Source organism: Bos indicus, chromosome 7 (assembly GCF_029378745.1).
Source record: "Bos indicus isolate NIAB-ARS_2022 breed Sahiwal x Tharparkar chromosome 7, NIAB-ARS_B.indTharparkar_mat_pri_1.0, whole genome shotgun sequence".
Classification (NCBI taxonomy): Eukaryota; Metazoa; Chordata; class Mammalia; order Artiodactyla; family Bovidae; genus Bos; species Bos indicus.
The window spans coordinates 41,984,076-42,056,164 of record NC_091766.1 but is presented as its reverse complement, the minus strand read 5'-3'; the positions used below and the strand labels follow the sequence as shown (position 1 = coordinate 42,056,164).

Here is a 72,089-nt window from a genome sequence, read left to right as displayed (position 1 = left end):
TTTCATGTATTGGAGAAGGAAACGGCAACCCACTCCAGTGTTCTTGCCTGGAGAATCCCAAGGACGGGGGAGCCTGGTGGGCTGCCGTCTATGGGGTCGCACAGAGTCGGACACGACTGAAGTGACTTAGCAGCAGCAGCAGCATATATATTTTCTATTTCGGGCTTTCCAGGTGGCTCAGTGGTAAAGGATCCTCCTGCTAATGCAGTAGAAACATGAGTCACAGTTTCAGTCCCTGGGTTGGGAATATCCCCTGGAGGAGGAAATGGCAACTCACTCCAGGGCCTCCCAGGTGGCGCTAGTGGTAAAGAACCTGTTTGCCAACACAGGTAGACAGACGTAAGAGACGTGGATTTGATCCCTGGATTGGGAAGATCCCCTGGAGAAGGGCATGGCAACCCACTCCAGTATTCTTGCCTGGGGAATCCCATGGACAGAGGAGCCTGGCAGGCTACAGTCCATAGGGTCGGACATACCTGAAGTGACTTAGCATTAGCACTAGCACCAGTATCATTGCCTGGGAAATCCCATAGCCAGAGGAATCTGGTGGGCTAAAGTCCATAGGGTCTCAAAGAGTTAGATATGACTGAGCACACATGCATATGATTTATTTATTTGAAGTATAGTTCATGATGTAAAACATTATGTAAATCTCAAAGGTATGTTCTGTTGTTGTTCAGTCTCTAAATCTTGTCTGACTCTTTGTGACCCCATGGACTACATAGTCCATCGAATTCTCCAGGCCCAGAATACTGGAGTGGGTAGCCTTTCCCATCTTCAGGGCATCTTCCCAACTGAGGTATTGAACCCAGGTCTCCCGCATTGCGGGTAGATTCTTTACCAGCTGAGTCACAATGGAAGCCCATTATGAACAACTATATGGCAATAAAATGAATAACCTGGAAGAAATGGACAGATTCTTAGAAAAGTTCAATCTTCCAAGACTGAACCAGGAAGAAAGAGAAATTATGAACAACCCAGTTACAAGCACTGAAATCGAAGCTGTGATCAAAAATCTCCCAAAAAACAAAACTCCAGGGCCAGATGGATTCACAGGAGAATTCTATCAAACACTGAGAAGAGTTAATGTCTATCCTTCTAAAACTCTCAAAAAATTGCAGAGGAAGGAATACTTCCAAACTCATTCTATGAGGCCACCATCACCCTGACACCAAAACCAGAAAAAGACAACACACAAAAAGAAAACTACAGGCTAATATCACTGATGAACATAGATGCAAAAATCCTCAACAAAATTTTAGCAAATGGAATTCAGCAACACATCAAAAAGCTCATACACCATGATCAAGTTGGGTTTATTCCAGGAATGCAAGGATTCTTCAAAATACACAAATCAATCAATGTGATACACCATATTAACAAACTGAAGACAAAACTCATGATAATCTCAATAGATGCAGAAAAAGCCTTTGACAAAATTAAGCACCCATTTATGATGAAAACTCTTCCAAAACTGGATACAGAAGGGACCTACCTCAGCATAGTAAAGGTCATATAGATAAGGTTACAGCAAACATTATTCTCAAACTAGGACTGCTTTCAGTGGACACAAGAGTGTCCACTTTCACCACTATTTTTCAACATAGTTCTGGAAGTCTTATAACAATCAGAGAAGAAAAAGAAATAAAAGGAATCCAGATCAGAAAAGAAGAAGTAAAGCTCTGTTTGCAGATGACATGATACTGTATATAAAAAACTCTAAAGACAGTATAAGAAAATTACTATAGTTAATCAGTGCATTAGCAAAGTTGCAGGATACAAAATAAATACACAGAAATCACTTGCATTTCTATATACTAACAATGAAAAGTCAGAAATAGAAATTAAGAAATCAATCCCATTCACCATTGCAGCAAAAAGAATTAAATATCTAGGAATAAACTTACCTACGGAGACAAAAGAACTACATAGAAAATTATGACAACTAATGAAAGAAATTAAAGGTGACATAAACAGATGGAGAGATATTCCATATTCCTGGGTAGGAAGAATCAATACTGTGAAAGCGACTATACTACCAAATGCAATCTACAGATTCTATGCGATCCCCATCAAATTACCAATGGCATGTTTCACAGAATTAGAACAAAAATTTTCACAAACTACAGTCATCAAGTCAGTGTGATACTGGCACAAAAACAGAAACATAGACCAATGGAACAAGACAGAAAGCCCAGAAATAAACCCATGCATGTATGGGTACCTTATTTTTGACAAAGGAGGCAAGCTATACAATGGGGCAAAGACAGTCTCTTCAGTAAATGGTGTTGGGATAACTGGGCAGCTACATGTGAAAGAATGAAATTAGGACACTTCCTAACGCCATGCTGCTACTGCTGCTGCTAAGTCGCTTCAGTAGTGTCGGACTCTGTGTGACCCCATAGATGGCAGCTCACCAGGCTCCCCTGTCCCTGGGATGCTCCAGGCAAGAACACTGGAGTGGGTTGCCATTACCTTCTCCGATGCATGAAAGTGAAAAGTGAAAGTGAAGTCGCTCAGTTGTGTCTGACTCTTAGCGACCCCATGGACTGTAGCCCACCAGGCTCCTCTTCCCATGGGATTTTCCAGGCAAGAGTGCTAGAATGGGGTGCCAGTGCCTTCTCCATCCTAACGCCATACATAAAGATAAACTCCAAATGGATTAAATACCTAAATGTAAGACCAGAAACTATAAAACTCTTAGAGGAAAACAGGCAGAACACTCAATGACATAAACCAAAGCAAGATCCTCTATGACCACCTCCTAGAGTAACAGAAATAAAAACAAAAGTAAACACATGGGACTTGATTAAACTTAAAAGCTTTTGCACAGCAAAGGAAACTATAAGCAAGATGAAAGACAACCCTCAGAATGGGAGAAAATAATAGCAAATGAAACAACTGACAAAGGATTAATTTCCATAATATATAAGCAGCTCATACAACTCAATGCCAGAAAAACAAACAACCCAATCAAAAAGTGGGAAAAAGGCCTAAACAGACATTTCTCCAAAGAAGACGTACAGAAGGCTAACAAACACATGAAAAGCTGCTCAACATTGCTCATTATTAGAGAAATGCAAATCAAAACTACAATGAGATATCACCTCACACCAGTCAGAATGGCCATCATCAAAAAGCTGACAAGCAATAAATGGTGAAAAGGGTGTGGACAAAAGGGAATGCTCTTGCACTGTTGGTGGGAATGTAAATTGATACAGCCACTATGGAAAATAGTATAGATATTCCTTAAAAAACTATGAATAAAACCACCATATGAGCCAGCAATCCCACTCCTTGGCATATACCCTGAGAAAACCAAAATTGAAAGATACACTTGTATCCCATTGCTCATTGAAACACTATTTACAATAGCTAGAGTATGGAATTGACTCAGATGCATTCTTCTTAATTTATATAGTCTTCTGTGTTTCTAGTTTGTTCCTTCATTTGTGTAGCATTTCTCTGCCTTTTCATTACTTTTTCTTTTTTTAACTTATTGTGTTTGAGGTCTCCTTTCCCCAGGCTTCAAGGTTGAATTCTTTCTTCCTTTTGGTTTCTGCACTCCTAAGGTTGGTCCAGTGGTTTGTGTAAGCTTCATATAGGGTGAGATTTGTGCTGAGTTTTTTGTTGTTTGTTTTTCCTCTGGTGGGCAAGGTTGAGTGAGGTGGTAATCTTGTCTGCTGATAATTTTGTTGTTTGTTGTTTAGATGAGGCATCCTGCACAGAGTGCTACTGGTGGTTGGATGATGCTGGGTCTTGTATTCAAGTGGTCTCTTTTGTGTGAGTTCTCAATACTTGATACTTCCTATGGAGAAGCTGTATACAGTCAGCAAAAACAAGACTGGGAGCTGACTGTGGCTCAGATCATGAACTTCTTATTGCCAAATTCAGACCGAAATTGAATAAAGTAGGGAAAACCACTAGACCATTCAGATATGACCTAAATAAAATCTCTTATAATTATACAGTGGAAGTGAGAAATAGATTTAAGGGACTACATCCGATAGACAGAGTGCCTGATGAACTATGGACCGAGGTTCATAACATTTTACAGGAGACAAGGAGCAAGACCATCCTCAAGAAAAAGAAATGCAAAAAAGCAAAATGGCTGTCTGAGGAGGCCTTACAAATAACTGTGAAAAGAAGGGAAGTGAAAAGCAAAGGAGAAAAGGAAAGATATACCCATCTGAATGCAGAGTTTCAAAGAATAGCAAGGAGAGATAAGAAAGCCTTCCTCAGTGATCAATGCAAAGAAATAGAGGAAAACAATAGCATGGGAAAGACTCGAGATCTCTTCAAGAAAATTAGAGATACCAAGGGAACATTTCATGCATAGATGGGCTCAATAAAGGACAGAAATTCTATGGACCTAACAGAAGCAGAAGATATTAAGAAGAGGTGGCAAAAATACACAGAAGAACTCTACAAAAAAGATGTTCATGACCCAAATAATCACGATGTGTGATCACTCACCTAGAGCCAGACATCGGGAATGTGAAGTCAAGTGGGCCTTAGAAAGCATCACTACAAACAAAGCCAGTGGAGGTGATGGAATTCCAGTTGAGCTATTTCAAATCCTGAGAGGTGATGCTGTGAAAGTGCTGCACTCAATATGCCAGCAAATCGGGAAAACTCAGCAGTGGCCACAGGACTAGAAAAGGTCAGTTTTCATTCCAATCCCAAACAAAGGCAATGCCAAAGAATGCTCAAACCACTGCACAATTGCACTCATCTCACACGCTAGTAAAGTAATGCTCAAAATTCTCCAAGCCAGGCTTCAGCAATACATGAACCATGAACTTCCAGATGTTCAAGCTGGTTTTAGAAAAAGCAGAGGAACCAGGGATCAAATTGCCAACATCCGCTGGATCATGGAAAAAGCAAGAGAATTCCAGAAAAACATCTATTTCTGCTTTATTGACTATGCCAAAGCCTTTGACTATGTGGATCACAATAAACTGTGGAAAATTCTGAAAGAGATGGGAATTCCATACCACCTGACCTGCCTCTTGCGAAACCTGTATGCAGGTCAGGAAGGAACAGTTAGAACTGGACATGGAACAACAGGGGGGTTCCAAATAGGAGAAGGAGTACGTCAAGGCTGTATATTGTCACCCTGCTTATTTAACTTCTATACAGAGTACATCATGAGAAATGCTGGGCTGGAGGAAGCACAAGCTGGAATCAAGATTGCCAGGAGAAATACCAATACCCTCAGATATGCAGAGGATACCACCCTTATGGCAAAAAGTGAAGAAGAACTAAAGAGCCTCTTGATGAAAGGGAAATAAGAGAGTGAAAAAGTTGGCTTAAAGCTCAACATTCAGAAGATGAAGATCATGGCATTTGGTCCCATCACTTCATGGGAAATAGATGGGGAAACAGTAGAAACAGTGGCTGACTTTATTTTTCTGGGCTCCAAAATGACTACAGATGGTGATTGCAGCCATGAAATTAAAAGACGCTTACTCCTTGGAAGGAAAGTTATGACCAACCTAGAAAGCATATTAAAAAGCAGAGACATTACTTTGCCAACAAAGGTTCGTCTAGTCAAGGCTATTGTTTTTCCAGTGGTCATGTATGGATATGAGATTTAGGCTATAAAGAAAGCTCAGCGCCAAAGTTGATGCTTTTGAACTATGGTGTTGGAGAAGACCCTTGAGAGTCCCTTGGACTGCAAGGAGATCCAACCAGTCCATCCTAAAGGGGATCAGTCCTGGGTTTTCACTGGAAGGACTGATATTGAAGCTTAAATTCCAAAACTTTGGCCACCTGATGCGAAGAGCTGACTCATTTGAAAAGACCCTGATGCTGGGAAAGATTGAAGGCAGGAGGAGAAGGGGATGAAAGAGGATGAGATGGTTGGATGGCATCCCCGACTTGATGGACATGGGTTTGGGTGGACTCCAGGAGTTGTTGATGGACAGGGAGGCCTTGCATGCTGTGGTTCATGGGGTCACAAAGAGTCAGACATGACTGAGCGACTGAACTGAACTGAACTGATGGTTAGTTCTCTGGTATTCTAGGGTCTTGGAGTCAATGCTCCTGGTCCAAAGGCTTAGGGTTTGGTCTCTGGTCAGGAATGAAGACTCTACAAGTGAGATTAAAACAAATACCCCAAAATGAGAAGCCAAAGATGAACCCCAGAAAATGGTAGTTACAAAATCAGGCTAATAATAATCAAAATAATGGAATGCACATGTACATGTACATATACACTCATAAGCAAAATCAAAACAGTCCAACAAAAATAAAGTACAGTAGATTGACTGGTAAACAAAGGAAACCAAAAATTATATCTAGCAGTTAAGAACAAAAATAACTAAAGCACAAACTGGAAAACAAACCTAAAGCAACGTGCCAAGTGGGGAATAAAGCAATGAAAACAAAACTAACAAATATGCTGAAAGGAAAGGAAAGAAAGAAAGAATAGATATGCAAAGCTTGATAGAGATAGATAAAGATGATTTATATATATTAAAGATTAACTGCAAGGGGAAAAGAACAGTAGGAATAGCAAACAAAGAAATAAATGTAGAAAAAATAATAATAGGTTAAAAAAATAAAATTAAATAAAGGGAAAAGTTAAAAGAAAGCCAAAAAAAAAAAAAAAAAAAAAGGAAAAGAAAGGAAAACTCCACAGAACTTCTAAAGCCCAACATAGAGGCAGAGTTTTATAACAATAATAAAAAAAAATGTGACTGAAAAAAAACTCAAAAGCTTAATTAGATTTCATAGTGCCAATAAAGTCGACAACTACAACAGAGGGGGAATAAAAAAGGGAAAGAAAAAGAAAAAATCCAATAGACTATACAGAACAAGTCAAAACGTAAAAATAATAAATGTTTTCCTTGAGTCACTGCTGTCAGAGTCCTTTCCCTCACTGGGAGTCACAGTCCACCTCACCTCCCTAGGATGCCCTCATACACTGTGCTGGTCTCTGGACCTGCTGTGGGGGCAGCTCAGATTCTAATCTGGTTCTACTCCTGTGTGTTCTTCCCTCCCATGTCCACAACTATCAGAACTAGTGAGTTTTCTTTTGTGGGAGCTCTCAGTGTCCTTTCATATATTCCATAGACACAGAGTCTGCCTAGTTTATTGTGAGGATTTAATCTGCAGCTTGTACAGCTGGTGGGAAGGTTTTGGGTATTTTTCCTTAGCCACACTGTCCCTGGATTTCAATTTTCACCTCTGCATGTGGGTCATCCACTGGGGTTTGCTCCTGAGGCTGCCCTGGAGGACGTGGGTCTGCCCCAGTGAAGGCCAGGTGTAGAGGTGGTGCAGCTGCATGGGTTGCAGGGATTTTTGGCAGCACCAGGTACTCAGGGGAGTTGGTGGCTAGGGCAGTAGAAAATATAGTGCTCTAGAAGGGTATGGCAATCAGTATTGACCAATACTCTCCAGTATTCTTGCCTGGAGAAACCCCTGACAGAGAAGCCTGGCAGCCCCTAGTCTACAGGGTCGCAAAAAATTAGACATGATGGAAGCGACCCTGCATGCACAGATGCAAGACTTTTTTCTTTGCCTGTGGCAGCTCTGCCCCAGTGAGGGTTGAGCGTGAAGTTGGCACAACTGCTTGGGTTGTAGGGACCCTGGAGGTGGCAAGTGTGCAGGGACACAGACTGCCTCTGCTGCAGGAGTTATGGCTGTATCAGAGTCTTTTTTCAAGCTTCTTGTAGCTGGTGATCAGAAGGCCTCTTTGGCCAGTCTTTCTCCATAGCTCTACTCATTGAGGTACTTAGAGGACTCCCTTGCTTGGGTCCTTCTCTGTTGTTCAGTGTGTCAGATACATAGAGGGGACCCATTGGTTTGGGGTCCTACTCTATAGATCAGCACATCAGGCACTTAAAGGGGCACCTGGGTGGGGCCCTACTCTGTAGTTCAGTGCCTCAGGCATTTGATGGGCCAGCCTCTCTATTGTTCAGCTGCAGATGCTGGCCTATGGGGAGAGAGAGGCTATAGTGATGGCTCCACCCCCTACGCATTACTCAACAGTATCGCCTTGCTTCCATGGCTGCCTGGCTTTCTTCCACTGGCATTTACAATGCAGTCGCCTCTCTCACATCCCCTCAATCATTCTCTTCACATTCAACAGCAGCCCTCACCCTCAGATTACTCGCAATCCCTGAACTCCAGCTTCCAGCTGCTGCACATTCTAGGGGACCTGCATCCCTGTCTGGGGTATGTATGGCTGTAGCAAGGACTGTCTGATTCTTTTCCATTTAGGCTGCCACAGATCAGCACTCTCAGCCTTAAATGTTTCTCCTCTGACTCAAACTATTGCCCTGATATGGGGGATCAGACCCCTGCTTCAGTTCCCCCACCCAGCGAGGGCAGGTCCAGTCCTACTAACACTTCTGTTTTTCCCTCTAGTTCCTTTGTCTTACCAAATTTTGCATGGTTCTATACATTCTTTTCCACTGTTCAGGTACTCCTGTCTGCTCTGAGCTGGTGTTCTGCATGCACTTCTGTGTCTGAAGGTGTATTCCTGATGTATGGATGGAGAGAGGTGTACTCCAAGTCCACCTACTCCTCTGCCGTCTTGTTCTCCTCTGTGTCTCTATTTTTGCCCTGCAAAATAGATTTTTTTCTAGATTCCATGGATATACATTAATATATGGTATTTATTTTTCTCTTTCTGACTTACTTCACTATGTATAACAGGATCTAAGTACACCCAACTCTTTGCGACCACAAGGATTGTAGCCTACCAGGCTTCTCCATCCATGGGATTTTCCAGTCAAGAGTACTGGAGTGGGTTGCCATTTCTTTCTTCAGGGGATTGTCCTGACTAGGGATCGAAACCGGGTCTCCTGCATTGTAGGCAGACACTTTTACCGTCCGAACCACCAGGAAAGTTGGTGGCTGCACGGCACAGGACTGGAGAGAGGAGATACCCCATATCCAAGTAAGATGGTAGACACAGAGAGAAGGCATCAGAGGGCACACAGACTGAAACCACAATCACAGACAACTAGCCAACCTGATCACATGGACCACAGTCTTGTCTAACAATGAAACTAAACCATGCCATGTGGGGCCACCCAAGATGGATGGGTCATGGTGGAGAGGTCTAACAGAATGTGGTACACTGGAGAGGGGAATGGCAAACCACTTCAGTATTCTTGCCTTGAGAACCCCATGAACAGTATAAAAAGGAAAAAATTTAGGACACTGAAAGAGGAACTCCCCAAGTCGGTAGGTGTCCAATATGCTACTGGAGATGAGTGGAGAAATAACTCCAGAAAGAATGAAGAGATGGAGCCAAAGCAAAAAGAATACCCACTTGTGGATGGGACTGGTGATAGAAGCAAGGTCCTATGCAATAAAGAGCAATATTGCATAGGAACCTAGAATGTTAAGTCTGTGAATCAAGGCTAACTGGAAGTGGTAAAACAGGAGATGGCAAGAGTGAACATCAACATTCTAGGAATCAGCGAACTAAGATGGACTGGAATGGGTGAATTTAACTCAGATGACCATTATATCTACTACTGTGGGCAGGAATCCCTTAGAAGAAATGGAGTAGCCATCATAGTCAATAAAACAGTCTGAAATGCAGTACTTGGATGCAATCTCAAAAACGACAGAATGATCTCTATTCGTATCCAAGGCAAACCATTCAATATCATGGTAATCCAAGTCTATGCCTCAACCACTAATGCTTAAAAAGCTGAAGTTGAACAGTTCTATGAAGACCTACAAGACCTTTTAGAACTAACACCCAAAAAAGATGTCCTTTTCATTATAGGGGACTAGAATGCGAAAGTAGAAGTCAAGAAACACCTGGGGTAACAGGCAAATTTGGCCTTGGAGTACAGAATGAAGCAGGGCAAAGGCTAGCAGAGTTTTGCCAAGAGAATGCACTGGTCATAGCAAACACCCTCTTCCAACAACACAAGAATAAACCCTACACATGGACATCACCAGATGGCCAACACTGAAATCAGGTTGATTATATTCTTTGCAGCCAAAGATGGAGAAGCTCTATACAGTCAGCAAAAACAAGACCAGGAGCTGACTGTGGCTCAGATCATGAGCTCCTTATTACCAACTTCAGACTTAATTGAAGAAAGTAGGGAAAACCACTAGACCATTCAGATATGACCTAAATCAAATCCCTTATGATTACACAGTGGAAGTGAGAAATAGATTTAAGGGGCTAGATCTGATAGAGTGCCTGATGAACTATGGATGGAGGTTCGTGACATTGTACAGGAGACAGGGATCAAGACCAGCCCAAGAAAAAGAAATGCAAAAAAGCAAAATGGCTGTCTGAGGAGGCCTTACAAATAGCTGTGAAAGGAAGAGAAATGAAAAGCAAAGGATTTCAAAAAGAAAAGATATACCTATTTGAATGCAGAGTTCCAAAGAATAGCAAGGAGAGATAAGAAAGGCTTCCTCAGCGATCAATGCAAAGAAATAGAGGAAAGCAATAGAATGGGAAAAACTAGGGATTTCTCCAAGGAAATTAGAGATAAAAGGGAACATCTCATAAAAGATGGGCTCAATAAAGGACAGAAATGCTATGGACCTAACAGAAGCAGAAGATATTAAGAAGAGGTGGCAAGAATACACAGAAGAACTCTACAGAAAAGACGTTCACGACCCAGATAATCATGATGGTGTGATCACTCATCTAGAACCAGACATTCTGAAATGTGAAGTCAAGTGGGCCTTAGGAAGCATCACTATGAATAACATTAGTGGAGTGATGGAATTCCAGTTGAGCTATTTCAATTCCTAAAAGATGATGCTGTGAAAGTGCTACACTCAATATGCCAGCAACTTGGGAAAACTCACCAGGGGCCACAGGACTGGAAAAGGTCAGTTTTCATTCCAATCCCAAAGAAAGGCAATGTCAAAGAGTGCTCAAACTACCGCACAATTCCGCTCATCTCACACACTAGTAATGTAATGCTCAAAATTCTCCAAGCCAGGCTTCAGTAGTATGTGAACCGTGAACATCCAGATGGTTTTAGTAAAGGCAGAGGAGACAGAGATCAAATTGCCAACATCCGCTGGATCATTGAAAAAGCAAGAGAGTTCCAGAAAAACACGTGTTTTTCTTTATTGACTATGCCAAAATCTTTGATTGTGTGGATCACATTAAACTGAGAAAAATTCTTCAAGAGATGGGAATACCAGACCACCTGACCTGCCTCTTGAGAAATCTGTATGAAGGTCAGGACACAACAGTTGGAACTGGACCTGGAACAACAGACTGGTTCAAAATAGGAAAAGGAGTAAGTCAAGGTTGTATATTGTCACTGTGCTTATTTAACTTATATGCAGAGTATGTCATGAGAAATTCTGGAGAGGAAGAAAACACAAGCTGGAATCAAGATTTCTGGGATAAATATCAATACCCTCAGATGTGCAGATGACACCACCCTTATGGCAGAAAGTGAAGAGGAACTAAAGAGCCTCTTGATGAAAGTGAAAGAGGAGAGTGAAAAAGTTGGCTTAAAGCTCAACATTCAGAAAACGAAGATCATGGCATCCAGTCCCATCACTTCATGGCAAATAGATGGAGAAATAGTGGAAATAGTGGCAGACTTTATGTTTTTAGGCTCCTAAATCACTGCAGATGGTGACTCTAGCCATGAAATTAAAAGACGCTTATTCCTTGGGAGAAAAGTTATGACCAACCTGGACAGCATATTAAAAAGCAGAGGTGTTACTTTGCCAACAAAGGTCCATCTAGTCAAAGCTATGATTTTTCCAGTAGTCATGTACGGATGTGAGAGTTGGATTATAAAGAAAGCTGAGCGCTGAAGAATTGATGCTTTTAAACTATGGTGTTGGAGAAGACTCTTGAGAGTCTCTTGGACTGCAAGGAGATTCAACCAGTCCATCCTAAAGGAAATCATCCCTGAATATTCATTGGAAGGACTGATGTCGAAGCTGAAACTCCAATACTTTGGCCACCTGATGCGAAGAGCTGACTCATTTGAAAAGACCCTGATGCTGGAGAAGGGGACGACAGAGGATGAGATAGTTGGATGGCATCACTGACTCAATGGACAGGAGTTTGAATAAACTCTGGGAGTTGGTGATGGACAGGGAGGCCTGGTGTGCTGCAGTCCATGGTGTCGCAAAGAGTCAGACACGACTGAACGACTGAACTGATTAATGGACTGACCTGAGGAATATCTGTTTAGATTTCCCATTCAGTTTTTGATTGGGTTGCTTGTTTGTTTGCCTTTTATACTGAGATACATGATCTGATTGTTTATTTTGGAAATTAATGCTTTGTCAGATGCTTCATTTGGAAATATTTTCTTTAATTCTGGGGGTTTTCTTTTTTGTCTTATTTATGGTTTCCTTTGCTGTGCAAAAGCTTTTAAATAACTCTATGTACTGGGTCAAAAAGTTCTTGTTGTGATTTATGTCAAAGAATGTTTTGTTTATGTTTTCTTCTAAGAATTTTATAGAGACTGGCCTTGTATTTAGGTCTTTAATCTATCTTGACTGTATTTTTATGTTTGTGTTAGATAGTATTCTAATTTCCTTCTTTTACATATAGCTATCCAATTTTACCAGCACCACTTATTGAAGAGGCTGTCTTTTCTTCATTGTATATTCTTGCTTCATATGTCACCAATTAGGTGACCATAGGTGCATGAGTTTATATCTGGGCTTTATAAACTATCCCATTAATCTATATTCCTATTTTTGTGCTAGTACCATAGTATAGTGTTATTGTAGTTTTGTATTATACTCAAGTCAGGGAGCGTGATTCTTCCAGCTTTGTTTTTCTTCATCAAGATTGCTTTGATGATTTCCAGATATTTTGTGTTTCCATTAAAAAATTTTAATTTTTTTTGTTATAATTCTTGAAAGTTCTAATTCTTGAAACTGCTAATATGGTAGGGAGTGCATTGAAAAAATACATTTCTTTGAGTATACAGTCACTTTCATAATATTAATTCTTCCAATCTAAGAATGTGGTGTATATTTCCATCTGTTTTTGTTGTCTTTGATTTCTTTCATGGCTATCTTATAGTTTTCTGTATACGAGTCTTTTGTCTCCTTAGGTATGTTTATTCCTAGGTATTTTATTCTTTTTGCTGCAATGGTAAATGGCATTGTTTCCTTAATTTCTTTTCCCCATCTTTTGTAGTTAATGTATAGGAATGCAAGAGATTTTTATGAATTGTATTTGTGTTATGCAAATTTACCAAATTCATTGGTGTGCTCTATTATTATTCTGATGACATCTTTTGTATTTTCTATGTATAATATCATGTCATCTGCAGACTGTAAAGGTTTACTTCTCCTTTCACAATTTGAATTCCTTTGATTTTTTTTTCTTCTGTGATTGTTGGGTTTAGAACTTTAAAACTATTTAATAAGAATAAGTTTAATAAGAATGTTTAATAAGTTTAATAAGAATGTTGAGAGTGGGTATCTTTGTCTTGTTTCTAATCTTAGAGGAAATGCTTTCAGTTTTTCATTGTTGAGAATGGCTTGCTGTGGGTTAGTCATATATGGCCTTTATTATGTTGAGATAGGTTCCCTCTATGCTCACTTCGTGGAGTTTTTATATATATCATTAATCAGTATTGGTTATTTTCAAAAGCTTTCTGTGGGTATTGAGATAATGATACAGTTTTTAGTCTTCAATTTTTAAAATGGTATAGCACATTGGTTGATTTGCATAAAGAATCCTTGCATCCCTGATATAAATCCTACTTGATCATGGTGTATGATTCTTTTAATTGAATATTGCAATTTTTAAACTGCTAGTTCAATTTCTTGAGTCACATTTGAGCCAATAGTCTTACAATTTTTAAAATTAAGGATAGAGTCCCGTTCTAGATTATGAAAGGTAAGAAGCTCCATAACTGATTGAGTTCTGTTCAGTTTCAGAGTCACTGCACGCCAAATTAGAGACACTTTCAGAGAAAATAAAGGACATAGTAGCTAAGGCACATGGAAATATGAAGTGAAGTATAATATAGTGTTGCTGTTGCTTAGTTGCTATGTCCTGTTCCACTCTCTTGAGACTCCATGAACTATATAGTCCACCAAGCTCCTCTGTCCATGGGATTTCCCAAGCAAGAATACTGGAGTGGGTTGCCATTTTATTCTCCAGGGGATCTTCCCAATCCAAGAATTAAATTCATGTCTTCTGCATTGGCAAATGAGTTCTTTACCATTGAGCCATCTGGGAAGACCATAAAATAGTGTACTTAGGTAAAAAAAAAATTGTGAGATTTCAGGAAATCTAAAGTCTGAATTACGTAGAGATTAAAAATAGGAATCAGACATCTTTGATACTAATTTTGTTTGCACTTTTAAACACATTTCCACAAAAAGTCAAACACAGCATTTAGAGCACACACATTTTGTTTCACCTTTTCTCTTCTTCAACATATTCTGCTCCACCAGAGAGTCTGAGCCACACAAGCTAAAAGAAGCTGATTTTACCATTCCAAGGCCAGGGAAATCAGGCTTAATTTCAGGAGATAGAGTGAAACAGTTATAGCATCAGTTTCTTTGTGTTAGGGAATTCAGACAAATTTCTGTTATTTACTACTTTGCATTATTAAATAAGCACAAAAACTAACAAGACTTGCAAAGTCAAAATGACTTTTCAATTTTCTTATTTATTCTTATTACCCATATCTGTTATCCCAGTACCCTGAACACTACTCTTTTGAAAAGACTTTCTCAGAACTATCATTTTTTTGTTGTTGTTTTTCCATTTGTTTTTGACAGTTATATTGTAACTTTCCACTCATGGTACACATGGGAATTGAACATGTTTGCCATTTATGCATGACAGCTATCAAAAAGCAAATCTAGTTTTTCCATAAAGGTAAAGAATCAGACTCAACTGAGCGACTTTGACTCACTCACTCATTGTGTGTATGTGCTCAGCCACTAAATCGTGGACAACTCATTGTGACCCCATAGACTATAGTCTGCCAGTGTCCTCTGTTCATGGGATTTCCCAGGTAGCAGTACTAGAGTGGATCCAGGGGATCTTCCCGACCTGGGTTTCAAACCCATGTCTCCTGCATTGGCAGGTGAGTTCTTTACCACACAGCCACAGGAAAGCCCTGGTGGTACTGTAGATTCTTTTTTAAGTTCAGATGGGTATTTTCCAGTTTTAAATCACATTTTCTTATTCGATATTTGTTTAGAAGTTCTCTCACTTTCTCTTTGTAAAAACAATTCTGAAATTCAGAAAGGCAGTGTCAGACAGAACATACACATCAGAATCAGAACTTGACCCAGAACTGTTTTAAAATGTTTCTGAGATTGCAAATACCTCAATGAAAGCATATTGGAACTATCAAAGTGGGCTTATCAGTTTTCATAGTTGAAAAATAAATGTATTTGTCTAAAATACAGGCTATGACCTGGTCAATTTCAAGGACAGTGTTTAAGATCCTCCATTGTCCCTTATGGTCTCCCCACCACTCCTGTATAAAGGTTGCACACTGTTTTTCCCAGAACACTTTCACTTTATGGTTCCAGGTTAGAGTTTCACAAGAACAAGAATCTCATTCAAATTAGGAAAATAAAACTTAGGTGGGGAGCATTATTTCTTGGGGTCTGACATATGGCTCATGAGAGAGTGGAACTTTCCCTGATGTGGTAGTTTCAAAGACATTTCTATGATTTAGTCTCACCCTGTGTATCCAATGTAGGCAGCTTCAGATAATTCCATGGTTCCTACTTCTTCACTCTAGCAAGTGTGTTAAACTCAAGGAGTGACTTAGTATTTTTCCAAAACTCCATGTGAAGGATGACAGATCTCCTTCCCTCACCCTCCACGATGTTTATTTAAGTCCTATTTGTATATAAAAGTTTTCAGTCTTGTAGCACTGCTAGTAGCTTTGTTCTCCTCACAAATTCAAACTGATATAGTTTATATACATCCCATAAACTATAACCTTTAAAGACACCTTTTCCCAATGTTATTTTTCATGATATAATTTTATTTTTGAAAGAATGCAATTGATTAGAAAAAATTAGAAGTCTAAAGATAAGAAAATTATTTTGCTGTAGTCTTTGAATGCAATATATTACATATCAGTTAAGGTGGCAGTTGGAAATACTGAAAACAAACTGTTAATAAGGTCATTCAGAAAATTTTCAAATTGTTGGTTATCAGTTCAGTTCAGTTCAGTTGCTCAGTTGTGTCCGACTCTTTGCAACCCCATGAATCGCAACACGCCAGGCCTCCCTGTCCATCACCAGCTCCTGGAGTACACTCAGACTCACATCCATCGAGTCAGTGATGCCATCCCGTCATCTCATCTTCTATCGTCCCCTTCTCCTCCTGCCCTCAATCCCTCCCAGCATCAGAGTATTTTCCAACGAGTCAACTCTTGGCATGAGGTGGCCAAAGTACTGGAGTTTCAGCTTTAGCATCATTCCTTCCAAAGAAATCCCAGGGCTGATCTCCTTCAGAATGGACTGGTTGGATCTCCTTGCAGTCCAAGGGACTCTCAAGAGTCTTCTCCAACAACACAGTTCAAAAGCATCAATACTTCGGCGCTCAGCCTTCTTCACAGTCCAACTCTCACATCCATACATGACCACAGGACAAACCATAGCCTTGACTAGACAGACCTTTGTTGGCAAAGTGATGTCTCTGCTTTTCAATATGCTATCTATGTTGGTCATAACTTTCCTTTCAAGGAGTAAGCGTCTTTTAATTGTTGGTTATAAGATATGATATTTCCATACCTTTCTGTTGAGAATGTGCAGTTTCTCTTATTAATAGGTATGTTTGTGTCTATCCCTTGACCTTCTCTAGTTTATAATCACTCTAATTCTGGAGAGAATATTGTAAAATTAATATTTATTCATTAATATACTTAGTATAAATTTAATTTTATATTGAATTATATATAATTCATTGTATATTATCTAATATACATACATAATATAATACTTATATGCATGTATATATGTGTACATGTCTATGCCTAAGAATCAGAAGACGATTGCTTCTTGGGAGGAAAGCTATGACAAACCTAGACAGTGTGTTGAAAAGCAGAGACGTTACTCTGCCAACAAAGGTCCATATAGTCAAGACTATTGTTTTCCCAGTGGCCATGTACAGTTGTGAGAGCTGGACCATAAAGAAGGCAGACACCAAAGAATTGATACCTTGAAGCTGTGTTGCTGGAGAAGACTCCTGGAAGTCCCTTGAACAGCAAGGAGATCAAACTAGTCAATCTTAAGGGAAATCAACCCTGAATACTTGTTGGACAGACTGATGTTGAAGTTGAAGCTCCAGTATTTTGGTTATCTGATGTGAAAGGCCAACTCTTTGGAAAAGTCCCTGATGCTGGGAAAGATTGCAGGCAGAAGGAGAAGAGGGCATTAGAAGATGGGATGGCTGGATGGCATCACTGATGCAATGTACATGAACTTGGGCAACCTTTGGGAGAAGTTGAGGGACAGGGAGGCTTGGCGTGCTGCAGTCCATGGGGTCTCAGAGTCGGACACTACTGAGTGACTGAACAACAGCATATTATACATACATATTATATTATTTAATAAAATTTATTGTATGTTATCATTTTATATTATTTAAAATATCTTGTCATCAATTTATGATGGCAAGGTATTTTAAAATATATTTTGTATCTAATATATAAATATATTTTGTTTATTTTAGTATATTTAGTTTAATTTAATATTTTTAAATTAATTTAATTTAATATATAAAATATATATTCTTATAGTCTCCCTATTCATTCCAGTGTAAGGCATACTTAATTTGGTGTTGACAGCTTCCTGATATCTCCACTGACTTTTATACTCATGTCTGTTCATGTGCTGGTCCTCTCTTTGAAATGTTCTTTTGTCTCTTTACATATGTACAATCTTCAGTTTAGGATCACTGCTCAAATCTAGGATTTGCATCTAGATGCTGCAGGGCTCTCTGGGTGGAGTCATCTCATAGTTCTTATGACTGGGAACTCATGTCTGCACAGATCTCTCCTCCACTAGCAAATAAACTCCTTGAGATAAGGGCTCATGTTCTGGCCAATGCTGTGTCTCTCATAAACTGAAGCACATCTATAACATAGCAAGTAATTCATAAAAGTTTAATAAATGATTGAATAATCCAAGAGTCTAGGAAGATTTGCTGTTTCAAAGAGTTTGAGGGACTTGCTTGGTGGTCCAGTGGTTAAAAATCCACCTTCCACTGCAGGGGATGCAGGTTCGATCCCCGCTCCAAGAAGATCCCATGTGTCTCAGGGCAGCTAAAGCCATGGGCCACAACTACTGAGCCACAGCTCTAAAGGCCAATACTGCAACTACTAAAGCCCATGCATCCTAGAGCCCATGTTTCACAAGAGAAGCCATTGCAGTGAGAAGCCCTTGCACCACAACGAGAGAGTAGCCTCTTCTTGATGCAACTAGAGAAAGATCTCAAGCAGCAATGAACACTCAGCGCAGCCAATAAATACATAAATAAAAACAAATAAGAAATTAGAAAAGAAGTTTGACTGGCAGCATGACATTTACATCAAAGAATATTGGATAAATATAGATTTGTGAGAAAACAGATTAAATTTTATACAATATGGTCTTACAGCTTAATCAGATATTTTTGTGGAACTGTCCACTGGAAGATGCAAAAGGCCAGAAAAGCTGTTCTTTAATTCAACAGACAGCTGACAAGCTCCTCTCATGTGACAGAATCTACAGTGGCTCCCTCCTGTCCATGAAGAAGTAGGGCAGACACATAGAGGCAGTGTCATGGGCAAAGTCACCTTCATCCTGTCATACATAAGAGGGGGCAACATTTATCTAGCCCATGGGTCCTGAAGGCCCAGACCATAGACCAGTATCTGTCTGGGTCCAGATAGGAAGCTGGCAGCACAGAAAATAGAAGGTATGAGGCGGACAAAGCATACCTCCACCTCCCCCCAGCCATGAAAAAACTATCTTCCATGAAACTGATTGCTGGTGCCAGAAGGATTGAGGACTGCTTATCTAGACTCTTTGAGAGGACCTGAATTAGGCAAGTGAGTTAAATTCACGAAACATCCAAAGTTCCATGACGATGATTAACTTGCAAGTTCTACCTTAGTGAAGAGAAATCAACATACTGGTGGGATAATCAGCTCAACAGAACAGCTGAAAAGCAAATCTAAGATTTACTGAGATAAAAGACAGCTCACATTTTTGGATCAGGTTTTAGGGCTGTCTGTGCATATTATTCTACTTACTCTTCAAGGAAATTTGCTTGAAAGCTTTGCAGTCTCCATCTCTAAAGTGATATAAGGCCACTGGGAGGGCTTGGGAAACTTCAAAAATGCCACACAGATCTTGAGAATTAAAAAGACATATACAGAACTAAACTGAAGATTAATCTCTTTTATTTTATTACACCTACTCAAAGCAGTCCCTCAATTTACGGATGAATTTAAACCCAAGTTTTAGTTTTTCTTTGTTTTTGTTTTGTTTTTTTTTTTTGTGCTCCTGAATGACAAACATGTAATCCATCCATACATTAAGAACAAACAAAATCTACATAAAGATAATACATAAGACTTATCTAATGATACCAGCAGATAATGATAGGTAACACTGTTTGATTTGCCTTTTGATTGTGTCCACTTGGGACATTTTGCTTCTCTTATTTCTCTAATCACACTGATTTCTAAAACAAAATGTTACTGACCTTTACAAAAACATACCTTTACTTTTCAGGTACTGATTTTTTCATACTAGGTGGAGTTATTTTAAATTTCAGACAAATTTCATGCATTGCAGGAATAATCATAAATGAGAATCAAAATTATTCAGTTATCAGTCTGTTGAAAGGTATTAGGCATGTGAATATCAGATATCTATCCCTTGATAGCAAGATCAGGGTTCTGTTTCAAATGGTATTAGACACTAAAATTTGGAGTCCAAAACCCCTTGCACATTGATCAGATTAAATGTATTTTTTCTAATTTCTACATTGGGTAAAACTAGACACATGAATTATTTTTTCATGAAAATAATAGTGTCTTGATGCTACTAATAAGTTACTTAGGCCATGCATGCTCAGTCGTGTCCAACTCTTGGTGGTCCCTTGGACAGACTACTGTCTATGAGATTATCCTGGCAAGAATACTGGAATGTATTCCCTTTCCTCCTCCAAGGGATCCACCCAACCCAGAAATCAAACCCGCATCTCCTGCGACTTCTGCATTAGCAGGCAGATTCTTTACCACTGAACCACCTACTAAATTTACAGACATTCTATTTGTAGCATGATATACAATAAATGGGACTTCCCTGGTTGCTCAGAGGTTAAAGCGTCTGCCTGGAATGCGGGAGACCCGGGTTCAATCCCTGGGTCGGGAAGATCCCCTGGCGAAGGAAAATGGCAACCCACTCCAGTACTCTTGCCTGGAGAATCCCATGGAGGGAGAAGCCTGGTAGGCTACAGTCCATGGGGTTGCAAAGATTCGGACACGACTGAGAGAAAAGTTATAATAGGTGAATATCCTCAAAACTTTTCATTAATTCCCTGTTTCGGAAGGAAACTACTAAGAAGATTAAGATTTCCTAAACTTCTATCCTCCTTCAAGGATCTTATATTTAGTTTACATATGTCAGCTCACTTCCTATGATAAAGAGTAAAGAAACTAAGTATGAAATTACTTTTAATTATTTTTACATACCCTTATAGCCTGTGAAGTTAGACGAATGCATTAACTCATGGAAACTTTAACGTAGATTGAAGTTTGGTCTATGTAGCCTTAGTCTTATAGCCAAATAGTAAATTTGTATTTATACTATGAGTCTCATATTCAATATTTTAAAAAATGTGTACATTGTTCTTACTAAGGTATAATAGCACTCATTGTTGCTATTATTGGTTGCCACATGTGAATTATGAGCTGAGGGATATTACAGGGCAAGGAAAACGAAAAGATCTCCTGTGTTATGCTGGGATCTGGATTCTTCTCAGTGAGCCACATTTAGGATTATGGATTTCACACCCAGTCTCATATTAAAAAGGTGAATAAACTTGGGATGGGAGATAAGATCAAAGGCCCTATGTGAGTTTTCTTGATGTCAATTTTTGCTTCACAGATAAAAGGAGTATAAGGACATTAAATATAATGAGATAAATTATGATGAGTAAACAGTATGGAGGAGAAATGTCACATGCAGAAGAAAGAAGGAAGTTATAACTAGACTCAGTGTTGGGGGCCCTGGAAGCAGGGGACAAAGAAGAAGAGAAATTGGTGGGGGATAATATAATAGGGGAAAAATATATAGTCATCCTCAGGATTTCCTCTTCACAACTTTCCTTAGGTTCAGCCCTGATTGCATCCTGCTCCTCAGAGCCCCTGTGACATCCTTATTCCGGAGGCTGTAAATGAGGGGGTTCAGCACAGGGGTGATGATGGTATAAAAGGCTGACACCATCATGTCCTGCTCAGCTGTGTGGTAGGAATCGGGAAGCATGTAGGTGTAGATGGTGGCACCAAAGAAGAGCAGAACTACAATCATGTGGGAGGAGCAGGTGGCAAAGGCTTTCCTGCGGCTCTCTGATGAACTCATTCTGTGGATGAGGTGCAGGATGAGGGCATATGAGCTTGAGATGACCACAATGGGGATGAGGACCATGAGAACACAGCACAAGTACATGATCATCTTGTAGAGGGAGATGTCAGAACAGGACAACTTCAGCACAGCGGGAGCCTCACAGAAGAAACTCAAGATTTTTCTGGAATGACAAAAGGGGAAGTTCATGGCTATGGGGGTGACCACAAAACCATCCACCATTCCTACAAACCAGCATCCAGACACCAGGCATACACAGACTTTCTGGTTCATCAGCAAAGGATAATGGAGAGGTCTGCAAATGGCAGCATATCGGTCGTAGGCCATCACAGACAGGAGGAGAAACTCCGCTCCAGCGAGGGTTAGATAGAAGAACATCTGGATCCCACAACCTGAGGGAGAGATTGTATGATCTCCTGTCACCTGGCCCAGGAACATCTTGGGCACAGTCACAGATATGTACATGAGGTCCATGAGGGAGAGCTGGCTGATGAAGAAGTACATGGGGGTGTGCAGGCGGGGCTCCATGTGGACGAGGATGATGAGGAGGGCGTTCCCAGCTAGGGCCATCAGGAAGAAGATGAAGGTTGCAGTGTAGAGGAGGAGGGCATATTTGGTTTCACCAAAGAGCCCCACAAGGATGAAATCACTTGACGTTTGATTCTGTGAGTTTTGACTCCCTGAGTACATAGTTTTGGTTACAGTTCTCACCTGAGGAAGAAATAAGATTCATTGGTTTTAGATATTTCAAACATATATGGTTTTCTTAACACTTTTCCAATGAGAAAACTACTTTGAGCTATTTTTTAAAAAATGAAGTTGTATTGATGTAGAATCAAAAGTTCAAAGCCAGGTTGCTTTTTGGCCACAAATCTAGAGAGGAATATGAAATACGTCTGGAAAGCTGAAAACTGTATAAACAGACAAGTTGTTTACACTCAGCATTATTTGTTTTTTATCCCAAACTGAAGATATAAAAAGATCATCTCATGGGATGGTCAGAAATCTAGGTTAAAAAAACACAATGAGTCTGTAACAATGCAAATATCTAATGAAGCTATTCACTAAAGCTCGCACTCCACTTTTGGATGCATTAGCTCCTCCAGCGCTCAGTGACAGAAGTCAAAGCTTCAGATAATGTTAATATTAATATTGTGAATTGTATTAACATAACTGAAGTTTGTTGAAACTTGAAATGTGAAATATTTTCTACCCTTTCCTTGCTAAGCACTTCAGTTTATTGTGTTTTTCCTTGAACAATAAAGCTCCATAAAGATGATCATCAGGGGCATCGGAGCAGAAAGTGCCTGGCCTGCCTGGGTAGAGCAGCTCAGTTTACTGACCTGGTGTGGGACATAAGGGTAGGACTAATGCAGACCTTTACAGGGGAGGAGGTCACTTGTGTACAAATCACATACAGGAAAGGAGTGCAGAAGGGGTTCATAGGAAAGGAGTGTACCCAGGGTGCAGATATTGTACAGGGAAAGCGGGGCAGGGAGGGAGCAGACCTCGTACAGGGCAGAAAGGCACTCAGGATACAGACCTGATGCAGGGCAGGAGAGGTGCCAACTTAGCATACAGAAGGAGGGCACTTGGTTCCAGACCTTGTACAGAAGAGGAAACATTCAAGGTACAGACCCTGGTGGAGCAGGAGGTCAACTATATGCTGATCGATCCCCTTCTCAACCTCAAAGCAAAGTCTAAATCACTTATTGTATTAAGTTTATGCAGAGAAATGATTTTTTCAAGAAACTACAAAAATAAAAGCTACTGATGTCCTGCATGGCAATTATTTAGTTGAAAAAATCTTAAACATTTATTTCTCCTTTGGCAGATGCCATTTATTCCCCCAGGTAACAAGACATTTGATATTTCATGCCCAGTAAATGAGTGAATGAAGATAAATGTGTATATGGAACAATTGGGTTAAACTAAACATAAAGCTACATCCCTATAACATAGCATAGTGATCCCTCTATTACTTTGTTTACTCAGAAAAGTAGTAAAATTCTCCTTTCTATAATTTATCAGCCTTGATCGACAATTGCTTTGCCTGAAAATTTCAATTTTCCATTTTGAATTGCTGTAGTCCTAAAATTATTTAAGTTAACAAGATAGTCCAGTTCTAGATTATGGAAAAGTCAGGAGCTTCGTGACTGATTGAGGTCTGGTCAGTCTCAAATTTTCAGCACAGTTTAGAGAAACTTGCAGAGAAAAAAAATCACACAGTAACTGAGACACAGGAAGTGTGAAGCAAAACATAATGTAATGTACCTAGGTCAAAAAAATCTTGGATTTCAGGAAATCTAAAATTAGAGTTACATAAGAAACAGCAACAGTAATCACACATCTTTGCTCCTTTTTCCCCTTGCAGTTCTATAAAGCTCTGGAGATATATGTTAACATGCCGCATTTCAGGAAAAACACACAACCGTTTGAGCACTTACCTTTTGTTCCACATTCTCTCCTCCATCAGAGAGTGAATGTCAGCCACACCAGCTGAATGAACCTGGCCTGGGCATCACGTATAAATCCAAATGGCTGGGGGAGAGTTACATCATTGGTTTTTTCACTTTAGAGAATTGAGGTAAATGTGTCTTCTTAAGACTGCTGCAGTGTTGAGCAAGCGTATAAACTAAACTGTCCTGGGGAAAGTTAGGAGGAAGTTTCAGTTTTCTTATTTATTCATGTTATCCACACTTGGCATCAGTTCTACTCTGAAATTTTACTTTATTAAAGACTATCTCAGAATCCACTATCTTGATTTCTGTTTCTCCATTAGGTTTTGCAAGTTATATTGTAACTTTCCACTCATGGTACAGATGGGAATTTCCAGGTGGTGCACTGGTAAAGAATCTGCCTGCCAATGCAGGATACACAAGAGACTTGGGTTTGATCCCTGGGTTGGGAAGATTCCTTGAAGTAGAAAATGGCAACCCATTCCAGTATTCTTGCCTAAGGAAGAAATTCCATGGACAGAGGAGTATGTTGGGCTACAGTCCATGGGGTTGCAAAGAGTTGGACATGACTCAGTGACTGAGCACAAATCATTTAGGTGTTGGAACTATCAAAAAACAAACATATTTACTTTTTCATAAAAATATTGTACATTTTGAAAGTTTAAAATTATATTTTCCAGTTTATATATTTTTCCTTATATTTATTTAGAACATTCTCTCTCTCCTTATAAAAACAAATTAAATTTAAGAAAGGCAGAACATAAAATCTAGTCAGAATTTGACCCAGAACTGATCTAAAATGTCTCTGAGATTAAAAATGCATAAGAGAAAATAGCTTGGTATTATTAAAGTGGGGTTATCAGTTTCATAGGTTAAAAATTATGTGTTTGGTCATAATCAGCTGAAACACAGATTGTGATCTGGTCAGTTTCAAGGACAGTGTTCAAAATCATCTATTGTCCCCTTGTGATCCTAGTCTGTGATGGCGCACAAGTGCAGCTGAGAGGGGCTACCTGAAGTCCGAGGTCTGGTGCAGCAGCTGAGAGGAGCTACCCCACATCCAAGGAGTGGTGGCTGCATGGGTGCAGGAGGGCCTAGAGGAGCTACTCCACGTTCAAGGTCAGGAGGGGTGGCCGTGAGGAGATACCCCTCGTCCAGGGTAAGGAGCAGCAGCTGTGCTTTGCTGGAGCAGCTGTGAAGAGATACTCCACGTCCAAGTAAGAGAAACCCAACTGAGAAGGTAGGTGTTGCAAGAGGGCTTCCAAGGGCAGACACACTGAAACTATATTCACAGAAAACTAGTCAATCTAATCACACTAGGACCACAGCCTTGTCTAACTCAATGAAACTAAGCCATGCCCGTGGGGCTACCCAAGACAGGTGGGTCATGGTGGAGAGGTCTGACAGAATGTGGTCCACTGGAGAAGGGAATGGCAAACCACTTCAGTATTCTTGCCTTGAGAACCCCATGAACAATATGAAAAGGAAAAAAGATAGGACACTGAAAGAGGAACTCCCCAGGTCAGTAGGAGCCCAATATGCTACTGGAGATCAGTGGAGAAATAACTCCAGAAAGAATGAAGGGATGGAGCCAAAGCAAAAACAGTACCCAGTTGTGGATGGAACTGGTGATAGAAGCAAGGCCCAATGCTGTAAAGAGCAATATTGCATAGGAACCTGGAATGTTAGGTCCATGAATCAAGGCAAATTGGAAGTGGTCAAACAAGAGATGGCAAGAGTGAATGTCAACATTCTAGAAATCAGCGAACTCAAATGGACTGAAATGGATGAATTTAACTCAGATGACCATTATATCTACTATTGCGGGCAGGAATCCCTCAGAAGAAATGGAGTAGCCATCATGGTCAACAAACAAGTCTGAAATACAGTACTTGGATGCAATCTCAAAAATGACAGAATGATCTCTGTTTGTTTCCAAGGCAAACCATTCAATATCACAGTAATCCAAGTCTATGCCCCAACCAGTAACGCTGAAGAAGTGGAAGTTGAATGGTTCTATGAAGACCTACAAGACCTTTTAAAACTAACACCTCCAAAAGATGTCCTTTTCATTATAAGGGACTGGAATGCAAAAGTATGAAGTCAAGAAACACCTGGAGTAACAGGCAAATTTGGCCTTGGAATATGGAATGAAGCAGGGAAAAGGCTAATAGAGTTTTGCCAAGTGAACTCACTGGTCATTGTAAACACCCTCTTCCAACAACACAAGAGAAGACTCTACACATGGACATCACCAGATGGCCAACACAGAAATCAGATTGATTATATTATTTGCAGCCAAAGATGGAGAAGCTCTATACAGTTAGCAAAAACAAGACCAGGAGCTGACTGTGGCTCAGATCATGAGCTCCTTATTGCCAAATTCAGACTGAAATTGAAGAAAGTAGGGAAAACCACTAGACCATTCTGGTATGACCTAAATCAAATCCCTTATGATTATACAGTGGAAGTGAGAAATAGATTTAAGGGACTAGATCTGATAGATAGAGTGCCTGATGAACTATGACCGAGGTTTGTGACATTGTACAGCAGACAGGGATCAATACCATCTCCATGGAAAAGAAATGCAAAAAAGCAAACTGGCTGTCTGGGGAGGCCTTACAAATAGCTGTGAAAAGAAGAGACGTGAAAAACAAAAGAGAAAAGGAAAGATATAAGCATCTGAATGCAGAGTTCCAAAGAATAGCAAGAAGAGATAAGAAAGCCTTCCTCAGCGACCAGTGCAAAGAAATAGAGGAAAACAACAGAATGGGAAAGACTAGAGATCTCTTCAAGAAAATTAGAGTTACCAAGGGAAGATTTCATGCAAAGATGGGCTCGATAAAGGACAGAAATGGTATGCATCTAACAGAAGCAGAAGATATTAAGAGGGGGTGGGAAGAATACACAGAAGAACTGTACAAAAAAGATCTTCACGACCCAGATAATCACGATGGTGTCATCACTCACCTAGAGCCAGACATCCTAGAATGTGAAGTCAAGTGGACCTTAGAAAGCATCACTACTAACAAAGCCAGTGGAGGTGATGGAATTCCAGTTGAGCTATTTCAAATCCTGAAAGATGATGTTGTGAAAGTGCTGCACTCAATATGCCAGCAAATTTGGAAAACTCAGCAGTGGCCATAGGACTAGAAAAGGTCAGTTTTCATTCCAATCCCGAAGAAAGGCAATGCCAAAGAATGCTTAAACCACTGCACAATTGCACTCATCTCACACTCTAGTAAAGTAATGCTCAAAATCCTCCAAGCCAGGCTTCAGCAATACATGAACCGTGAACTTCCAGATGGTCAAGCTGGTTTTAGGAAAGGTAGAGGAACCAGAGATCAAATTGCCAACATCCGCTGGATCATCAAAAAAGTAGGAGAGTTCCAGAAAAACATCTATTTCTGCTTTATTGACTATGTCAAAGCCTTTGACTGTGTGGATCACAATACACTGTGGAAAATTCTGAAAGAGATGGGAATACCAGACCACCTGACTTGCCTCTTGAGAAACCTCTATGCAGGTCAGGAAGCAACAGTTAGAATTGGACATGGAACCACAGACTGGTTGCAAATAAGAAAAGGAGTACATCAAGGCTGTATACTGTCACCCTGCTTATTTAATTTATATGCAGAGTACATCATGAGAAACACTGGGCTGGAAGAAGCACAAGCTGGAATCAAGATTGCTGGGAGAAATATCAGTAACCTCAGATATGCAGATGACACCACCCTTATGGCAGAAAGTGAAGAGGAACTAAAAAGCCTCTTGATGAAAGTGAAAGAAGAGAGTGAAAAGTTGGCTTAAAGCTCAACATTCAGAAAATGAAGATCATGGCATCTGGTCCCATCAGTTCATGGGAAATAGATGGGGAAACAGTGGAAACAGTGTCAGACTTTATTTTTTGGGGCTCCCAAATCACTGCAGATGGTGACTGCAGCCATGAAATTAAAAGACGTTTACTCCTTGGAAGGAAAGTTATGACCAACCTAGATAGCATATTGAAAAGCAGAGACATTACTTTGCTAATAAAGGTCTGTCTAGTCAAGGCTATGGTTTTTCCAGTGGTCATGTATGGATGTGAGAGTTGGACTGTGAAGAAAGCTGAGTGCTGAAGAATTGATGCTTTTGAACTGTGGTGTTGGAGAAGACTCTTTAGAGTCCCTTGGACTGCAAGGAGATCCAACCAGTCCATTCTAAAGGAGATCAGCCCTGGGATTTCTTTAGAAGGAATGATGCTAAAGCTGAAACTCCAGTACTTTGGCCACCTCATGTGAAGAGTTGACTCATTGGAAAAGACTCTGATGCTGGGAGGGATTGGGGGCAGGAGGAGAAGGGGACGACAGAGGATGAGAGGGCTGGATGGCATCACTGTCTTGATGGACGTGAGTCTGAGTGAACTCCAGGCATTGGTGATAGACAGGGAGGCCTGGCGTGCTGGGATTCATGGGGTCACAAAGAGTCAGACACGACTGAGCAACTGAACTGAACTGAACTGATGTAAAGAATAATAGATCAAGAATTAATGCTCAGAGAGTAGAACTGTGGAATAACCAAAGAAATGCCCTAAATCAAGAATAAATGACCCATGACTAATAACCCTGTGTGACACAAAATTGCTATGTAGTATCTTTCATTCTTCCTCTTTTAAAATGGGCTTGTTATGGTTATCCTGTCCTTATTCCAGTACTGTTCATTGAGTTGCGTGGAAATAATAACATCTTTGAATAACATTTTATTCATATGCTTCTGGATAAAAGAGGACACTTTAGGATCTGATGTAGATCACAAAATAATAGGTATAATTGATTGCAGTTCTTGGGTGACTGTTAGTGGTGAGTAATTTTTTTACTGTGGCTCTCAGTGTATATGTACACTGAGGCAGACTGAATGATTGTCTCCATAGCTTTTACTCTCCTTTGCCCTTCAGCAGATAAAATTTTCAAGTTTCCCAAGAAAAGGAGTGTATTTTCTGCCTCTTCACTTTGGGCTTGGCCATATAATTTGCATGGATGAAAGGAATGTAATCAGTAGTGGAATTGTGCCAGTTCCAATTCTAAGCCTCAAGAATCATCTATGTTTATGCTCGCCTTCTCATACCTCTCAGGATACCTCTATAGTCATCATGAGAATATGATCAGTTAGCACAGTAATGAAAATATGTAACTTAGAGTAACACACTTAAGCCAAATCAAGATCATTAGAGCCCCCACAGGCAACATACAGGTGCAAGAAGATAACAAATGTTTACTGCTTTCTGTCACTAAGGTTTTGTGATTTTTTTTTTTTAATTTAGTAAACACTGATTGGTAGAAAGTGAAGAAAATGAAGTCGCTCAGTCGTGTCTGACTCTTTGCAACCCCATGGACTGTAGCCTACCAGGATCCTCAGTTCATGGAATTTTCCAGGCAAGAGTACTGGAGTGGGTTGCCATTTCCTTCTCCAGGGGATCTTCCTGACCCAGGGATTGAACCTGGGTCTCCCGCATTGCAGGCAGATGCTTTACCATCTGAGCCACCAGGGAATTGGTAGAAGACTACTATTTTGAGTCAGTGGGTAATTTTTTTGGGGGGGTCGCAAAGAGTCAGACATGACTGAGCAACTGACCTGAACTGAACTGATGTTTGTGAAAAAGTGGAAACAGTGGCAGATTTTATTTTCTTGGGATCCAAAATCACTGCAGATTGTGACTGCAGTCATGAAATTAAAAGACACTTGCTCCTTGGAAGAAAAGACATAACAAACCCTAGACGGCATATTCAAAAACAGAGATATCCCTTTGCCAACAAAGGTCAGAGCTATGGTTTTTCCAGTAGTCGTGTATGTATGGATGTGAGAGTTGGACCATAAAGAGGGCTGAGTGCTGAAGAATTGACGCTTTTGAACTGTTGTACTGGAGAAGACTCTTGGGAGTCCCTTAGACAGCAACGAGAACAAACCAGTCCATACTAAAGGAGATCAACCCTGAATATTCATTGGAAGGCCTGATGCTGAAACTGAAGCTCCAATACTTTGGCCACCTGATGTGAAGACCTGACTTATGGGAAAAAACCCTGATGGTGGGAAAGATTGGGGTCAAAAGGAGAAGGGGTCAAACAGAGGAGGAGATGGTTGGATGGTATCACTGGGTCAATGGACATGAGTTTGAGCAGACTCTGGGAAATTGTGAAGGACAGGGAAGCCTGGCATGTTGCAGTCCGTGGGGTTGCAAAGAGTCAGATGTGACTTAGTGATTGAACAATAACAATGTTTGTGAACATATATGTATATATATACTTTTTTTTAGTTCTGGCATGAAAATAGAAATTTGAGGCACTCAAACAACAGGTAATTTAAAATAGGAATGAATCAGATCTGTCATGCTGAGTAGAATATCAAATTAAATTAGCAGTTGAGAGAAAATAAGAGGAACTTATTCATCAATGATTTCATCTTCCTTTAGTTTCTCAGTGAACTTGAGCATCTCCTCCACCTCATCAGCATCTGAACTATGGCCTTTGTTGTCTGCAGGTGTGCTGATTCTCTCACCTCCCCAGGAATGTGAATGCAATTTTTTCCCCCCATTTTAATTTTCAAAGTGTTGAGTACGGGTGTATAAAAATAAAACGAATTTTCACTTATTGATTTAGTATGCTTTAAACCTAATGAACTCATTTATAGATTTTAATAGTTTTTTAGCAAAATCCTTAGTTTGCATGCCTTCTGTAAATAAACTTAACGTTACCTCTTGCTTTCCAAGCAAGGTGTCTTTTATTTATCTGTCTTCTGTAATTATCCATGGATAATTATAAATCCATTCCCTGGATTTATCTTCCAGCACAATGTTGGATAGAAACAATTAAGGCAAATATCCTTGTCTTGTTGCTGATTTTATAGAGAAATTACTCAATTTTTTCAATAAAATATGATGCTACTTGTGTTTCTCTAGCATGTCTTATCTTGGACCTAAGAAATGTTTTTCTATTCCTAGTTTGCTGAGTTTTTACATAAATGCATTTTGCAGAGTAATATTTTTTCTATGTATATTGATAGAAGCATACATTGCATTTCTTTTCTCTATTAATAAATGTATCATATTAATAGCTCTCTATTGCTAAGCAATCTTTAATTTTTAAATCAAATCACAGTTGGTCATGGCTTATAATGATTTTTATAATTTTGTATTTCAGTTTGCTAATAGTTTGTTAGGAAATTGCCATGTGCATTCAAGAGGTATATTGGTACACAGTTTTGATTTCTATTAATATTTTTGTCTTTATTTGGTTATAAGGAAAACTGAGCTTTGAATGAGTTGGAAAGTATTCCTCCTCATGTATTCTGATATATTTAAGAATATAACATTGATATATTTCTTAAAAACTTGATAGAACTTATGGCTAGATCTATCTGGTTTTATCATTTTCTTTGCAGAAAGATTTTAAGTTAATCATTTACAGCCCTATTTGGATTACCTATTTTTTTCTTAGATTTATTTACTTGGATTTATTTTTAATATTGACATATATTTGACATGATTCCTTACTGCATGTTTTTTGGGGAAAAAAACCCATACATTTGCAAATGAGATCTAAATAAACTCAAAAGCTTTTGCACAGCAAAGGAAACAGTAGACAAAATGAAAAGGCAACCCACATAATGGGAGAAAATATTTTCAAATGATGCAACTGAAAGCAATTAATTTCAAAAATTTACAAACATGACTCTCAATATAAAAAAATTTAAAAAAAGCAAACAACCCAATCAAAAATGAGCAAAACACCTAAATATACATTTCTCCAAAGAAGACATATAGATGTCCAAGAAGTACCTGAAAAGATGTTCAACACTGCTAATTATTGAAGAAATGCAAATCCTCATTGCATATCGTCACCTCCTTTGTAATAAATTAATTGCCCGTATAAATATGGGTTTATTTCTGGGCTCTCTACTCTGTTCCATTGAACTAGGTGTCCGATTTTGTTCCAGTCACCATACTTCTTTGATTGTTGAAGCTTTGTAGTATAGTCCAAAGCTGCTCTAATGACTCAGTACTAAAGGACCTGCCTGCAATGCAGGAGACACAGGAGACATGGGTTCAATACCTGGGTTGGGAATATCCCCTGGAGGAGGCTGGCAATCTACTCCTGTATTCTTGCCTGGAGAATCCCACAGACAGAAGAACCTGGTGGGCTACAGTCCATAGGATCGCAAAATGTCAGACATGACTGAAGTGACTTAGCACACATGCACAAACCGTATAGTCTGATTCAGTTCTCCTCTTCTTTATCAAGCTTGTTTGGCTATTTGGAGTCTTTGTGATTCCATACAGATTTTAAAGTTATTTGTTCTAGTTCTATAAAAAAATGTTATTAGTATTTTGATAGGAATTTCAATGAATCTATAGAATGCAAACTAGTAGAGCCACTTGGAGAACAGTGTGGAGATTCCTTAAAAAACTGGAAATAGAACTGCCTTATGACCCAGCAGTCCCACTGCTGGGCATACACACTGAGGAAACCAGAATTGAAAGAGACACGTGTATCCCAATGTTCATCACAGCACTGTTTATAATAGCCAGGACATGGAAACAACCTAGATGTCCATCAGCAGGTGAATGGATAAGAAAGCTGTGGTACATATACACAATAGAGTATTCAGTTCAGTTCAGTTCAGTCGCTCAGTCGTGTCCGACTCTTTGTGACCCCATGAATCCCAGCACACCAGGCCTTCCTGTCCATCACCAACTCCCAGAGTCCACTCAGACTCACATCCATTGAGTCAGTGATGCCATCCAGATATCTTATCCTCTGTCATCCCCTTCTCCTCCTGCCCCCAATCTCTCCCAGCATCAGACTCTTTTCCAATGAGTCAACTCTTCATATGAGGTGGCCAAAGTACTGGAGTTTCAGCTTTAGCATCGTTCCTTCCAAAGAAATCCCAGGGCTGATCTCCTTCAGAATGGACTGTTTAGGTGTCCTTGGAGTCCAAGGAACTCTCAAGAGTCTTCTCCAACACCACAGTTCAAAAGCATCAATTCTTCAGCTCAGCTTTCTTCACAGTCCAACTCTCACATCCATACATGACCACTGGAAAAACCACAGCCTTGACTAGATGGACCTTTGTTGGAAAAGTGATGTTTCTGCTTTTCAATATGATATCTAGGTTGGTCATAACTTTTCTTCCAAGGAGTAAGCATCTTTTAATTTCATGGCTGCAGTCACCATCAGCAGTGATTTGGGAGCCCCCAAAAATAAAGTCTGACACTGTTTCCACTGTTTCCCCATCTATTTCCCGTGAACTGATGGGACCAGATGCCATGATCTTCATTTTCTGAATGTTGAGTTTTAAGCCAACTTTTTCACTTTCCTCTTTCACCTTCATCAAGAGGCTTTTTAGTTCCTCTTCACTTTCTGCCATAAGGGTGGTGTCATCTGCATATCTGAGGTTATTGGTATTTCTCCCGGCAATCTTGATTCCAGCTTGTGCTTTTTCTAGCCCAGCGTTTCTCATGATGTACTCTGCATAGAAGTTAAATAAGTAGGGTGACAATATACAGCCTTGACATACTCCTTTTCCTATTTGGAACCAATCTGTTTTTTCCATGTCCAGTTCTAACTGTTGCTTCCTGACCTGAGTATTACTAAGCCATTAAAAAGAACACATTTGAATCAGTTCTAATGAGGTGGATGAAACTGGAGCCTATTATACAGAGTGAAGTAAGCCAGAAAGAAAAACACCAATACAGTATGCTGCTGCTAAGTCGCTTCAGTCGTGTCCGACTCTGTGCAACCCCATAGATGGCAACCCACCAGGCTCCCCCGTCCCTGGGATTCTCCAGGCAAGAACACTGGAGTGGGTTGCCATTTCCTTCTCCAATTCATGAAAGTGAAAAGTGAAAGTAAAGTTTCTCAGTCGTGTCCGACTTAGCGACCCCATGAACTGAAGCCTACCAGGCACCTCTTTCCATGGGGTTTTCCAGGCAAGAGTACTGGAGTGGGGTGCCATTGCCTTCTCTGCCAATACAGTATAGTAATGCATATATATGGAATTTAGAAAGATGGTAACGACCAAGATAATCATGATGGTATGATCATTCACCTAGAGCCAGACATCCTGGAATGTGAAGTCAAGTGGACCTTAGAAAGCATCACTACGAACAAAGCTAGTGGAGGTGATGGAATTCCAGTTGAGCTATTTCAAATCCTGAGAGATGATGCTGTGAAAGTGCTGCACTCAATAAGCCAGCAAATTTGGAAAACTCAGCAGTGGCCACAGGACTGGAAAAGGTCAGTTTTCATTCCAATCCCAAAGAAAGGCAATGCCAAAGAATGCTCAAATTACTGCACAATTGCACTTATCTCACACGCTAGTAAAGTAATGCTTAAAATTCTCCAAGCCAGGATTCAGCAATATGTGAACCATGAACTTCCAGCTGTTCAAGCTGGTTTTAGGTAAGGCAGAGGAACCAGAGATCAAATTGCCAACATCTGCTGGATCATGGAAAAAGCAAGAGAGTTCCAGAAAAACATCTATTTCTGCTTTATTGACTAAACCAAAGCCTTTGACTGTGTGGATCACAATAAACTGTGGAAAATTCTGAAAGAGATGGGAATACCAGACCACCTGATCTGCCTCTTGAGAAATTTGTATGCAGGTCAGGAAGCAACAGTTAGAACTGGACATGGAACAACAGACTGGTTCCAAATAGGAAAAGGAGTATGTCAAGGCTGTATATTGTCACCCTACTTATTTAACTTATATGCAGAGTACATCATGAGAAATGCAGGACTGGAAGAAACACAAGCTGGAATCAAGATTGCTGGGAGAAATATCAATAACCTCAGATATGCAGATGACACCACCCTTATGGCATAAAATGAAGAGGAACTAAAAAACCTCTTGATGAAAGGGAAAGAAGAGAGTGAAAAAGTTGGCTTAAAGCTCAACATTCAGAAAACGAAGATCATGGCATCTGGTCCCATCAGTTCATGGGAAATAGACGGGGAAACAGTGTCAGACTTTATTTTTTGAGGCTCCAAAATCACTGCAGATGGTGACTGAAGCCATGAAATTAAAAGACGTTTACTCCTTGGCAGGAAAGTAATAACCAACCTAGATAGCATATTGAAAAGCAGAGACGTTACTTTGCCAACAAAGGTTTGTCTAGTCAAGGCTATGGTTTTCCCAGTGGTCATGTATGGATGCGAGAGTTGGACTGTGAAGAAAGCTGGGCGCCGAAGAATTGATATTTTTGAACTGTGTTATTGGAGAAGACTCTTGAGAGTCCCTTGGACTGCAAGGAGATCCAACCAGTCCATTCTAAAGGAGATCAGCCCTGAGTGTTCTTTGGAAGGAATGATGCTAAAGCTGAAACTCCAGTACTTTGGCCATCTCATGCGAAGAGTTTACTCATTGGAAAAGACTCTGATGCTGGGACGGATTAGGGGCAGGAGGAGAAGGAGATGACAGAGGATGAGATGGCTGGATGGCATCACCGACTCAATGGACGTGAGTCTCAGTGAACTCCAGGAGTTGGTGATGGATAGGGAGGCTTGGCATGCTGCGATTCCTGGGGTCGCAAAGAGTCGGACACGACTGAGCGACTGATCTGATCTGATCTCATTGATATTTTTTCAGGTACAGTTTTCCTGATTCTCTGGTTGTTATCTCTCTTTTCTTCTATCTCACTGAGCTTTTCAAATAATCATTATTTTAAATTCTTTTTCAGGCAAATCACAGATCTCCATTTTGGGGCAGGGTTAGTTACTAGAAATTTATTTCTCCAGTATCATATTTTCCTGATTCTTTGTGTTCCTTGTAACTTTGTGTTAATGTTTGAGTATTTGAAGAAGGTGCCTGTTCTAGTTTTATAGAGAAAAGCCTTCGGCAATAACTGTTTATAGAGATTCTGCAAATCTCTCAGACATTTCTCAGATCTCAGTGTATACTTCACTACTCTCCCTCAGGTTTCAGGGTTTTGCACCTTCTTCCAATCTCATTGAGCTATATTGACTATCATAACCTTTTCTCCGTCTTTATCTAGGAGATAAATGGAATGCTGGCAGGCTGGGTGCAAACCTCATTTCTCTTTCTCTCCTGAAAGAATCATGCACCATCTCTCAATATTCTGGAGACATGCAAGTGTCTGAGATCCATCTACCCCTATTCTTAAGAGTGATGCAATGAAATGCTGAGAAACTTGGTATGATGTTTTCTTCCCTCTTTAGGAAGAAGTCTCAGAATTACACACCTCTTCTCAAACCAGGGGTTTCCTGGTGGCTTAGATGGTAAAGAATCTGCCTGAAGTGCAGGAGGCCAGGATTCAATCCTTGGGTGGGGGAACATCCTCTGGATAAGGGAATGACTACCCACTCCTGTATTCTTGCTTGACAAATTCCCAGGACAGAGGAGCCTCTCGGGCTACAGTCCATGGGGTCACAAAGAGTCAGACACTACTGAGTAACTGCCGTTTTACTTTTTTAATCCTACAGTATCAAGCAGACTGCTGTTAGGCCCCATATTTTGTCTTTGCCTTTAGCTTTCCCCTAGCATCTAAACTATGCTGGATGTCTTAGTCCTCTTAGTGAAGTTTAAGCAGAAATTTGTCCCTTGGGTTGTGATCCAAAGGCTGGGATGTATGATGAGTATTTCTTTCACTTTTCTCTGAGGGCCAAGTTATAGACAGGATATGTGTAAAATTTTAAAGCTCTTATGTCAGTTTTTCTTCTTAGGATGCCCTCTAAATTATCTTGCTAGTTTGCATATCTATTTTATGCACAGAACTGGATCACATCCCAGATTACTGCAGCTACTAGACTGTGTTCATTTGCACTAAGATCACAACAATTTTCTAATTATGTGAACCCTCTTTAGCAAGCAGTGGCAAAGCTGTTGGTTTTCACTCCCTTGTTTCACGGTCCTTTTTGAACTACCACTCAAAGTAGCTGAAGGTGGGCAATGGACACAGCCTGGATCAAAACACCACAAACGAGCTATTCTTACACAGATTTTAGTAGTTTCCATGAACAAACACTTGTAAACTTGTTATATAATCTTCAATCATGTAACAGAGCAGTGAAATAGTGTATTTTGTGCTCTTTCGTTGATTTTTAGGGGAGAGAATTTGCCCAGCAACTCACTTCTTATGATCAAATATTAGAAAACCATCTCTTCAGTTTAGTTTGCAAACCCAAGATCATATTCCTCAGGGATTCTGGAGGCAAGTCATGTTCCAGTAAGATTCACAACCATCTTTCAGATCTCCAGGAAGGATGGTGGATAGGAGGCTGGGCACGGGGAAACTCAGTTTACTTCAAATGTCTACTAGATAGTCAAGTATTAAAAAAGCATCTTTTTTCCCCCAGTTTTTTAATTAAAAAAACATGCTATGTTGGCAAGGCACTTTCTATTAGTAAAACTGGAAACTCTCATTGTCCTAGTTCCCAAAGTAGCTTACAAACTCTTTGAGATAAATGATATAAAAATGAAATCAATAAATCAACTTTCCTATAAGAGATAATGACATAAATGAGACAAAACAGTATCTGAGAAAGTGTAAGAAATGTTCATTGTATATTTGTGGAGTCTAAGTTCTTTCAATTACGTGTTGAAAGAACATGGAATTATGCAAGGTATAAAAAACAGCATGTACTAATATAAACTGAAAATTTGAAATTTGGATTAATGCAAATTGAAAACTTGAAAAGCTACCCATGATTAAGCTTTTGATTCAAGAAGTGTATAAAATTCATTTAATAATCGCTATTGACAAATCATATACTAATACAGTGTCCATCATGTTCCAAATCAACTTCAAAAAATCAAATTATTTTGGTATATTTATTTCAAGTTTGGTATCTTTATTTCAAGTTGATACATTATAGATACATTGAATGTGTAACATACATTATAGATGCATTGAAGCCCTGTGTCCTCTTTGATCATCTCCCCTCAGTGTTCTCAGAGAGAGCACTTTCCTTACAGAAGTTATGCATCTTGCTTGCCATTTACAAAATATTTTTATTGTACACATGTGTCCAAATTTAATATTTAACAGAGGTTTTTACTAAATGGTATCACACTGGTCATTTTGCAACATATCTTTCTCCTTAACTTTATTTTTAAAATATTTTCAATAAATCAATATTAATATTGGTTATTGATGTATCCACTTTATTTTATTAAATATTTAGGCTTCTTCTTTATTTTCTTGGCTATAATAGTGTTGATGATGTATATTTTTGTATAATCTTCTTAGAGGTCTTAAGTTAAAGAGTAATAACTTCTTCAAATTTATGAGAGTACTGAATTCTCCTCTGGAAGGGTTGTACTAATTTCCTCTCTCCTTTTCTCTCTTTCATTTATTTATTCATTCAACAGATATTAATAAGTATGTATTACATGTCAGTCATAGTGCTGTGCTAGGGGAAAACAATAAAATAAACCCATTTGCCTATCAAGTATAAAACAACATAATATCATTATGTTAAGAAGCTGATACATGTAATGAAACCAGAAAAAATAAAAGGAGGTAGGTGAGGATTAAGGGGAGACAGTATTGTACTTATAAGTACAGGGGTGGGTCAATCATAATGGACAATGCTGCAGTAAAACAACTTCAATTTATCATTGACTTTCAACAAACAAGTGTGTATGAGGTACCCACACTGTGAGTGTGTTCAGTGGGACTGGGGCTCTGCTCACCAAAAATCTCTCAGGGACTCAGGATGACAGAGCTCTTCATTGACTATTATTATTTTATTGAATCCTTTTATTTTATTTTATTGAATCCTTTTATATTTGTGGTTATAGAAGAACCTTTATTGTTTTTTAGTTGCTAAGTCATGTCTGACTCTTTTGTGACCCCATGAACTGTAGGCCACCAGGCTCCTCTGTCCATGGGATTTCCCAGCTAGAATACTGAAGTGGATTGCCATTTCCTTTTCCAGGAGGTCTTCCTGACTCAAGAATCCATCCTGCAACTCCTCTCTTTAAAGTCTGATTCCTTACCACTGAGCCACCTGGGGAAGTCTCAGAAGAACCTTACAAAGCCCTTAATTGAGGTAAAATATGCACAAAACATTCATATATACAGCTCATTAATGATGTCATCATATTAATTAAAATTTATTGAGAGAGAATTTCACAACTTGATGTATTCAAATATATTAACTCTCCACCTGTGATTTTTAAAGATTTATTTTAGGACATCCATGGTGGACCAGTGGTAAAGAATCCTCCTGCCAATGCAGGGGACTTGGATTCTATTCCTGGCCAGGGAAGATTCCACATGCTTCAGGGCAGTGAAGTTCATGTGCCATAACTACTGAAGCCTGTGCTCAACAAACATGGAAGCCACCACAATAAGAAGGCCTCATAGTGCAATTAAAAAGTAGCCCCTGCTCACTTCACCTAGAGAAATTTTGCACACAGCAATGAAGACCCAATGTTGCCAAAAATAAATAAAAATTTTTAAAAGATTTGTTTTACATTTTATTTATGTATTTTATTTTATTTTTTAACTTTACAATATTGTATTGGTTTTGCCAAATATCAACATGAATCCGCTACAGGTATACACGTTTTAAACTTTCTTATCTACACAGAATCCAGATACCTTTTACATTTTTTAACTTCAATTATAAACACATAATTTTTTTTTTAAGAAGTAAAATGAGTTTATTTAGTAAGATTGTTTTTTACAAACTCATATTAGACAATGGATACTTGGCCACCCTCTGTGGACTTAAAAATTACAGGGTTTTTTTTGTTTTGTTTTGTTTCTTTTTTTTTAAATTTTATTTTATTTTTAAACTTAACATAATTGTATTAGTTTTGCCAAATATCAAAATGAATCCACCACAGGTATACACGTGTTCCCCATCCTGAACCCTCCTCCCTCCTCCCTCCCCATACCATCCCTCTGGGTGTGGCGTTTTTGCTGAAATTTAAAAATAAGTAACTAAACTACAGGAATAAGTGATATAAAGCCCATGAGCGTAGTATAAACGATGCACTGTGATATCTCAAATGTGTGAGAGTTCTCGGTGATTGAGGATAGAGAATGCAGAAGTTTTCATTTTAGCTGAACATGTAGAAACTCTTATAATTTAGACAGAAACCAAGGGATTAAGTTCACAGAAAGGAAGGATCCAAGAAGGGTTCAATTTGAAGGTACCAGAGACCTAAGGGTAACAAAGTTGGAGGGCAGGATGGGCTCTTGTAAAGAGCTGATTCTTATTCCTGGTGTTTGGACCTACTTGTCCAGAGGATCAGACAGGGGCCTGAAATGAATTATTCAGTCTTTGTACCCATGATGTGCTGAGAAAGGTTCAGCACAGTGCCCAGAACCAAGTCAGCACTGGTAAATATTAATTATTTTTTCATGGCTTTTTCCATTTCTGAATTATGTATTCTAAGTTTGATGCAGCAGACCTTCAAGGGAAATCTTTGAGCCTTTGAGGTTAGGAATAAGGGGAAGGAGGATCACCCTGTCATGGAGAAAGCTTAGACCACATTTGCACATTAGAACTATAGATGTCTTGAGGTTCACAGAAGCATAGGAGGTACATAAATGTTGCCTCTTTTGTTTTCAGATTCTGAGAAACTGACACCCAGAGATTTTAGTGGCATGACTAAGATTATACAGTTAGAAGTAAAGGTAATACTTAAACAACAATTCTGCAAGTTTAAGCCCCCAGTTTTTTCTATTATAAAATCCCTTTTGCTGCCATCTGGCTTCCTCTATGCTATTCCAATTGCATGAAAATAAGAAACTGAGCGGAATCAGAAAGCTGAGTTGCTGATAACATTTTAAACTCAGATTTCTTTGAGTTTGGGAATCATATTAATGAACTTAGATACACAATTAGAAAGCACAATTTGAATAAATGTTTCATATAAAGCTATAATGGGCTTTTAAATCTGGAGAAGAGATATGAACTGAAGATACAACACCTGCATCTTCAGGTATTAGTATATTTGTTATACTGTGGAGCATCTGAAGCAATCACTGGATGGCACAGTGTCACACACACAAAGTATGCAACTACAGAAGACCGCAGAATGTGTGAGGGGAGAAACACAGTTTTAAATCAGTTCTGGGTCAAGTTCTGACTTTGTTGTTTATATTCCCCAAAATACTTCCTTTCTGAAATTAAGATTTATATTTACAAAGAGAGAGAACATTTTAAATAAGCATGAAAAAGGAAAAATGTGATTTTAATCTGAGTAGTATATTTTAAACTTAATGTACCATATCCTTATGGAAAAGGAAGATTGATTTTTGATAGGTGCAGCACCCAAGTGGCAAACACATTCAATTCCCATGTATACCATGAGTGGAAATATACAATATAACTGGTAAAGTAAATGGAAAAACAAAAAACAAAATGGTGGATTATGAGAATGCCTTAAAAAAAGTAGAGTTCCAAGGATGAGCTGATGCCAAGTGTGGGTAATATGAATAAATACGAAACTTCAAAATTCCTCCTTGCTTCTCCAGTCTTGTTAGTTTTTATGCTTGTTTAATGCTATGAAGGGCTGAAGAACAAAATTTTATCCCAATTCCCTAACGTGAAAAACCTGATGATGTAACTTTCCCACTTTTTCTCCTGAATTTAAACATGATTGCCTTGGCTTTGGACTTGTAAAAGCAGCTTCACTGGTGTGACTCAGATTTACTCTCTGAAGGAACAGGAAGGACTTAAAAGGTATATGCACTATATTCTTTGCTTGTCTCATTCCTGGGATGTGGCTTGTTAGCATGTTTCCTCAGAAATTCATAAAGGAGCAAACAGTAAGGAGCAAAGACATCTGATTTCTGTTGCTATCCTTAATGTAATTCTGACTTTAGATTTCCTGAAGTCACACACTTTTATTTATTTATTTATTTTTGCTCTAAGTTCTAAACTCTAAATTTTGCTCTAAGTTCACTACATTACATTTTACTTATCCATGTATTTCAGATATTATGTGAACTTTTCCCTACAAATTTCTCTAAACTGGTGTGCAAATTTCTCTAACCCTGAGACTGATAAAAAGTCTTTCACTGAGCACCTGAACTTTCCATAATCTAGAACTCTATCCCTAACTTAAATAAGTATAGGATAATTAGGTTAAGTATAATTCAGAAAGTTGAAAACTGAAACATTCAGGCAAAGCTGTTGTTGAACAAAACTGATAATTTATAGACAAGAGAATTTTATTAGTTTCCTATGAAAACTGAGATACAGGACTGGAGGGATCAAGATTGGGTTGCAGCTTTGTGTGTCAGTAAACCAGCTACTCCATCCAATCTCATTAACTCCTATCACTCACTCATTCACTGTGCATGAAATATCTAATATTTTAGACACTGTTTTGGGAGAATAAATGGCATGAGAAAAAAATGTTATTCAATTCATTCTAAACTAAAATAATTGCTAGTCAGGACGTATGTTACTTTTTAAAAAAATTCCTGTAAAAATCATTTGTCTAAATGACTCTTAATATATTAAATGCCTTAGATGTTATCTTGGGGCTTTGAAGGGGACCAAGCAGGACATTCCTGGACTCCTGCCCTTTATCGGCTCTGTATCCTGATGGCCCTCTTTGCTCTGTACAAGGTCCGCACACTGAGTACCCTTCTGTCCTGCACCAAATCTGTACATCTTCTGGCTCCCATATTGTATAAGACTGATCCCCTCTTGCTTTCTGTCCTGCATGAGGTCTTCACCTAGAGCTGCTCTCCACAGACAGGCTGAGCAGTCTCTGCTCTGATACCCATGGTGGTTCTGCTTTATGGAGCTTCATTGTGCAAGAAACAGTTGAGTAAATTGAAATGTTTAGTGAGGGAAGTGGAATTAATTGAAACATGAGAGAAAAATATTTAATGATATTTCAAATTTCAGTAAACTTTACTTATATTAGTACAATTAACAATATTAACATTGACATTAGCACCAGCTTTGACTTCAGTTTCTGAGTCCTAGATGGTCTACTGTGTCCAAAAGTGGAGTGGAAGCTTTAGTGAATGATTTCACTCTACATTCATATTGTGTTAAAACTTATTGTGTGTTTTCTACTCTAGTTTTCTAATCATCTTATGAGATGAGTCCTTTTATATTCTCAATTTGGGGGAAAAGTAAGTAATTTACAGAGTGTAAGCAACTTGTCTGTTGGTATAGTTGTCACCTCCCCAGGTCCGTTTCATAATCTCCTCAAAACTTGTGGCCAAAGTGCAACCTGGCCTTTCAGAAATTTGAACATTTGACTTTACATCAGTACAATCTCATATTAAAAAAAAATAGTTTTAAGTACTTTTTTGGAAAAATCTTAAAAAGTATGTGCATATGAAATTTTTAAAAGTGATGGCTCTTCCTTCTTCAGTGAGAACTGTAACCGTGTACTCAGGGAGTCAAAGTTCACAGAATCAAACGTCAAGTGATTTCATCCTTGTGGGGCTCTTTGGTGAAACCAAACATGCCCTCCTCCTCTACACTGCGACCTTCATCTTCTTCCTGATGGCCCTAGCTGGGAACGCCCTCCTCATCATCCTCGTCCACCTGGAGCCCCGCCTGCACACCCCCATGTACTTCTTCATCAGCCAGCTCTCCCTCATGGACCTCATGTACATATCTGTGACTGTGCCCAAGATGCTCCTGGGCCAGGTGACAGGAGATCATACAATCTCTCCCTCAGGTTGTGGGATCCAGATGTTCTTCTATCTGACGCTTGCTGGAGCTGAGACTTTTCTCTTGTCCGCCATGGCCTATGACAGATATGCTGCTATTTGCAGACCTCTCCATTATCCCCTGCTGATGAACCAGAGGGTCTGTGAATGCCTGGTGTCTGGATGCTGGTTCCTAGGAATGGTGGATGGTTTGTTGCTCACACCCATAGCCATGAGCTTCCCCTTTTGTCATTCCAGAAAAATCCTCAGTTTCTTCTGTGAGGCTCCTGCATTGCTGAAGCTCTCCTGCTATGACATCTCCCTCTATAAAATGCTCATGTACCTATGTTGTATTCTCATGCTCCTCATCCCCATTGTGGTTATCTCAAGCTCATATGCCCTCATCCTGCACCTCATCCACAGGATTAATTCAGCCAAAGGCCACAGGAAGGCTTTTGCCACCTGCTCCTCACACATGACTGTAGTGTTACTCTTCTTTGGTGCCACCATCTACACCTACATGCTTCCCGATTCCTACCACACAGCTGAGCAGGACATGATGGTGTCAGCCTTTTATACCATCATCACCCCTGTGCTGAACCTCATCATTTACAGCTTCCACAATAAAGATGTCACAGGTGCTCTGAGGAGCAGGATGCAATTAGGACTGAGCCTAGAGAAAGTTGTAAAGGGGAAAGTCTAGGAATGACCACGACTCTTTCAACTTTTATATTATCCCTCCTTTCCTTTTTTCTGCTTTCATTTGTCTGCTGTTTACAGGGTCCCCCAAACTAAGTCTAGTCATGTCTTTCTTCTTTCCTATGCCTGTGACATTTCTCCTCCATCCTGTTTATTCATCCTAATTTATCACATTAAATGTAACATTCTTATGGTCCTTTTATATATGAGTCCTTTTATCCTTTATGTCAACACTGACATAAAGAAAACTACACATAATGCCCTCTATCTCATCTCACATCCCAAGTTTATCAATCATTTTAGTATGAGACTTGATTTTGAACAATAGCAGTAAAAGTGAATTACTATGAAGTCTTCAGGAACTTCTATATTCATGAACAAAATGATACAAGTGTCTAGTGTTTTGGGAATATGTGAAATTAGGAAAAAGTACATTTCCTCTGATTAACGTACAAGAAGGAGACTTGGATTCTCAATTGTTGAGGTACCACCACTTGGAACAGAACCTTTATCTTGCTATCAAATGTTAGACATTGGGTATTCTCATACCCCATACCTGCTGCATGTCAATTCTTTACATGGCATGTCAACTCAATGCTTTTGCTATTCGTTTATGATTATTCCTATAGTGTTACATAAGGAATTTGTCTGAACATGGAAATAACTCCACCAATGAGGGGAAAGAACCTGTATCTAAAAAGTGAGAGCTTTATCTAGAGGTAGGTAAAATTTTAGTTTTAGAAACTGCTGTGATTACATAAATAAAAGAAGCAAAACTGCCCAAACTGACACTAGCAATTAAACAATTTTAATCTTATTATTAACAATATCATTAGATAAGTCTTAGATATTATCTTTCCAATCAGTTTGATTTTTGTTTTAAATGAGTGTTTGATTTATGTATTTGTCATCCAGGAACACAAAGTGCAAAGAAAAACTGAAATATTGATTTTGAATTTACCCACAAATAGGGGGACTGTTGTGATTAGATGTAATCAAGTGAAAAAGAATTAGTCTTGAAGTTAGTTCAGAATCTGCCTCTTTAGTTCTCAAGAGCTATGTGGCATTTGTGAACTTGCCCAAGCCCTAACAGTTGCCTTATAATCACTTTTGAGATGGGGAAAGCAAAATTTGCTATTCAAGTTCCTTGACAAATACAGAGGTAATATGCACAGGCAGTCCCTAACACCTGTTGCAAACTGTGATTTCTATTCCCACCTCTGAATTTTCTACTCTTTTTATTTGCCTTCAAGTGGTGGAGCTGTGAGAGAGTGTGTAGGATCAAGGAGACCTCTAGCTAAATCTTAGCTTGCTACACAGCAGCTTTAATATCAAATTACTCCCCCCCCATCCCACTATCTTGATTTCTCTACCACTAATAGAACTAGCAACAGAACATCACCATGGTACTTTGAATATGAACTGAATTTAATTCACTTGTTAAGTCCAGGGCTCACTCCCTTCAAGGGTCTGTTGTCCCCTCTTAGGTATGACTGGATGAACGTGGCTTTACCCCGGGCTCTGACTCTGTATGTCAGAGCCCTGGCCCTGCTTCTTCATGAGCATGAAGGAGCCAGTGTAGATTCTGTCACATGAGAAAAGCTCGTGAGCTGATGTTGAATTAAAGAACAGTATTGCTGGCCTTTTAAAATCTTTCTGTTAGAAAGGTCAATGTAAGTACTTGGTTAACCCATAAAACCATCTTGTAAAACATTTATTTTATCTTTTTATCACAAATCTAGTATTTATCCAATGTTCTTTCATTTAATATCAGTGTCATTCTGCTAATTAAACTCTTTGAAAATCTTCCTAAGCTCTTGGTTTATTTAATCATTTATTAAACCTTTATAGATAACTTGCAATGTTACAGATACTCTGAAGTTTGTGAGGGACAAAGCAGTGGCCAGAATGCAAGCCCTTATATCTAGGGGTTTATTTCCTAGTAGAGAAGAGAGCTGTGCAGACTTGGGATCCCAGTCATAAAAACTATGAGAGCCCTACAGCATCTAGTAGGGAACACCAGATTTGAACAGTGATCCCAAAATAAAGATTATATATTTGTAAAGAGACAAAGGAACGCTTCAAAGAGGAAATGCTTGGGGCTGGTGCTGGTGCACTGGGATGACCCAGAGGGATGGTATGGGGAAGGATGAGGGAGGGGGGTTCAGGATGGGGAACATGTGTGCACCCATGGCGGATGCATATTGATGTATGGCAAAACCAATACAATATTGTAAAGTAAAATAAAAATAATAAAAAAAAATTAAAAAAAAAGATAAAAAAAAAACCAAAGAGGAAATGCTTGTAAGGAAATATGAGTATAAATGAAGCAGTGGAAATTTCAGAAAGCTGTAAATATCAAATTGAATATGCATGTAAAGTGGCATGAACATGGAAACTGTAAGAACACATATTTTACATATTATATGCATATTATTTGAATATCATATACACATAACATATACAAAATTTTTATCATTCAATTTTTGATTACTCTAAATGCAGGGTAAATTATGCACAATAATTATGTTCATATACTATTAATTTATATAAAATTAAATATTTATTAAGTATATTAATAAACGTTATGTTTACAATATTTATTCTAAAATTAGAGTAACTGGAGATTGGAGGAGGGCAAGGATAGAGACAGGCATACTTAAGAGAAAGGGGTTGTCCATCCTCAAGGGTGAGGTATGGGGATACCTTACTTACATAAACAACCATCTGAAAGATTTCTGAAAGGTCTTCCTAAAAATTTTCCCCAGCTTTTCTTCTTTTTAACAATTCCATCTAATTGAACTAATTGAACAATATTTGTTATCAAAGAATAAAGCAAACCATCCTAATCTCTAGCCTTCTATATACTTCCAATCTATTGCATAATTTCTATAACAAAATTTTAATGAGAAAAATAGTATTGAAAAGCGTGTAAAGACTTTAAGGATGCCTCTTATGGAATGTTTGCAAATGAATCATCCAGGGCCCATCCCCCAAACCTAGAATGAGAATTACTCTGGTGCCTGGAAGCTCTCAACCTATTTATTCAAGATCAGCTCCTGCTTGCCAGGTAGTCATTATTTTGAATTTTATTTAAAAATCATTTTATTGTTTTTATTCACAGATTTATCACCTGTTTTTGTACATCTAACAATGTCACTTGGTTTGGTTTACATATGGATTAATCATGTTGCTTGTATTTTTGCCTTTCTCTTAGAATCTCTTGTTATTATGTTTAAAAAATTAATCCATGTTGTTGAATCATGGATTTATTCATTATCTGTGTTGTATAAAATAGAATTTTCTGACTATACTTTAATCACACACTCTTGTGCTGATGAATACATATATTGTCTTCATTTTTTTAGCAGTTATGAACAATGCTGCTATTTTTGTATATGTACCCTGGTGGTATGAATTCTTATATCCCATAATCAATAAACAGTTCACAGAATCAGTAAGTATCATGTGATTTTCTGGCTCCCCTAGTGATGTCCTTGTTTATACTGCTGATAATAGTTTATGATTGTTTGTGGTTTCTCTTTTATTTCTTGATCATTTTCAGCAGAAGTTTATCAGTATTGTTTGTCTTTTTGAAGAACTGTCATTTAGTTTATTGATGTGCCTTATTGTATGTTTTGTTTCTTTTACTCTCTTTGGTTTACATTTGCCATTATATGACATATTTTCTTTTTTTAGTTTTTTAAAAAATTTATTTTAGTTGGAGGCTAATTACTTTACAATATTGTGGTGTTTTTTGCCATACAATCACATGAATCAGCCATGGGTGTACATGTGTTCCCCATCCTGACCCTCCCTCCCACATCCCTCCCCATCCCATCCCTCAGGGTCATCCCAGTGCATTAGCCCTGAGCACCCTGTCTCATGCATCGAATGTGGACTGACGATCTATTTCACATATGATAATATACATGTTTGTTAGACTATTTTTTTAATTCAATGACTTAAACTTCCTTTTAAAAAATATCATATACAATGCTATATGATTTTTTTAAAAGGAAGTTTAAGTCATTGAATAAAAAAAAATAGTCTAACATACATATTTAAGCCTCTAAATTTCCTTTTACTTGGTGCCTTTGAAGTATCCTATAGGGCTGATAAGTGAATATTTTATTTGGCCCAAATATTATTTAAAATAATATTTTATCATCTACAAACACGTGAGACATTCTTATTTATGTTTTAATGCATTCTGAATTCAAACTCTGAGTACAGAGATTTAATCTTCTGAAGTGTTTTACACCTTATATTATGGGCCTTATGTGATCATTTTTTTGTGGAAATTCTATATTTTCTTTTGTCATTGAATGTAATGTTTCTCATGTGTTCATTCTGAATTCTGATGTTCAAATTTTATTAATTTTTATCTATTTCTTCTGTCTATCATAGAGAAGGGAATGTGTTGTAATCCCCCTGCTGCTACTTTGTTCTCTCTGTAGTTTTTTGTTTTGTTTGATATATTTTCTTTGTGTTTAGTCACTAAGTTGAGTCTGACTCTGCAACCCCATGAACTGGTGCTAACTGGGCTCCTCTGTCCTTGGGATTTCCCCGGCAAGAATACTTGAGGGGGTTGTCAAAGCCTTCTCCAGTTGATGTGTTTTAGGGATATTTTATTAGGTTTATAAAACATTTTAACAGGCTATCATACATTTTATTATGTTTAAGTGACTTTCTTTTTATTTATTAATGAATTTTCCCTAATTTGTCCAATGAACCAACTTTCTTCTGGTTTACTTTGTGTGAAATACCTTATCTCATTTTTTTTGTTTGTTTTAATTTAATTTAATTTTTTAACTTTACAATATTGTATTGGTTTTGCCATATATCAAAATGAATCCACCACAGGTATACATGTGTTCCACATCTTGAACCCTCCTCCCTCCTCCCTCCCCATACCATCCCTCAGGGTCGTCCCAGTGCACCAGCCCCAAGCATCCAGTATCGTGCATTGAACCTGGACTGGTGACTCATTTCATATATGGTATTATACATGTTTCAATGCCATTCTCCCAAATCATCCCACCCTCTCCCTCTCCCACAGAGTTCAAAAGACTGTTCTATACATAAGTGTCTCTTTTGCTGTCTCGTATACAGGGTTATTGTTACCATCTTTCTAAATTCCATATATATGTGTTAGTATACTGTATTGGTGTTTTTCCTTCTGGCTTACTTCACTCTGTATAATAGGCTCCAGTTTCATCCACCTCATTAGAACTGATTCAAATGTATTCTTTTTAATGGCTGAGTAATATTCCATTGTGTATATGTACCACAGTTTTCTTATCCATTCATCGGATGATGGACATCTAGGTTACTTTCATGTCCTGGCTATTATAAACAGTGCTGCGATGAACACTGGGGTACACGTGTCTCTTTCAATTCTGGTTTCCTCAGTGTGTATGCCCAGCAGTGGGATTGCTGGATCATAAGGCAGTTCTGTTTCCAGTTTTTAAAGGAATTTCCACACTGTTCTCCATAGTGGCTGTACTAGTTTGCATTCCCACCAACAGTGTAAGAGGGTTCCCTTTTCTCCACACCCTCTCCAACATTTATTGTTTGTAGACTTTTTGATGACAGTCATTCTGACCTGTATGAGATGGTACTTCATTGTGGTTTTGATTTGCATTTCTCTGACAATGAGTGATGTTGAGCATCTTTTCATGTGTTTGTTAGCCATCTGTATGTCTTCTTTGGAGAAATGTCTGTTTAGTTCTTTGGCCCATATTTTGATTGGGTCATTTATTTTTCTAGAGTTGAGCTGTAGGAGTTGCTTGTATATGTTTGAGATTAGTTGTTTGTCAGTTGCTTCATTTGCTATTATTTTCTCCCATTCTGAAGGCTGTCTTATAATTTCCTTTGTTGTGCAGAAGCTTTTAAGTTTAATTAGGTCCCATTTGTTTATTTTTGCTTTTATTTCCAGTATTCTGGGAGGTGGGTCATAGAGGATCCTGCTGTGATGTATGTTGGAGAGTGTCTTGCCTATGTTTTCCTCTAGGAGTTTTATAGTTTCTGGTCTTACATTTAGATCTTTAATCCATTTTGAGTTTATTTTTGTGTATGGTGTTAGAAAGTGTTCTAGTTTCATTCTTTTACAAGTGGTTGACCAGTTTTCCCAGCACCACTTGTTAAAGAGATTGTCTTTAATCCATTGTATATTCTTGCCTCCTTTTTGTATTTCCATACAAATTGTGAAATTATTTGTTCTAGTTCTGTGAAGAATACCGTTAGTAGCTTGATAGGGATTGCATTGAATCTATAAATTGCTTTGGGTAGTATACTCATTTTCACTATATTGATTCTTCCAATCCATGAACATGGTATATTTCTCCATCTACTAGTGTCCTCTTTGATTTCTTTCACCAGTGTTTTATAGTTTTCTATATATAGGTCTTTAGTTTCTTTAGGTAGATATATTCCTAAGTATTTTATTCTTTTCGTTGCAATGGTGAATGGAATTGTTTCCTTAATTTCTCTTTCTGTTTTTTCATTATTAGTGTATAGGAATGCAAGGGATTTCCGTGTGTTGATTTTATATCCTGCAGCTTTACTATGTTCATTGATTAGCTCTAGTAATTTTCTGGTGGAGTCTTTAGGGTTTTCTATGTAAAGGATCATGTCATCTGCAAACAGTGAGAGTTTTACTTCTTCTTTTCCAATTTGGATTCCTTTTATTTCTTTTTCTGCTCTGATTGCTGTGGCCAAAACTTCCAAAACTATGTTGAATAGTAATGGTGAAAGTGGGCACCCTTGTCTTGTTCCTGACTTTAGAGGAAATGCTTAATTTTTTCACCATTGAGGATAATGTTTGCTGTGGGTTTGTCATATATAGCTTTTATTATGTTGAGGTATGTTCCTTCTATTCCTGCTTTCTGGAGAGTTTTTATCATAAATGGGTGTTGAATTTTGTCAAAGGCTTTCTCTGCATCTACTGAGATAATCATATGGTTTTTATTTTTCAATTTGTTAATGTGGTGTATTACATTGATTGATTTGTGGATATTGAAGAATCCTTGCATCCCTGGGATAAAGCCCACTTGGTCATGGTGTATGATCTTTTTAATGTATTGTTGGATTCTGATTGCTAGAATTTTGTTAAGGATTTTTGCATTTATGTTCATCCGTGATATTGGCCTGTAGTTTTCTTTTTTTGTGTGGGATCTTTGTCAGGTTTTGGTATTAGGGTGATGGTGGCCTAATAGAATGAGTTTGGAAGTTTACCTTCCTCTGCAATTTTCTGGAAGAGTTTGAGTAGGATAGGTGTTAGCTCTTCTCTAAATTTTTGGTAGAATTCAGCTGTGAAGCTGTCTGGACCTGGGCTTTTTTTTGCTGGAAGTTTTCTGATTACAGTTTCAATTTCCATGCTTGTGATGCATCTGTTAAGATTGTCTCTTTCTTCCTGGTCCAGTCTTAGAAAGTTGTACTTTTCTAAGAATTTGTCCATTTCCTCCACGTTGTCCATTTTATTGGCATATAATTGCTGATAGTAGTCTCTTATGATCCTTTGTATTTCTGTGTTGTCTGTTGTGATCTCTCCTTTTTCATTTCTAATTTTATTGATTTGATTTTTTTCCCTTTGTTTCTTGATGAGTCTGGCTAGTGGTTTGTCAATTTTATTTATCCTTTCAAAGAACCAGCTTTTGGCTTTGTTGATTTTTGCTATGGTCTCTTTTGTTTCTTTTGCATTTATTTTGCCCTAATTTTTAAGATTTCTTTCCTTTTATTAACCCTGGGGTTCTTCATTTCTTCCTTTTCTAGTTGCTTTAGGTGTAGAGTTAGGTTATTTATTTGACTTTTTTCTTGTTTCTTGAGGTATGCCTGTATTGCTATGAACTTTCCCCTTAGGACTGCTTTTACAGTGTCCCACAGGTTTTGGGTTGTTGTGTTTTCATTTTCATTTGTTTCTATGCAAATTTTGATTTCTTTTTTGATTTCTTCTGTGATTTGTTGGTTATTCAGCAGCGTGTTGTTCAGCCTCCATATGTTGGAATTTTTAATAGTTTTTCTCCTGTAATTGAGATCTAATTTTTTTTTTTACCTCAAATTTCTATGCACTATGCAAAGGGCAGTTAGGATTTTAAGATAGATGAACCTCATTTTTGCACTCCCAGTTCAGTTCAGTCACTCAGTTGTGTCTGACTCTTTGTAGCTCCACGGAATGAGCATGCCAGACTTCCCTGTCCATCACCAACTCCTGGAGTTTGCTCAAACTCATGTCCATTGAATTGGTGATGCCATCCAACCATCTCATTCTCTGTCATCCTCTTCTCCTCCTGCCTTCAATCTTTCCCAGCATCAGGGTCTTTCCCAAAAAATCAGTTCTTCGCATCAGGTGGCCAGAGTATTGGAGTGTCAGCTTCAGCATCAGTACTTCCAATGAATATTCAGGACTGATATCCTTTAGGATGGACTGGTTGGATCTCCTTGCAATCCAAGGGAGTCTCAAGAGTCTTCTCCAACACCACAGTTCAAAAACATCAATTCTTCTGCACTCAGCTTTCTTTATAGTCCAACTCTCATACCCATATATGACTACTGGAAAAACCATACTGGTACTGACAAGATATACCTTTGTTAATAAAGTGTTGTCTCTGCTTTTTAATGTGCTGTCTAGGTTGGTCATAGCTTTTCTTCCAAGGAGCAAGTGTCTTTTAATTTCATGGCTGCAGTCACCATCTGCAGTGATTTTGGAACCCAGAAAAGAAAGTCTGTCAGTGGTTCCATTGTTTCCCCATCTATTTGACATGAAGTGATGGGACCAGATGCCATGATCTTAGTCTTCTGAATGTTGAGTTTTAAGGCAAATTTTTCACTCTCCTCTTTGACTTTCATCAAGAGGCTCTTTAGTTTTTCTTAGCTTTCTGCCATAAAGGTGGTGTCATCTGCATATCTGAGATTATTGATATTTCTCCCAGCAATCTTGATTCCAGCTTGTGCTTCATCCAGCCCAGCATTTCACATGATGTACTCTGTGTGAGAATGAAAGTAAAGTCTCTCAGTCATGTCCGACTCTTTGCAACCCCACAGACTATACAGTCCAAGGAATTCTCCAGGCCAGAATACTGGAGTGGGTAGACTTTCCCGTCTCCAGGGGGTCATCCCAACCCCGGGATCAAACTCAGGTCTCCTGCATTGCAGGTGGATTCTTTACCAGCTGAGCCACAACGGAAGCCCAAGAATATTGGAGAGGTTAGCCTATCCATTCTCCAGCCGATCTTCCTGACCCAGGAATTGAGCTGGGGTCTCCTACATTGCAGGCAGATTTTTTTTTTTTTACCAGTTGAGCTATCATGGAAACCCCTGCATAGAGATTAAATATGCAAGGTGACACTATACAGCCTTGACATACTCCTTTCCCATTTGGAACCAGTTTGTTGTTCCATGTCTGGTTCTAACTGTTGCTTCTTGAGCTGCATACATATTTCTCAGAAGGCAGGTAAGGTAGTTTGATATTCCCATCTCTTGAAGAATTTTCCACAATTTGTTGTGATCCACACAGTCAAAGGCTTTGGCATAGTCAATAAAGCAGAAGTATATGTTTTTCTGGAACTCTCTTGCTTTTTCGATTATCCAGCAGATGTTGGCAATTTGATCTCTGGTTCTTCTGTCTTTTCTAAATCCAGCTTGAACATCTGGAAGTTCACGATTCATGTACTGCTGAAGCCTGGCTTGGAGAATTTTAAGCATTACTTTACTAGTGTGTGAGATGAGTGCAATTGTGCAGTAGTTTGAGCATTCTTTGGCATTACCTTTCTTTGGGATTGGAATGCAAACTGACTTTTCCAGTCCTGTGACCACTGCTGGGTTTTCCAAATTTGCTGGCATATTGAATGAAGCACGTTTAACACCATCATCTTTTAGGATTTGTAATAGCTCAACTGGAATTCCATCACCTCCACTAGCTTTGTTCATAGTGATGTTTCATAAGGCCTACTTGACTTCACATTCCAGGATGTCTGGAATATGAGTTGCATATTTCATTAATGGGATATTCCATTAATTAATTAATCCATTTTAATTATTAATTCCATTAATTAATGGGAGTTGCACTCCCAACTCATATGCTATTCCTGTCAGATATATTTTAATCTCTCCTTTTTAACAGACAGAGGACTTGAATAGACATTTTTTCCAAAGAAGATAAACAGTTAACCAACAGGCATATGAAATGATGTTCAGTATCACTAGTCATCAGGGAAATGTAAATCCAAACCATAATGAATCTTCACCACACAGTTGTCAGAGTGTCCGAATGGCTTTAGGCAGAAAGACAACAAACAACTGCTCAGAAGGATGTGGATAAAAGGGAAGACTCTGGCACTAAGGTGTGATTGTAAATTGGTGCAGCCAGCATGGAAAACAGTATGGAGATTCCTCAACAAATTAAAATAGAACTACCTTTACATCCAGCAATCCCCCACCTTGTTATTTATCTGAATTAAAAAGATACGTGCACCCCTATATTCATTGCAACATTATTCACAGTATCCAAGATATGGAGGCAGCCTAAGTGTGCATTAATAGATAATGAATAGAAAAAATATTATATATATATATGTAAATGCCACTCAGCCATTAAAAAAATTATAAAAATTTGCCATTTGCAGCACATGGATGGACTTAGAATGTATTATGTTGAGTGAAATAAGTCAGACAGGAAAGATAAATACTGTATAATTTCACTCAGTTATGGATCTAAAAAAAAAAAAAGGAACACATATATCAAACAAACAAACAAACCTGAAATCATAGATACAGAGAATAAACTGGGGGTGTGCCAGAGAGAAGAATATAGGGAAGAAAAGAAATACCTGAAGGACAGTAAGAAGTATAAAATAAAAATTAGTTGTAAAATAAATCAATCAGGGTGTGAAATTTATAATGTAGGGGACGTGGTCAATAACTACATAATATATGGTGACAAATCAAAACTAGACATATCATGGTGGTCATTTTGAAATGTGCAGAAATATCAAGTCATTATGTTGTGTAACAGGGATTACAATAGTACAGTAGCTCAGTTATACTTCAGACAAACAGTCAAGCAAACTCATAGCAAAGACGTCAGATTTGTGGTTACTAGAGACATAAAATTAAGTGAATGCAATCAGAAGGTATAAATTCTCATTATAAGATAAATAGTACTAGGGAAATCATGTTTGTTGCTGTTGCTGTTGTTGTAGTTCCTAAGTATGGTCTGACTCTTTGCAGCCCCATGGTCTGTAGCCTGCCAGGCTCTTCTGTCCGTGGGATTCCCAGGTAAAACATGATAAATATTAATGGAATTAATATTGATGTATGTTACATATGAAAGTTATTAAAAGTAAATCCTGATTCCTCATCACAAGGACATTTTTTTTTAAGCTGGAGAATGTATTTTTATTCTTGTAGTTTTATACTAGGAAGTCAACATTTAATAATCCATTATTCACAATTGAATTATAAAAATTTTTAATCCTTAAATTGTACAAAAATATCCTATGACTCCAAATTTTATCACTCTTTCAAGTCTGAGAAAAAAAACTATCATGTAATTTAGTAACTTCTACAGACAGCAAAGTCCCACTGACTTAACATTTAGTCTGAAGTCCTACACTCAGATGAGAATTAAGAACAGCCGGTATCTAACTGGCCTGAAACCTGACTGTGTTCCTGGCTCAGGATTCCTGTAGTAAATCTGTAAGTCCACACTGAGACACAAAAATAAACTAGAGTGTGTACGTCATATAAAAACTTCACAGTAAAAATAACAAAAGTGTTAGCAAATTTCAACCATATTACAGTTTTCATCCAATTAGCTTTCAAAATGCCTGATTAACTGAATTAAATGCAATTTTTAAAAACATTTGCCCAGCATTTCAAAATGGTTATGGAGTATAACTTTTAAAATGTCAAAGTATACTGTACATATTGCACTTTTCTGCTAGACTGGGCTGGTATCCTTCATGGCAAGATACCAAAACTACTGAATAATTACACTTTAAAATCATAGGTAATTGATTCATTTCCCTGAAATCATCATCATTATCACCAAAACCTTCCAGGATTTTATAAGATATGATTCTTTAAATACAATTTAAAATTTTAACTTAAAGAGGGAAAAAAGAAGACCCTAATATATTTGACTTATTTCCTTTTTTGGTCATTCAGTGACAAAAGAGAATTTTAAACAAATTATGTTTCATGTTTTTTGGCTTAATAAAAAGTTAAAATTTCCATTATCCAAATTAAGAAAAGTTTTACTAATCAGAAGCTATTAATTTTCAAAAGTCTATGTATGTCTGTCTGTAGGTCCTCTTAGAACCTTTCCAAACTTTCATAAACAATAGATTTTGATCAATTATGTATTAGAATCAAGTTAGGTAAGGAAAACATTTTGCAAAAATAAAATCACTTCCTAATATGCTTGACAAACTATTCATTTTCATTTGTATTCCATTGAAGACATTACTGAAATCTGCCCAATGGTTTATTTCCAACTGTGATTATTTCCACTATGAAATTCTTCAGAATGTTTTAAGATTGGCTGTAGCTAGAGTTCTGACTTCCATCTGGACCCTGCTCTCCTTCACTGTTTGGAGGTGGTTTTGGTTTCAGCATCTTACTAAGAATAGTTGCCATCTCTTTTCTCTCATCAAATTTTTTCCACTGCTCATACAACTTTAAAATAACCCTGATTATTTCTAAAATCTTCTCCATATCCACAGAAAGCTCACCAAACCACTCTCTGGCATCTTTCTGCTGTACAACACAGGCTACATGCAGGCAAGCTAAAGCTATCATGAAAGGAGGATACAGTAGGCAAAGATCCATTCTGTAAGTATCATTCACTATCCTCCATGCATGGGGAAGCAACACGTCTTCTTGGCCCATGTCCTGCACATACTGGAGCAAAGGTCTATAAGGATGATAGATTAAGCAACAATCCATTAATTCTAAAAGATAGAATTCACATTCTAATACATGGTTCATCTTATAAGGAAATTCCTTTGGCATATGAAAATCTAGTTTTCAATACACAAGTAGCAGCAGCAATCAATCCTGTATTTGAGACTACTCCAAATTCCTCTACTTTGGATGCCAAAAACACACATGTAGGAGCCATTAATACAGGATCTATACTTTTCAGAGAATACCTTGCATAGAATCTCTTGAAATAGACCTTAGCAGTGGCAATGATTTGTTGTCTTAATTTAAGATGTTCACCTAATGCTTGGATAACATTTGTAAAAAATATCTGTAATTTCCAATACTCTTCTTCTGAGAGAAACTTTAAATCTTTTTGGTGTTCCTTCAACAGATCTTGTTTATCCAAAATCCATTGTAAATAGTGGGAGCTCTGCCAAAAGTTCCCTGCCATGGAACACAGCTTGCTCTGATAAAAAAGCACCAGCCAGCAGAGCAGCCTGCGGAGCGACCATAGACCCAACCCTCCCGGTCACTGCGCTCCTTGATCTGATGGCCTCAGCTCCGCTCCGCGGCGGCGACTGCGAGAGGAAGAAGATAGCACCCTATTCTCCTTCACAAGGAAAATTTTAAAAATTTCTTTAATGTTTTATCTTTATGAGATCATGTAATATCACTAAATTTACTGTTGTAATAATTTCATGATGTATGTAAGTCAGATTTATGCTCTACATATTACAAAGTGCTGTATGTCAATTTTATCTCAATAAAACTGGAAGAAAAAATAAAAAAGAAACGCTTAAGTAAGTGTTAGTCGCTCAGTCATGTACAACTCCTTGAAATTCCATGGACTGTAGCCTTCTAGGCCCCTCTGTCCATGAAATTCTCAGGTCAAGAATACTGGAGGGGGTTGCCATTTCCTTATCCAGGGGATCTTCCCTACTCAAACATAAAACCCAGATCTCGTATTGCAGGCAGAGACTTTACCTTCTGAGCCACCAGGAAGAAAACCTTACTAGATGTATCATTGTTGTTCTTTACTTGCTAAGTCGTGTCCAACTCTTTGTGACCCCACAGACTGCAGCACACCAGGCTTCCCTGTCCCTCACTATCTCCTAGAGTTTGTCCAAGCTCATGTCCATTGAGTCGGTGATGCTATCAAACCATGTCATCCTCTGCTTCCCTCTTCTCCTTTTGCTTTCAGTCTTTCCCAGCATCATGGTCTTTCCCAATGAGTTGGCTCTTCACATCTGGTGGCCAAAGTATTAGAACTTCAGCTTCAGTCCTTCCAATGAGTATTCAGGGTTGATTTTCTTTAGGATTCTGTCTTGATCTCGCTGCAGCCAAAGGGACTATCAAGAGTCTTCTCCAGGACAACAGTTCGAAACCATCAATTTTTGGATGCTCAGCCTTCTTTATGGTCCAACTCTCATATCCAAACATGACTACTGGAAAGACTATAGCTTTGAAAACAGAAACCTTTGTCAGTAAAGTGACATCATTGCTTTTAAATACGCTCTCTAGGTTTGTCATAGCTTTTCTTCCAAGGAACAAACATCTTTTAATTTCATGGCTGCAGTCACCATTTGCAATGATTTTGAAGCCCAAGAAGAGAAAATCTGTCACTGGCTTCCACTCCTCCCTGCCCCCCACCCCACAACTTTCTATTTGCCATGAAGTGATGGGACCGGATGCCATGATCTTAGTTTCTTTAATGTTGAGATTTAAGCCAGCTTTTTCACTCTCCTCTTTCACTGTCATCAGAAGTTTCTTTAGCTCCTCTTCATTTCCTGCCATAAGCGTGGTGTCATCTGTATATCTGAGGTTATTGATATTTCTCCTGGTAATCTTGATTGCAGCTTGTGCTTAGTTCAGCCTGGCATTTCCCATAAAGTACACTGCTGCTGCTAAGACGTTTCAGTCATGTCCGACTCTGTGCAGCCCCATAGATAGCAGCCCACCAGGCTCCCCCATCCCTGGGATTCTCCAGGCAAGAACACTGGAGTGGGTTGCCATTTCCTTCTCTAATGCATGAAAGTGAAAAGTGAAAGTGAAGTCGCTCAGTCGTGTCCGACTCCTAGAGACCCCATGGACTGCAGCCTACCAGGCTCCTCTGTCCACGTACACTACATATAAGCTAATTAAGCAGGGTGACAATATACAGCCTTGATGTTCTCCTTCCCTGATTTGGAATCAGTCCATTGTTCCATATCCAGTTCTAACTGTTGCTTCTTAAGCTTCATACAGGTTTCTCAGGAGGCAGGTAAGGTGGTCTGGTATTCCCATCTTTTTTAAGAATTTGCTACAGTTTTTTGATTTCCACACAGTCAAAAGCTTTAGCGTGTCAATGAAACAGAAGTAGATGTTTTTCTGGAATTCTTTTGCTTTTTCTATGATCCAACAGATGTTGACAATTTCCTTTCTGGTTCCTCTGCCTTTTCTAAATTCAGCTTGAACATCTGGAAGTTCTCAATTCGCTTGCTGTTGAAGCCTCACTTGGAGAATTTTAAGGATTATTTTGCTAGCATGTGAGATGAGTGCAATTGTGAGGTAGTTTGAACATTCTTTGACATAGTCTTTCTTTTGGATTGGAATAAAAACTGACCTTTTCCAGTCCTCTGGCCACTGTTGAATTTTCCAAATTTGCTGGTGTATTGAGTGCAGCACTTTTAACAGCATCGTCTTTAAGGATATGAAATAGCTCAGCTGGAATTCCATCACCTCCACTAGCTTTGTTCATAGTGATGCTTCATAAGGCCCACTTGACTTTACATTCTGGAATGTCTGGCTCTAGGTGAGTAATCACACTATCATGGTTATCTGGGTCATGAAGATCTTTTTTGTGCAGTTCTTCTGTGTATTTTTGCCACCTCTTCTTAATATCTTCTGCTTCTGTTAGGTCCATACCATTTCTGTCCTTTATTGTCCTTTATTTCATGCCCATCTTTGCATGAAATGTTCCCTTGGTATCTCTAATGTTCTTGAAGAGATCTCTAGTCTTTCTCATTCTATTGCTTTCCTCTATTTCTTTGCATTGATCACTGAGGAAGGCTTTCTTATCTCTCCTTGCTAATTTTTTGAACTCTGCATTCAGATGGGTATATTTTTCCTTTTGTCCTCTGCCTTTCACTTATCTTCTTTTCTCAGCTATTTGTAAGGTCTCCTCGGATAACCATTTTGCCTTGTTGCATTTCTTTTTCTTGGGGATGATTTTGATAACTGTCTCCTGCACAATGTTGCAAACCTCCTTTCAGAGTTCTTCAGGCACTCTATCAGATACAATCCCTTGAATCTATTTGTCACTTCCACTGTATAATTATAAGGAGTTTGATTTAGGCCATACCTGAATGGTATAGTGGTTTCCCCTTTTTTTCTTCAATTTCAGTCTGAATTTTGTAATAAGGAGTTCATGATCTGAGCCACAAGTCAGCTTCCAGTCTTGTTTTGGCTGACTGAATAGAGCTTCTCCAAATTGGACTGGAAAGAATATAATCAATCTGATTTCAGTATTGAGCATTTGGTGATGTCCATGTGTGGAGACTTCCCTTGTGTTTTTGGAAGAAGGTGTTTGTTGTGACCAGTGCATTCTCTTGGCAAAACTCTGTTAGCCTTTGCCCTGCTTCATTTTGTACTCCAAGGCCAAACTTTCCTGTTACTCCAGGTATCTCTTGACTTCCTACTTTTGCATTCCAGTACCCTATGATGGAAAGGACTTTTTTTTTTTTTTGGTGTTAGTTCTAGAAGGTCTTGTAGGTCATTATGGAACTGTTCAACTTCAACGTATTCGGCATTAGTGATTGGGGCATAGACTTGGATTACTGTGATATTGAATAGTTTGCTTTGGAAATGAACAGAGATCATTCTGTCATTTTTGAGATTGCACCCAAGTACTGCACTTTGTACTCTTCTCTTGGGATTCTTGCCCACAGTAGTAGATATAATGATCACCTGTATTAAATTCTCCCATTCTGGTCCATTTTAGTTCACTGATTCCTAAAATGTCAATGTTCCCTCCTGCCCTTTCCTGTATGACCATTTCCCATTTACCTTGTTTCAGGGACCTAACATTACAGGATCCTATGCAACACTGTTCTTACAGCATTGGACTTTACTTTCACACCCACATCCACTTTCACATCCACAACTAGGCATTGTTTCCACTTTGGTTCAGACTCTTCATTCCTTCTAGAGCTATTTCCCTGATCTTCTCCAGTAAAATATTGGGCCCCTACTGACCTGGGGAGTTCATCTTTCAATGTCATATCTTTTTGCCTTTTCATATCGTTCATGGGGTTCTCAAGGCAAGAATGCTGAAGTGGTTTGCCATTCCCTTCTCCTGTGAACCATGTTTTGTCAGAATTGTCCACCATGACCCGTCCATCCATCTTTGGTGGCCCTACACAGCATAGCTCATAGTTTCATTGGGTTAAGCAAGGCTGTGATCCATATGATCAGTTTGGTTGATTTTCTGTGACTGTGGTTTTCATTCTGTCTTTCCTCTGATGAGTAAGGATTAGAGGCTTGTGAAAGCCTCCTGATGGGAGGTACCTGCTGTGGGGCAAACTGAGTCTTGCTCTGATGGAGGGGTGGTCATACTCAGTAAATCTTTAATTCAACTTTCTCCTGATAGGTGGGGCTTGTTCCTTCCCTGTAGTTTGACCTGAGAACAAACTATGGTAGGGGTAATGGCAGTAATGGTAACCTCCTTCAAAAGTACTTATGTCAGCATGCTGCAGCTCCCAGGACTGTTGTATTCAGTGCCCCAGAACCATTGGCAGGCCACTGTCGACCCACACTTCTGCTGAAGATTCCTGGACACTTAGAGGCAAGTCTGGCTCAGCCTCTTGTGGGGTCACTGCTCCTTTCTCCTGTGTCCTGGTGCACACAAGGTTTTGTTTGTGCCCTCCAAGCGTCTGTTTCTACAGTCTTGTGGAAGTTCTGTAATCAAATCCCACTGGTCTTGAAAGTCAAATTCCCTGGGGATTCTCAGTGATTTTGCTGGATCCCCAGGTTGGGAAAACTGTTGTGGGCCCTAGAACTTTTGCAACAGTGCAAGAATATCTTTGGTATAATTGTTCTCCAGTTTGTGGGTAATCTGCTTGGTGGCTGTATGATGGGACTAATGGCAACCTCCTCCAAGAGGAGTTATGTCACATGTCACACCTCCCAGGTCTGCTGCAGCCAGAGGCCCTGTCCCTGCAACAGGCCAGTGCTAATCCATGCTGCCTCAAGAGACACGCAAACACTCAAAGGCAGGTCTGGCTCAGTCTCTGTGGGGTCTCTGGGTCCTGGTGCACACAAGGTTTTATTTGAGTGCTTGGAGCATCTTTGGCAGGTATGAGGTTGATACATATATGCATACATCAACTCTTTTTTTAGATTTTTTTCCCATGGAGGCCATTACGGAGTATTGAGTAGGGTTCTTTGTCCTAAATGGCAGTTTATTATTAGATGTCTTTTTTATATAATGGTGTGTATATGGGCTTCCTTGGCAGCTCAGTGGTAAACAAATTGACAGAAATTCAGAAGCTGCAGGGGATGCTGGTTCAACCCCTGGGTCAGGGAAGATACCCTGGAGGAGGCCATGGCAACCCGCTCCAGTATTCTTGCCTGGAGAATCCCTAGGCAGAGGAGCCTGGCAGGCTACAGTCAATAGGGTCACAAAGAGTCAGACACTTTTGAAGTGAATTGGTATACATGCAAGCAGTGTGAGTATGTCAAACACAGTCTCCCAATTTATCCCTTCTCTCTTCATCCCCTGGTAACCATTTGTCTGTTTTGTACATCTGTGACTCAGTTCTGTTTCCTTTTAAAATATTCATCATATAAGTGATATTAGTCTTTCTGTGTCTTAGTTCAATCACCATGAGAATCTCTAGGTCCGTCCATGTTGCTAAAAATGGAATTATTTTGTTCTTTTTATAGTTGAGTAATATTTCATTGTACATATATACTGCATCTTTATTAATCCACTCACCTGTTGTTGGACAAACCTACCTAAGGAGGCAAAAGATTGTATGCAGAAAACTATAAGATACCGATGAAAGAAACCAAAGATGACACAAACATAATGATAGACATACCATATTCTTGGATTGGAAGAATCAATATTGTGAAAATGACCATACTACCCAAAACAAGTATGATTCCTATCAAATTACCAATGGTATTTTTTCATAGAAATAGAACAAAAGATTTTGCAATTTTAATGGAAACACGAAAGACCCTGAAAAGCCAAAGCAATCTTGAGAAAGATAAATGCAGCTGGCACATAAATGGTAGTGAATATACATTTTTGGAGTGAGTGAATGAAAGATTGAATTCTTTAGTCCTTGAGGTTAGTTTCTACTTGAAAACCATGTTAGAAATCCACTCCATATCACACCCCCAAGAAGTTATTGCTGGGTTAGAAATTAACTGTTCAAAAATACTGTGAAACTCATTCTTTAAAAAAAAAAAAGCAAAATTGATTATTTTTAATGATTCCAAACTGTGTAAGAACTTCCTAAACACAAAAATGCTAAAATAAAAAACACATTAAACTAAATAAAATATTATGATGAGATAAAATATCACAATAAAAAATTTAGGAAAAAATAATGAACACTACTCACAAGGAGTTACTATTCTTAATATATTAACACTTTCATACTTTTAAAGAAAAACTTTAAAAAATTAAATGTGCAAAAGATATAAACATATTTCACATAAGCAGTAGTTACATGGATAAACATATGAAAATTTATGACCATATTAGTAATCAAGAAAGGCAGGTGTGGATGAAGACAAATTAGCCAAGATGGGTGGCTAGGCTCTCTTGCTCCATGTTCTGTAAACAATGACTTTGCATGGTTGTGTAACAGCTGAGACTGCTTATAGCATTGCACATGCATGTCACAAGGTACACACTTGCTCACAGGGTTGTGTGTGGTTATGTTGTTTTATGTTATGACTGCTGCTATGGCTGCTGCTTCATCAAGAAGAGATGCTGTGTTATGGCTGCTGTGCCAGGCAGGAGAGAATAAGTGTGTCTGCCGTTCCTATAGTTCCTTAAGTCTTCTTCTAGCCTCTTAGCTCATGCCTTGTCTACCCTGGGTTCAGCGAACAGTGTGAATAGTGTGAACAGCAAGACAATTGGTGTCACAAACAAGATCAGCAATACAGCAGGTATTAATTATATGCCTATCAAATTGACTGAGATGGAAAAGCACAACAACTTAATGCTAGTTCAAGTGAAATTTGATATCATAGTACATTTGAAGACATTTGTGGAAAAGCAGTTCTGTGTTGTATATGAAGAAACTTGAAGTATTTCCACCCGGCTCCTCTGTCTATGGGATTCTCCAGGCTAGAATACTACAGAGGATTTCTGTTCCCTTCTCCAGGGAATATTCCTGACCCAGGGATTGAACCTGGGTCTCCTGTACTACAGGCAGATTCTTTACCATTTGAACTGCCAGGTGAAAGAGTTATTTCCTAGGCAGGTTGTTAAGAAGTCTAGGGGTCCCCAAGGAGAGAGGGGTCTGGAATACTCAAGGAGGAAGAAAGGACAAACTTCCTTTTTTCCTCTACATTCCTTAGGATTATGTATCCTGCCTGAGGACAGTCTCTGGATTAAACGTGGCTGATCATGTTATCTTAAAATGTAAATTATGGGAGTAGGTCTGGTCTTTACAAGGATTATATAACAATAATGTATCCTGCCTGAAGGCAGTCTCTGGACTAAACCTTCTAGCTAATTCTGTTGCCTTAAAATGTAAATTATGGGAGAAGGTCTGGTGAGGTCTTTACAACCTCCAGACATTCTTTGGATTCATTGGAGAGTATATAACTTCATTGCTAACACTAGCTAGGGGGTACTCTTTCTACCCCCTTCTGATGTCTATGTTAGAAGCTTTCTCTATCTCCTTTATACTTTAATAAATCTTTATTACACAAAAGCTCTGAGCAATCAAGCCTCGTCTCTGGTCCCGGATTGAATTCTCCTCTGGAGGCCAAGAATCCCAGCGTCTTGTCATGATTCAGCAACAACCTTTCACAGGGAAGCCCACAAGTATTCTATACCCTCTGATAAATTATCTTAGGGGAAATTACATTAAGAGAATGCTTTCTATATATTTTTATCATAGCATAACTTGTAATTTAGAATGTGAATGCAACACAATTATTCAATATTATGGGGAATTGTAATTAATGTATATTCATTTGATAGAACATTAACCTAATTGTTTAATATCCAGTCCCATTTTACACACTTCAAAGTGAAGAAATTTACTTCAGGGGATTGGTTATGGGGACGTCAATGGGCTGGAGTGAAAGCTGGGGGAAAAGTGAAGGAAATGTCAAGTCTTTGCCAAAACTGGAGCCCCACATTCCCCACACTACTGAGCTGACTGAGATGCTGCATTCTAGGGTTACTGAGGGGACCCTTCCCTGCTGCAGCCCTGAGTCCTGCATCCCACCATTGACACTGAAACTGCCTTTGGAGTACTAGAACCTCCAGTTCCTGCATGGTTCTCAATAGCTTACAGCTACTTCCAGAGATATTCATCAGAAACAAGAAAAAAGATTCAATTTCTTCCTTTTTCTCACTATCTAGAACCTCCCAGGGCTTGCACCATCAGAGTCTTCTGGGAAACCATGTGACAAAGTGGTTAGAACAAACCATTTGCAGGCTGAAACCCTGGAAGACATGGGAGGCTCCAGCCCCCGAGTGTAGGCCTTTTAAACAGGAGTCACTCTCTAGACAAGGATGTCATGGACAAAAGATGGCATGGAAAAATACTCAACATAGTTTGAGAGCATACATATAGAAAAAGGTTCAAAAGAATTTTCCTGCTAGTTTCATGATGGTGGGGTTGCTTCTTGCTGCCTTGTTTATCCCAACTACCTGGTGTGTGATATACAATTTGTAGATATTTGTAATCTCAAGCAAAATAAAACTGTTAAAGCATGGTGTTTGTCTGATAGATTATATTATGGCCCCTTTAAAATATTTTCTTTGTAATGGTTTCTGTTTTTATATATATTTTTTTTTTCTATAAACAAGATGTTGACATTTCAATTAAAAAAAAATATCCTAAAATGCAGTGCAACACAGATTGCAGCCGAGTAAAAAAAGAAAGAGCACAATCAGCAAAGCATTAATAATGAAGAGTGATCCAGATGAAGATGTAAAGGATACCCTCTCAAATTCGTCTCAACTACATTACTGATTATTGGTACTCTTTTTGACATATCAATTAGACTATGAGTTTCAGGGTCTATATCTGTGAAAGATAAGACAAACACCAATACTTTACAAAATATTCTTGAAGATTACATGGGGATATATATATTTATATGAAACACTTTTAATGTGAAAAGGCTAAGGCTTATATTAGATATATAAGCTAATATCTATTTCATAGATAATTTATTGATGATGGTAAAGATTTAAGATTATTGTCAGTATTGGTTAAGAGTTCTACTTTAATAATAAAAGTGGCTAAAAGTGAGAAAAAATCAGAAAAGTGCAGTACAGATATTTGTTACTTTTAACTCTCTTGATTTCATTATTCTACAAAGTCCCAGAGGGAATTTATCTATAGAAGACCATATTCCACTTCCTTAATAGGCTTAGTAAAACCAGGGATGATGTCACTCTCCTGTTTCTTTTTATATAGTTAATTGTGGCCACTTTCCATTAGTCCATCTAGATGAGGCTTTTGGCATCATCTGATTTTGGGGTCAATCAGATAGGAAGACAGGAAAAAAGAATAAAAAGGGTAACTATTATTATTTTTACTTGGGTTTCTGTCACATTCTGTTAATGTTTGGACTTATTTCTAATTTTTTTCACTATTGTCTATTTCCCTGGAGAGAAGCAAATGTTTCTTTTTCTTGAATCTTTCATATTACATTTATTTACAATACACACCCTCCTACATTATTGTACTTTCTTTTCTTGAGACTGAAGTGAATAGAAGAAAAGGGACTAATTTTACTTGGTATGGGTATTATTTCTGGATGTAAGAACATTGAAATAAATGTCTCAGTCATATCTGTTTCCTAGAGGAAATCTACAGTTGGTAGCTAATACCCAAATTGTAGACTGTGGAGGGAACAGTGGGTTCTACAGTATTTATGCAGTATTACAGACTCTGTGTCCCAACTCCTGAGCTGAGACACGAGTCTAGGCAGATGCCCCAGGAACCTGAATTATTTAATTTGTAAAAGGAGAAAATAAGATGAGTAAGTACTTCATAGGCTCTTGGGGACAAAATACACAGTAATGCAATAAAACAATTGCTTAAGAGCTGTCAGATTAATGTAAGATTTGTTACTAAGCTACTACTACAGTTAAGAATTACTCAAGTTTAATAAGCACCATTTTGTTGATTTTGAACTCAGGCAATTTGGTAGAGAAAAGTAAGAAAAAAAAATTGGTCTCCCTTTTGAATAGGGAGGCCAACTGTTTTTTGTGGTACAAACAGAATTCCCTTATCTGTCTGGTGTCCTAGGTATTCAGTGTCGCTTGAACACAGTGACTTTCATTTACCAAAGAAATGAAAGTCCCACTTCCCACTTGCCCTCTGCTTTCTTTTCATTTATTCAACAAATAGATCTGAGGTGTTCACTTGTACCAGCCACTGAACTGGTCCTTGCTTCATTCTGACCACAAATAGACTCAGTCACAGGTGTATTTCGTCTTAATTGTACAGTTTAAAAATTTTACACAGATGGAGCTCAGCATTCATTTGCCAGTGAAGGTAGAAATTGACAGAAATATATGTTAATGCAATGTGTGGCAAATTTGTTGTATATCTGTGTTAAATCACCAAATTCACTTTCAAAGTTGTCTGCAGCTTCATCACTCTAGAATATGGGATTGTTAATAAGCTGAATATTGTAATCAGTCTTGGGATTATTGCAAGAACATAAAATATATTTGAAACTGAAATTCTACTTGAAATACTACTGCATCATAAGCATTTCTAAACTCTTCCCAGAAAGTGGAGCCAATATTTCCTCTTGTTGATCAGATCAGATCAGTCACTCAGTCATGTCTGACTCTTTGTGACCCCATGAATTGCAGCACGCCAGGCCTCCTTGTCCATCACCAACTCCCAGAGTTCACTCAGACTCACGTCCATCGTGTCAGTGATGCCATTCAGCCATCTCATCCTCTGTCGTCCCCTTCTCCTCCTGCCCCCAATCCCTCCCAGCATCAGAGTCTTTTCCAATGAGTCAACTCTTCGCATCAGGTGGCCAAAGTACTGGAGTTTCAGCTTTAGCATCATTCCTTCCAAAGAAATCCCAGGGCTGATTTCCTTCAGAATGGACTGGCTGATCTCCTTGCAGTCCAAGGGACTCTCGAGAGTCTTCTCCAACACCACAGTTCAAAAGCATCAATTCTTTGGCGCTCAGCCTTCTTCACAGTCCAACTCTCACATCCATACATGACCACAGGAAAAACCATAGCCTTCACTAGACGAACCTTTGTTGGCAAAGTAATGTCTCTGCTTTTGAATATGCTATCTAGGTTGGACAGTCAGCAAAAACAAGATCAGGAGCTGACTGTGGCTCAGACCATGAACTCCTTATTGCCAAATTCAGACTTAAATTGAAGAAAGTAGGGAAAACCACTACACCACTCAGGTATGACCTAAGTCAAATTCCTTATGATTATACAGTGGAAGTGAGAAATAGATTTAAGGGCCTAGATCTGATAGATAGAGTGCCTGATGAACTATGGAATGAGGTTCGTGACATTGTACAGGAGACAAGGATCAAGACCATTCCCATAGAAAAGAAATGCAAAAAAGCAAAATGGCTGTCTGGGGAGGCCTTACAAATAGCTGTGAAAAGAAGAGAAGTGAAAAGCAAAGGAGAAAAGGAAAGATATAAACATCTGAATGCAGAGTTCCAAAGAATAGCAAGAAGAGATAAGAAAGCCTTCTTCAGTGATCAATGCAAAGAAATAGAGGAAAACAACTGAATGGGAAAGACTAGGGATCTCTTCAAGAAAATCAGAGATACCAAAGGAACATTTCATGCAAAGATGAGCTCTTGTTGATAAGGACTTATAAAACTTAACATTTAACATGTAAGAAAATGAAAAGCTCCAAAATGTAATCTGCCTGATAAAAATTTTAGGAGAAACTACTAATTCTCTTAAGAAAGTTCAGGTGTATTTTTTTCCTACTGTTCTTAATAATTTATTTTGTATGTCTTTTAATATTCTAGTTTAAATCACATTTATGTAATATTTCTCCCTCATTGACTGATTATGACCTCCTTAAGTGTAACCAAGTTTAATTTTTTTTTTTTTTAATTTGTCTTCAGCACTGAACACAGATATGTACTGTGAGCAGCAAGATAGGGGACAGAACATTACATGGAGTCAGAGACTTTTCAGTGTTATTCAGTTTTCCTTTATGCATCTCTTTTTCCATGAAAACTTGATTGCTGTAGGCAATAAAGCAGATAATGCTTGCAAAACAATGAATGCCTTGTCTTGTAAATGTCTGTGACCTTCTAAACGCTAGTTCTGTTCCCCAATATTTGAAACAAATGGCAGGAACTATAAGGAGATGAAGTTGCAGAAGCATGTACTAGATAAAACAGAGATGGGATTCTCTATGAAACTCTGCTTATCCACAGTTAAAATTGGAAGTATAAATTATACTTATTTATATTTATATACTCTTATTGGCTTTAATATATATTTACGTAGAGTTTGCATCAGGACATCTCATGACATTGAACTTTGGCAAACTTACTATTAGTAACTGATTGTTTTAACCCACAATATATTCACCGAAAGACAAGTTGTGAATTCTTTCTATTTCAAAGAATGTATTTAATTGAAGGAATCTTATAATCCTCAAATCTACAACCCCATAACATCTCCTCTTATTAGCACAACTAGATTGCATACATGGCTGTGCATGCAGGTGTGTATGCACACACAGACAAAAACACAAACACACATGCAGCAGAAGCTCACTAAACATTAATATCAGGTGGTCATATTGCATGACCATATTGCAATCTATTAATCACAAAGCTCTCCTTGCTTATCTAGGTGAAACTTTATGGACAACTCCACCTGGGTGTCCAACCACACTGGACAGTTGGATTTCATCCTCATGGGACTCTTCAGTCAATCCAAGCACCCAGCTCTCCTTTGTGTGGTCATTTTTGTGATTTTCCTGATGGCCTTGTCTGGTAATAGTATCCTGATCCTTCTGATACATTCTAATGCCCATCTTCAAACTCCCATGTATTTTTTTATTAGTCAGTTGTCTCTCATGGATGTGATGTACATTTCTGTCACTGTGCCAAAGATGCTCATGGACCAGGTCATGGGTGTGAATGAGATTTCAGCCTCTGAATGTGGAATGCAGATGTTTCTCTATTTGACTCTAGTAGGTTCAGAATTTTTTCTTCTGGCTGCCATGGCCTATGATCGCTATGTGGCCATCTGTCATCCACTCCGTTATTCTATTCTCATGAACCATAGAGTGTGTCACCTCTTGGTGTCTGGCTGCTGGTCCCTGGGATCAGTGGATGGCTTTATGCTCACACCAGTCACCATGACCTTCCCCTTCTGCAAAACCAGGGAGATCCACCACTTCTTCTGTGAGGTCCCTGCTCTAATGAAGCTTTCCTGCTCAGACACTTCCCTGTATGAGACACTCATGTACCTGTGCTGTGTCCTCATGCTCCTCATCCCTGTGACAGTCATTTCAAGCTCTTATTCATTCATCCTCCTCACCATCCACAGGATGAATTCAGCAGAGGGCAAGAAGAAGGCTTTCACTACTTGTTCTTCCCACATGACTGTGGTCATCCTGTTCTTTGGAGCTGCCATCTATACCTACATGCTCCCCAGTTCCTACCACACCCCTGAGAAGGATATGATTGTATCTGCATTTTACACCATACTCACTCCTGTTCTTAACCCTTTAATCTATAGTCTTAGGAATAAGGATGTCACAGGGGCTCTAAAGAAAATGTTAAACATGGGATCAGTCACAATACTGTAAATTAAGGCATTTTTGTACTAATGGTTTATTTTCCTTCACTGTACATCAAAAATGTATAGACTTTTGCCAATATTATTCTTCAGAATTTCATGCCATGATGTAAATCCCATATTCATCCCTGAGAGAGTTGATAGGCAGTCCAGGGCCCTTCCAGTAGGTGAGCATTCTTCCTCATGCTTTCTTTAAGCCTTGTGCAACAATGTATCTTGCCCTAGAACTGGCCTTTCTTTAGGTCCAGAGCTAATGATCACACAGCATGATGTCTTACTCATGGAAATGCTTTTATTAAACATTTCTTATACTACATTATAATTTTTTTAAAATAGATGAAATTAGTTTAAAATCTGAGTAATGCATGGATCCTACCTGGAAGGAATTTGAACTGTAAATGTAGTTTGTGCCGTAATTGTAATTGCTGTTAATCAGTCACTAAGCCATTTTTGACTCTGTGACGCTATGGACTGCAGCATGCCAGGCTCCTCTGTCTTCCACTATCTCCCAGAATTTGCTCAAATTCAGCATCTGGGTGTTTTCCAGTGAATCAGCTTTTTATATCAGGTGGCCAGTGTATTGGAACTTCAGCTTTAGCATCAGTCCCTCCAAAGAATATTCAGGGTTGATTTTCTTTTAAGATTGATTGGTTTCATCTCCTTTCTGTCCAAGGGACTCTCAAGAATCATCTCCAACACCACAGTTCAAAGACATAAATTCTTTGGTGCCTAGCCCTCTTTACAGTCCAACCCTGACATCCATACATGACTACTGGAAAAATCAGAAGTTTGA

The 72,089-nt window shown here is 38.6% G+C and overlaps 3 protein-coding genes and 1 pseudogene across 3 annotated transcripts; 2 read left to right on the top strand and 2 right to left on the bottom strand.

Annotated features, from left to right (window-relative positions):
- Positions 1-21,276: 21,276 nt before the first annotated feature.
- LOC109561048 (olfactory receptor 2T3-like) lies at positions 21,277-22,248 on the bottom strand. Its single transcript, XM_019963478.2, has one exon. It carries the CDS (start codon positions 22,246-22,248, stop codon positions 21,277-21,279), a length of 972 nt encoding a protein of 323 aa, XP_019819037.2.
- A 21,100-nt stretch (positions 22,249-43,348) lies between these two features.
- Positions 43,349-44,353, top strand: LOC109561047 (olfactory receptor 2T3-like). Its single transcript, XM_019963477.2, has one exon. The coding sequence runs from the start codon at positions 43,349-43,351 to the stop codon at positions 44,351-44,353; it is 1,005 nt and encodes a 334-aa protein (XP_019819036.2).
- A 12,510-nt stretch (positions 44,354-56,863) lies between these two features.
- On the bottom strand, positions 56,864-57,815 carry LOC109561248 (cyclin-C pseudogene; annotated as a pseudogene).
- Positions 57,816-70,352: 12,537 nt separating this feature from the next.
- LOC109561046 (olfactory receptor 2T29-like) lies at positions 70,353-71,306 on the top strand. Its single transcript, XM_019963475.2, has one exon. It carries the CDS (start codon positions 70,353-70,355, stop codon positions 71,304-71,306), a length of 954 nt encoding a protein of 317 aa, XP_019819034.2.
- Positions 71,307-72,089: the final 783 nt, after the last annotated feature.

Excerpts from the sequence above, each read along its gene's own strand:
- LOC109561048 (XM_019963478.2), bottom strand. The coding sequence starts at position 22,248 with ATGTACTCAGGGAGTCAAAACTCACAGAATCAAACGTCAAGTGATTTC.
- LOC109561047 (XM_019963477.2), top strand. The coding sequence starts at position 43,349 with ATGGCTCTTCCTTCTTCAGTGAGAACTGTAACCGTGTACTCAGGGAGT.
- LOC109561046 (XM_019963475.2), top strand. The coding sequence starts at position 70,353 with ATGGACAACTCCACCTGGGTGTCCAACCACACTGGACAGTTGGATTTC.